The sequence below is a fragment of the Gymnoscopelus braueri genome, assembly GCF_963280865.1.
Source record: "Gymnoscopelus braueri genome assembly, chromosome: 12".
NCBI lineage: Eukaryota > Metazoa > Chordata > Actinopteri > Myctophiformes > Myctophidae > Gymnoscopelus > Gymnoscopelus braueri.
The window spans coordinates 16339521-16395306 of record NC_137614.1 but is presented as its reverse complement, the minus strand read 5'-3'; the positions used below and the strand labels follow the sequence as shown (position 1 = coordinate 16395306).

Genomic DNA, 55786 nt, shown 5'->3' with positions numbered 1-55786 from the left:
GTTAAACGTTAGCTGAAGAAAGGCTGGTTAAAAAAGAAAGAAAATACAACAAAAATCCTCACCTTAAACCTTCCAAGTGAAGTAGATCCGTTGTCCGTTGTTCGTTGTCCGTTGTCGTGCCGTGCGTTGTTCTTGTCCGTTGTCCGTTGTCCGTTGTCGTGCGTTGTCCGTTAACTTGTCCTTTGAGATGAAGATGGTGTCTCGCAGGTGGAGATGCGTCCGATCAAAGTAAATGTCACAGAGCGTCTGAGGGGTTTTCGCGCTGCAGAGCGTTTTAAAACTGATGTCATGAGCGAGCTGCGATTCCCTGGCCGTCCATTGGTCAGCGTCCATAACAACTCCTACGTCATGTGTGTTCTGTTCCCGTGTCTCGCGAGAATGGTCTGTGAACTGGAAAACCACGCCCTGGCCGGTTTTCATTGGCTGCAAGAAAGCACCGTGAGCCAATGAGAACAGCGTGTTTTAGAACTGCGTAGGCCGATATAGTCGGTTCTTGTACCCAAGAGGACGGAGGCCTGTTTTAATGATTTTTCAAATCAAAACAACTTTAATTGACGTCACGAAAAATACAAGCCTGGGAGGAAGATTACTCGTTACAGTTACAACCAGACAGCAGAGATGGAGAGATGCGGTGACCCGGAACAGCATTTGTAACCTTAATGACCAACAGTTCTACACAAAAAACATACATTTACCACTTGAGCCCTAAATTATAGGCTATTTTAAAATAGCCAATCTACAATCTCACATGGCATGGCAAGACACATTGTGAGCTTGTAGATCTGCTATTTTCAAACATTTTAGTACTTTTACTTTCGGTACTTCAAGTACATTTTGATACCAATACTTTTGTATTTTTAGTACTGTTACTTGTCACAGAGTACTTTTACATTGCCGTATTGATACTTTTACTTAAGTAAAACATTTGAGTACTTTTTCCACCACTGAATGTTACTAATCTATGCTACATTATGCCAGGATTACTCCTGTTTCAGTGACCGCTTGTGTTTTAAATCCATATATCATCACCTGTCTCAAGACACGTTTGGTATTTGCAATGAAAAATGCATTTTTAAACCAAAGCAAACGTTTAACCATATGGGCTTCTCAGATTGTCACATTAGGCTAATTATTAACCTAATATTAGCCGCTAATATGCTTGTTATTATCGTGCAAGACCACTTTGGTAGAAGTTTGGGTTGTGTAGTTACCCTGCCATGATGTAACTCCAAGGTGGTGAAGAAATAAAAAATAAACGAATGTAAACAAAGTTGATTCAGACAATATAGAACATCACCAAACCCAGTACTGTTTATTTTTTAAATAAAAATGTCAACTTCCTGATGATTTTACTATTTGAAAATCCGGATCCGGATCCACCGATCCAGTCCAGGTTTTCTTTCTAATAAAAAGAGCTAAATCAACAGTAAGTTAACATTTTTTTTTTTTTTTAAAACAGTACTGGGTTTGGTGATGTTCTATATTGTCTGAATCGACTTTGTTTACATTCGTTTACATGCTAAAAGAGCGACTTTGAGAGCTGTTTTACTGTACAATGTAAGTCAATGGGGACCATATTTTGAATTATCAATTTCTAATCAATGCAGCAATTATTTTTATTCTTGACCACCTTTGGAGTTTAATCATTGCGAGGTAACAACACAACCCAAACCTCTACCAAAGTGGTCTTGCCCTTTAACAAAAGTATTTGAAAAATATTTGAAAATAGCAGATCTACAAGCTCACAACGCATTGTGAGCTTGTAGATCGGCTATTTTTAAATACAATTTTGCGGGGAAATTATAATAAGCAGATCTGGGAACCCTGCTGAGGAAGGTGTTTTGTGAGCAAAACGTTGAGCCCTGTATCTGCAGGTTGAGCTGTGTGTGGTTTATTGATCTTATCTTTCCTATATGCACCTGTCAGATACTTTTAATCTGGGTGTGCCAAAGCTTTTAGTTGTAATTTGAATGAACTAATATATTGAGCAGTATACTGTCATCATGTAGGCCTACATCAACATCATAGAAAAAACAGGCCTAATCGTAGCTCTGGTCCAGAAGGAGTAGGTACTCCTCCTTCTAACACTATGGACCCGAGCTAGCCTAAGGATAAATAATTTAAATAAAAACAAAATCAAAGGAAAGGAAAGCAACATTCTAGTCAGACAAAGCAAAGGAGCAAACGTTAGCCTAAATCGATTGAATGTAGTATTATTTAGGCGTACCCATTTTGTTATTCTAATAACCTCTTTAAAGTTGACTTAACAAAGACTATCAACCTGTACATACTGTAAGCATTTGAACTATATTCAGGGGTCTTCAACAGGGGGTCCGGGACCCCTAGGGGGTCCTCAGAGTAACTACAGGGGGTCCGCCAAATCTTTGTGATAGGACTTTTTTTTACATTAACCACTTGAACCCTAGCATCTCTATTCTGAGGAACATTAGCTGAAAATAGCAGATCTACAAGCTCACAACGCCTCGCGCTGCTAGGGGTCCTTGGGCTGAAAAACGTTGAAGACCCCTGAACTATGTAATGACATAATACGTCATTGTGTGCTATACATTTTGTCTACCCAGTTGCACATCTTTGTTGATGTGAGACAAGGAACGATATTACAATTCTTCATATGTAATAAATACAAATTGAGGCTAAACATTTGTTCAGTGATATTAGCTTAAAATTAGCCTCAAATAGATTTTGTATTTACATATTAAAATATTTCCATTTGTATTGCCTAAGTAAATAATTACCAGTTTACAAAAACTTTTACTCACACACCATTTTCTTAACCCACAACATCTATTGATTAAAATATAATGCAAGTTTATGTTTGTTTCTTAATCAGGAGAGCACAGATCACCTGGACAGAGGAACGACCACAAACTTCAGCAGGAAGAAAAAGGCCCGAACAGTGTCCAGGATTAAGGAGGCCCTCGACTTGATGAGGAACCAGCACTTTGAGGTTCCATTCATAGCGTTCTACAGGAGGGAGTATGTGGAACCAGAACTGAACATCAATGACCTGTGGAAGGTGTGGCAGTGGGATGAGAAGTGGACTCAGCTGAAGAACCGCATGGCAGAACCTTCCAGAGGATGCAGTCCTACCAGTGTGAGTAGATCTCCACTAACCCTGACAAATCCCTGGCCGCTGGCATCCATCCCTTGATCACCACCGACATAGAGAGGCTGAAACACGTCCAGACCTTTGACTACCTGAGGGATGTGCATGACCACTTCCTGCTGTACTATGGCCTAGACATCCCCAAGATAAAGAACACTGTGGAGGTCAAGGATCGTCGGAAGCAGGCCTCACACAGGTACATGTACAGCTTCTGCCAGAGAGTGGGGCTTCATGGCTTGGCCAAATAATTTGGCTTGACACCAAAGCAGTTCGGAGAAAATTTGCGACACCGCTACCAGCGCCACAAGACGCAGCAGTTCCCAGATGAACCTGTGAAGCTGGCCAAAGATTATGTCTGCAATCAGTTCACCACTCCTGAGGCAGTGCTTGAAGCTACAAGGTACATGGTGGCCATGCAGATCGCCTGGGAGCCCCTAGTTCGACAAGTTCTCAGGCAGACGTTCCAGGAGAGGGCGAACGTCAACATCAAGCCGACCATAAAAGGCAAGAAGGAGATAGACGAGGCTCACTTCGCCTACGCTTTCAAGTACCTGAAGAATAAGCCTGTGAAAGAGCTGAACGGGAATGGATTCCTCAAGATGTGCTTGGCTGAGGAGGAGGGGCTGCTCAACATAGACATCTGTATTGATATGATTGGTGTCAAAGGGCGTCCTGGTGACCAGACATACTTAGATGAGATCAAACAGTTCTTCTGCAGGGGTTCGTTCAGGCACCAGTGGACCTTGACCATAGAGAGAGCCCTCAAACAGTTCCTCTACCCTCAGATGTCCAAGGAACTAAAGAACAAGCTCATTGCTGAGGCCAAGGAGAACATTGTCCAAGTAAGTGAGCCTGATATCTGATACTCTTTGCCAGTCGTGGAAGAAGTACTCTGATTTCTTATTTAAATTAATTACAATATTTTTTTATTTTAAGGACAGTACTTTTTTTTTTCAATAGTATGTTTATTGATTTTTCAAAGACAAAACAAAACAAGACAAGACAAAACAGACAAACAGCTCAGCTCAGACACAAAGGAAAAAGGACACGGATACAAATATAGATTCCAAATACTTACAGTGGACCAAACAAAAATATAACACAATATATATATACATGGTTGGTGCTTGACATTACATAAATGGATGAGTAACTACCCCAAGAACAAAAAGGAATCACAGATCACAGATCACAGTACATATATCCACAACAGAAAAGATTAAAAATGAGAAACAAAAAAAATAAAAAAGCAAGGATTCAGACATTATATCTCAAGGTCAGCGGTATCACTCCTGTTAAGGAACCCTGTCGTTAAAGTATCAGCTAGTTGAGGGCCAATAAAGTGTAGATATGGGTCCCATATTTTATAGAAGGCATCGGTTGTGGAACGTAGGAGGCAGGTTAAAAATTCCAACGGCATGCATTGCATGATTATTTTGTGCCAGTCTCTTTTTGTTGGTGGTTTCTCATTAATCCAAGACAACAGAATATTTTTCCTCGCAGCGTAGGTTAGAAGATTAAACAAACGTCTATGAAACTTGTTAATAATCTTTTTATCAGGAAGTCCCAGAATCAAACACATGGGGTCAGGTTCGAACTCCGTATTGAAGATCTCATTCAACTGCTGCACAACACCCAACCAATAATGTCTGATCTTATGACATGACCATATACAGTGAATATAGTCCCCCTCTTCAATCTTACATTTAAGACAGAGATGTGATAGATTAGGGTTCATTTTATGCCGAAGGCTAGGAGAGATCTGTAATCGGTGTATGGTTCTTAGCTGAATCGACCAGGCTCTATTGCACACAGAAAGTTTCTTTGCATTTTCAAATATTTCATACCAAATTTCGTCTGCAATTTCAACCCCGAGATCTCTCTCCCATTTCCTCTTAGTATCCAGGGTGTTAACAGTCGTATTGGATCTTAACAGGCCATAGAGAATGCTAATAAAACCCCTTGTAAAATCCATTATCAATGCTCTTTCAATTGGAGAGGTGCCTATGTTAGTTGAAAGAGTTGTGCGCCTGAGAATGAAATCCCTCACTTGTAGGAATCTGAAAAAATTGCTGCGAGATAGACCATATTTCTGTTGTATCTGATCAAATGACATGAGTATAGGACCCTCAAACAAATTCCCTAGTGTTGTTATACCACCATCTTTCCAAGAATTAAACCCAAGGTCATTAAGGCCAGGAGGGAAGTCTGGGTTCCCCTGAATTGAGGTGAGAGGTGATGTTATTTTGGCTCGGCCCTCCAGGAGCCTCGCCACCTTCCATGCCCTAAGCGTGTTGGAGACAATTGGGTTTTTACAACATTTCTTCACTGTTTTAGGGTCCGTAAGAAACAAGAGATTCCGGAGGGGACAATCACACTGTGCAGCTTCAATATCTAGCCAAATTGAGGGCTGGTCACCCTTCAACCAGGCCGCTATAAACCGCAATTGTGCAGCTGCCTGATACCATTTTATATTGGGAAGATCTAGTCCACCCTCAGAGCCAGACAGTTGTAATTTTGAAAATTTTAATCTGGGCCGTCTCTTGCTCCAAATAAACGAGCTCAGCCAGCCTTCAATGATCTTAACCACCTTGCTTGAGAGAAAAATAGGAACCATTTGAAGTGGATATAGTAACCTTGGTAGTATGTTCATTTTAATAAGCGCTACTCTACCTAACCAAGACAGTGGGAGTGATGCCCACCGGTCAAGGTCGGACTTTATGACATCCAGGAGAGGAGTAAAGTTGGCACTGTACATTTGTTCAAATAGGGGAGTTATATGAACACCCAAATAAACAAAGCCATCAGGGGACCATCGAAATGGAAACGGGTCAGGGGCCCGCGGAACAGTCTGGAGGGAGCCCAGTGGCATGGCTTCTGATTTGGAGAAGTTAATCTTATAACCCGAGAAGGATCCGAACTTGTCGATGATATCCATAACACCGGGGACAGAGAGATCAGGCCTGGTTAGAAATAAAAGAACATCATCAGCATATAAAGTAATCCTATGCTCCCTCTCTCCGACCAGAACCCCCGAGACCACAGGAGACTGGCGTATAGCCTGGGCAAACGGTTCTATGGCGATGGCGAACAGCAAAGGACTCAAAGGGCAACCCTGTCTGTTCGAGCGTTGTAAAGCGAAGTTTTTAGACCTGAGGCCGTTTGTGAGAACCGCTGCCTGAGGGTTATTGTACAGGATCTTAACCCACTTAATAAACGTGTCACCCAGACCGAAAACACTCATAGTATGAAAGAGGTAAGGCCACTCAATACGGTCAAAGGCCTTATGGCTGTCCAGAGAAAGCACCAGACCGACCTCTTTACGGCTATGCATGTATTGGATAACATTAAGAAGCCTCCGTACGTTGTCAGAAGAGTTCCGGCCCTTGATAAATCCTGTTTGATCCATATTAATAATAAGAGGGAGAAACTGCTCAAGGCGTAGTGCCAATATTTTGGAAAGTAGCTTTAAATCAGAATTTAATAATGCAATAGGCCTATACGAGTCACAGTTGTCAGAGCATTTCCCCTTTTTAAGGATTAATGTGATATTGGCCTCCCTCAAAGACTGGGGAAGGATCCCCGTTTCAAATGAGTGATTTATCATGGCCAAATAGGGATCAACCAATACATCTTGAAATTTCTTAAAAAATTCACATCCGAAGCCATCAGGTCCAGGGCATTTACCAGATTGAAGTTTTGTGAGGGCCTTAAGGATCTCTGCCTTTGTGATAGGGGCATTTAGAATAGTCCTCTGCTCATCTGAGATCACAGGGAGGTTAATGCTGGAGAAAAAATCATCCATCAATTCAGGGGCATCATTACTCTGTTCTGCGGTGTATAATTTTTTATAAAAAGCGGCAAACACGGTGTTAATGAATTGGGTCTCATAAGTAATATTGCCATCAGAATCCTTAATTGAAACAATTGTCTGTGAGTTTTCTCTCTTTTTAGCCAGGTAAGCCAAATATTTACCAGGTTTGTCCCCCGATTCATATAAACGTTGTTTGGCAAATTTAAGACTCTTATCTGATTGAAGGGACAGCATGGATTCAACAGCAACACGAGCAGCATTCACTTCCCTGAGTTTGCCATCTGTGGGGTCAGTTAGATAGTCTCTTTCTGCCTGGGATAGTTTGTCCTCAAGCTGAGTTTGTTGTGCCATCCTCTGCTGCCGCCTGCTGGCTGTATAGGATATAATAATACCGCGACAAAAACATTTTATGGTTTCCCACAAAATGGCTGGGTTAGGTGCAGAGTCAGCATTTACCTCATAAAAAGCATTAAATTGAGAAACAAAATGAGAAATGAAAACATCATTATTCAAGAGGTTGGAATTGAGTCTCCAGTGTCTGGAAGATCTATGTATCTCACGGAAGGAGATTTCTAAATAGATTGGTGCATGGTCACTTACAACTATGCTGCCAATTTTTCATGATGTTATTGAGTTAAGCAGACGTTTGGGTATAAAGAAATAATCTAATCTTGTGTGACATTTATGTGGGTTGCTGAAGAATGTGTATTCTTTAGAAGAGGGGTTAAGTGTCCTCCAGACATCAGCAAAGTCAATATCATCACATATTGAGGCAAGCGTTTTCGCTCGTCTACTGGGTGGACCATCAGAGGGGGGACGTCTGTCCAAAAGAGGATTCATATGGACATTAAAATCCCCAGCCACATATTGAAAGTCTGCACTCAATTCCACAAACTCTGAGAATGCCTTGGTTAGAAAATCCGAGGGATATCCTGGGGGGCAATAAATATTCATAAAAGTCACAGATTTCCCAAACAAAATACCCCTTAGAATCACATATCTACCCTCTTTATCTTTTATAACATGTGTGGATCTGAAGGCAACATTCTTATTTACTAAAATAGCAACCCCTCTAGTGTTAGATGCATAGGACGTCATGAATACGTCTCCAATCCAGGTGTGTTTAAGTTTAAGCAAATCTTTACTCTCCTCCAAATAGGTCTCTTGTAAAAAAGCAAAACTAACATTTTCTTTTTTCAAAATTAAGGACAGTACTTGAGTTCTTTAAATGTTCTTAATTACTTTCCACCACTGCTCTTTGCATGATTGTGCATGTGCACTGCACATCTCCTGTATAATAACGCTGTCCATTTGTGCTTCTAGTCCTGCTGTAGGCGGTTGTACGACTGGCCGAAGGTGGCTCCATACAGGCCAGAGCAGCAGGTCCAAGGTCGAGGCAAAGGCATCCGAGTCCTGGGAGTCGCCTTCGCCCCCAGCAGGTGGGTGTCCCACATGTTGTGACACAGACACTAGGGTTATTCTAGTTTTTTATTGATAATAGCACTGGTCTGGTGCTACTACTACTAACAGTACTACAATGAATATGCAATAATAACACTCAATAACATGGCTAATTCATGTTCATTTATTCTTACTTGAAAACAGAAATATGCTGCATATGCAATAGGTTCATGTAACAAAAGTGTGTTTTTGTTGCTGGTACCAACTACTACCTCCTTGCATGTCGTCGCTACAGGGATACACCAGTGTTCTGTGCTCTCATCAACGGCCAGGGAGAGGTGATTGACTTCCTGCGTCTGCCCAACTTCCTGAAGAGGAAGGACGCCTTTAGAGCAGATGAGAGGTAGGCAATGATTATAAGACAACAATGTACTCCTGTTGGCATAGCCAGCTAGCTGGTGCATTTATCCCACAGGAACAGACCTAGTCACCACATCACAGATTTGAATCCCTCTCATAAACACCTACCCTCTCTTTACTCTCTCTCTACTGTCATATAAAGCACAAATAGTACCTTGGAATTACATTATTTTAATAATATTAATAATGCTATAATTTTTTCCTGTCATTCTCAGGCTATTGAAAATCTGAAGAAGTTGCTGAAAAGCAAGAAACCTCATGTGGTCGCTGTTGCTGGAGAGAATAGGTGAGTGTTTGATTCCTTTCTTTGTTCTGTTCTGTTTTGTTTTGTTTATTCTCAATCAGCTTTCTTATGAGTGGTTTTCTTAGGACTGATGCCAAACCTGTTTTTCGTATGTCTGCAGAGATGCTCTTATGATAACGGAGGACATCAAAATGGCCATCAGTGAGCTTGCAAAACAAACCTCTCTGCCCCCCCATGGGAGTGGAGCTGGTCGACATTGAACTAGTTACACTGTGTGTACATGAACAGCAAGAAGTCTGAGGTAAATAATATATTTGTACATAGTGTTTTATGTGTTGGTGACATATTATCGTGTAAATGTTCTATGCTATGTTGATGAATTGAATACATAGGACCACAATGGAAACAAGTCCCCAGGACTTTTTTAGGTTATCCTTTTTAATGTCTTACTGTACCATGTGCTGTTTACATTTCTGACCAATAAAGTATTCAATCAATGAAAAAAGAACACACAGCACCTGTGTTTCCTAGGAGCCTATGTAAGGAGCCTATAACAGCAGGTTTTAACATGATAGAACTGTGCCCTGTATGTAGGCAGTCAAGTGGCTCACCACAACTCACCATAACAATCTGCACTTGAACATCTCTACATTTGAACTGCTATGATTGTGTTTTATGTCAGCCCAGCTTCTAAAACTTGATAAACACCAACATCCACAGCATAAACACACTGACACAGCTAAAGGAGAATCTTTCCAGATGTGTAGTAATAAATCTGTGTCCTCCGTCTGTCTGCCCCTGTGTTCAGGTTGATTTCAGAGACTACCCTCCCCTGCTACGACAGTCTGTGTCCATAGCCAGGAAGCTCCAAGATCCTCTGGTGGAGTATGCTCATGTCTGCAGCAGTGACAAGGACATCCTCAGTCTGCCTCAAACTGCACCCTCTACAGGTGAGAGATGGGGGAATGGTGGGTGGAGGGTCAGGAGGTGCAGTGAAATGTACAGTATGTCATGTGACATCGCTTGGGCCATACCTGTGGTCTGGCATCTTTAGCCCACTGACTCCCAGTATGCTTGACATTACTGCCGACCATTTTTCAAAGCTAGTTTGATTGATTTTAGAGGAAGCCAGTGGATTCCATAGATTTCAGTACTATATAGAAATTAACGTGCAGAGACAAATAAAATGATAAATAATCCACCACACAAAATAACAATGATGCAGATATTATTTGTCAAATTGTTTTTATAATAGTATTATTCCCCTTTAATACATTTTAAAATGAGGATTAAATTGAAAAGTCAAGCTGAAAATAGTCCTTAGAGAAAAGATTGACTTACAAACAAAATTCAAATGTCCATGACTTACTAACTCGCAATGATCTTTAGCAAACATTAACTCAGTTATTCAGGTAAGCTCTGTAATGTAATGACTTGAAAAATGTAAACAAACGCGATGCGAGTGGATCTACAAGCCCACAACAAAGAGTTATGAGCTTGTAGGCGATTTTTAGGGAAAAATTTGGAAATGTTTAAAACATTTTAACAACACAAATCTTGTACGGGGATCCCTGGCACAAAATATGTTCAGATGGTGGGTCTGCGGCCAAATATATATTAATTTGTGTTTCCTTGACATGAAAAGGATTGAGAACAACCGCTTTAACTGTATAACTGTGTAATGTTAACCTGTTTTGTTTGTGTTGTTTTATTTCCCCCATCAGGAGCACGTAGTGAAAGACCTGCTCAACGCTCTGCACTGTGAATTCATCAACCGGGTCAATGAGGTGGGAGTGGATGTGAACAGAGCCATCGCCTATCCTTACACCCAGAGCCTCGTCCAGTTTGTGCGCGTCCTTGGACCCAGGAAGGGCTCTCAGCTCCTCAAGGTGTGTGATCATTGTTCATTCATGTTATGTCAGGAAGAGTGCCTATGGGAAAAACCTGGTTCAGATGTAATGGGGTGTGGAGCAGGTCATGTTATGAGGGAAAGTTTAGTAAATATGCAGTTCAGTTTATGAATTCAGTCTGCACCGGCTACATGTAAGAGATTTCAGTTTCTGAACTGCATATTACTTTACCTGCCATACTGCTATATTAGTGTGCCTGGTTCTTCAGATCATCCATTTAGTTTTCTTGTGTCTTTTCAGATTCTGAAACAGAAGAACACTTGACTGGAAAACAGGACCCAGCTGGTCACCATGTGCCACATGGGGCCCAACGTCTTCATCAACTGTGCCGGTTTCATCAAGATTGACACTGCGTCACTCGGAGACAGAACAGACTTGTACATTGATGTTCTGGATGGTTCCCGGGTCCACCGGGGACGTACGAGTTGGCTCTGAAGATGGCTGCAGACGCCCTGGAGTATGACGAGTTGGTAGAGGATGCCAAACAGTCGGCGGAAGCCCTGGACGAGATCCTGGAGAACCCGGAGCATCTTAAACACTTGGACCTGAACGGCTTTGCTGAGGAGCTGGAGAGAAAGGGTTATGGCGGAAAGGGAATCACTCTTTATGATTTCTGCGCTGAGCTGAGCTCCAGGTACTTAAGAGTTCCTTCCAGAGTCCCCAACACAGAGCAGGTCTTTAACCTGCTCACAAAGGAGACACCACAGACCTTCTATATAGGGAAGCTGATCACCAGCGTGGTAACGGGCATCGTTCGCCAGTGGCCGCAAGGGAAGAGAAGATATGACCAGGCCATCCATAACAAGTTAACAGGGCTGTGGCAGTGCCCCTTGTCCCAGCAGGACAACTTCCCTGAACTCAGCCAGGCGTGGGACCACTTTGACAGCAGCTCCTGTCCAGGCCAGGCCATTATTGTTCGGACCAGGTTGGACAACGGCATCGAGGGGTTCATTCGCACCCAGTTCCTCAGCGACAACGTGGTCAAACACCCTGAGGAGAGGGTCAAGGTGGGCATGACAGTCTGTGCCGCACCTCTGACCTGATGGACAAGAGCAACGAGTGGAAGCTACGCAAGGACAGGTACTATGATTGTGACATGGAGACAGTCCTTCAAAGATGAGGAACAACTATGGAAGAAAGCACATCAAAACCCTAAGCGTGCAATCATCCACCCCACCAACCTCCACAATAACTTTGAGTCCATGCACCAGGGAGTGGTGACCAGGGTCTGGTGACCTGGAAGGTAAATAGAATTGTATATATAGTAATAACACTGCATGTATGACAATCAATAAAACTGTTAATATGGAATCTTTACAGTCTTTAAAGTCTTTTTGTTAATATGGACAAATGTTGTATTATTGAAGCCCAATGAGTGATGGAGTGGAGTGAGTCTATGTTGGAATGTGTATTGCATAAAAATCAAGAAAGAAATAAGAATCAGTGTATGGGTAATGAGAATTAAATAGAATCTTTATTCCCATATTTACAGAGCACGTGTACAGGTTCTTTTCACTCATAAACACGCACGAACATCAACAAACAACTAGGATCAGTCAGAAACATCACGTAGCCTACTTGAATCCACACTGAAGTACAGTGGACAGGTTTTAAAATGTTTGTCATGTTACAGTCAGGGGTGAGTTAAGGGTGATTTACTCAAATATTTTCCTCAGTGTAGCTAAAGATGTATGGGATTGGCACTGTAGACTCAGCCACTAACGACAATATCCAGTTAGACAAGAGGACAAACCAATAACTACTTCATTTGAAAAACACTGACCATGAAACAAAGACATTTCATCCAGGTTAATTGCACTCTTGACAAAATCTTGCATTTCAAACCGGTATGATTTTGCTTGAGCGAGACACACAACCCCCAACATCTTTGGAGATCAATTGGAAATTATTGTTACAGGAGAGGATTAAGACATGTGACCACGCCACCACAGAGGTTGTGGGTTCAAATCCACGTGGTGCATCCGGCGTTGTCGAGCGTCTACACAAACACAATTGGCCTGTGTTCGGGGGAGGGAAGCCGGGTGGGGAGGTTGATATTTGTCATTGCATGTAATCCTACAGGCTGGGGTGGAACCTGTAAGCAGGGAGTGTTGGGCAGGAGGAGTAGGACAGAGGCTCTATGTCCTCCTGGTGGGGGCTCCTCACTGGTAGCTGAGTCAGTAGGATGTAACAGCAATGACGACACAGAAATGTGTGAGGGGAGGAATCAATTGGCATAATGACTAAATTGCTCTTGTGGTCATGTGACCACAAGAGCTGTAACTTATCTTTTGTCCCACATGTAGTACAGTATGTGAAAATATTTCAGTCCAGCTTTAAACTAAAACATTTATAGTAAAATGTGAAATCCTTCATAGACCTGACGAATGAGGACACCTGGTGGTTGTTTTTAGTTACTGCATTATGTCACAAAAGGATGGTTGTTCCTGACTGGCTATGATGGTAACACTTTACTGACATGACACCTGTCAAAAAACATTTCACAGAGGAGATTGTGTGCACATCTTGTACCTGTATTTAGGCCAGGTGCTGGACATCAAGGCAAGAATCATGGAAAGCATCTTCACACTGGTTTAAACTGGAGGACTTGATAACACTTTTTGTAATGGTGGATACAGACACTAAATCATGTAGCTAATAAACTGCTCTGGTAGTTGGACATCTCAAGATAGTTATGTGGAAATGTTGTATTAACAATCATACCTTCAGGATTTCTAAATACCACTGTAATACCTTGATACCATCCTAGCCTGGTTCATTGACTTCACCTGGTCAGGGTATTTTCCAGTGTATAATTTACTATGTGTTGTTATACCATGTTGCTAACTGTGTGTTCAGATATTCACCAGAGTGATAAGAGACAAATAGCTTTAAGCTGCTGTCAGCCGCATGGAACCTATAAAGAATAAAGTATACAAATGTAATCTGTATGAACTTGTTGAAAGGGATACTTCATATTTGACCGAAATCTACCTAATGCGATATAAAGATAAAACATCTCAAATTACAGTCCATTACTTTGCACTTGGCACGGTCACACCCCACTTTTAATTGACCTATGAAGCGGATTTTGCCAATGCATTTCAATGGCAATGGAGGGTTGTGGTTTTCTGCAACAACAAAAAACACTTCATTCCCATTGAAATGCATTGGCAGAATCCGCCCTCATAGGTAGAATAAAAGTGCAGTGTGACCGTGCCCTAAACAGAGTATTTCTATATTGCAGTATTGATACTTTTACTTAAGTAAAAAATTTGAGTATTCTTTCCACCACTGCATGTTTCTCAAATTATTTTTGAGGAAGTGTAGTCTTTTGCTTAAAATACACTTAATACCGTTTATTATATTCCTCAATTCAGGTATTATATGAGTCTGGAATGACATTAATTAACCACGATGCAGTACTTCAAATGTATCACTTAAGTCAGATCAGTTTTTGATGGTGAGATATTATTTTTGTCCAATACCAAACTATCCTCATGATCGGTTCACATTTCCCCACAAAATAATACTTTGTATGGCGTTCTCACAAAAGGAATTATATGCAAGCAAGACACAAAGAAAGCACATGATAGACTTAGTTATTCCAACAGTTGGTCAAAGCATAGTAAATACAGGATTTACAGTTCTGTACATTAAATAAAACAGGAAATACTTTTATTTAATGATTTGTGCACATTAATAGTTTGAATTGCATTGTTTGTAAGTAAGTAAAGTCTTACATTTGGCTGTTTGGGAACTAGGTTTATGAGTTGCTCAGTTCAAGTACCAAGATTTCTTTACAGAATAATTAAGTCTGTTTGTTACCCTCTTACACCATCTTGTGGATAAGGCTGGAATATATTCTAGGTCGCTCCTTACACCAACAAGGTTTTTCACATGTGCACATTACTGTTAGTGTTATGGGATGAGCATAACGAAAAGTGAAATTAAGAGCATTAGACAAACTTATAATTATGCATTAGGTCTTGAAGTGGAAAATGCCACCATATTTCACTGTGGAAATGTCATGTTTTGAATTTATTTTACGGCACTTCATTCTGCAAGTTTGTGACACTTTTAAGATTATGACTTAAGTGAACACAGACACAGATGGTACTGGGAAATAGGATCAAGAACGGTTTATTTTTCACTTACGTGCTGATTTACTTAATACTTAAACCCTTTTGCTCTTTGTGGAGCATAGGTCATTGCAGGGGACTGTAAGTCTGACATGACTTACTTACTAGAAATAGTGAAATGTTCCGCAGAGACTGTGCTACGCAACACAACACAACACAACACAACACAACACAACACAACACAACACAACACAACACAACACAACACAACACAACAACGTAACAAGATAATAATAATAATATAAATAAATTAATAAAATGTTTAATACTGGATGAGATAAAAAATAAAGTTAAAGTACATGTATAACAGCATGATAAACACCTTAAGTGTTTTATTAACCGCGTCAGAAAATGTGCAAGAGCAGAGGCATTGTGTCCTCATTCAGGACATGGTCAGACTCAGGACAGTCTAGGTCAGGGGTGTCGAACTCATTTTGGGGTGTGGGTGTACACCTACACTCTAGGTATACACTACACTCTAGGTATACACTACAGACTATATATCAGTGGCCCTCAAACATTTGCATGTCAAGGATGCACAAATTGATACGCATTTGAACTTGACCCCCATGTATGCCAGAGACCCCCATAAGAGAAGATTTTTTTTAATACATGTCAATTCATTTATTTAGAAAATAGAAGATCTGCAAGCTCACAATTTGTCGCATCGTGACCCGTTTTGAGCTTGTATTCGAATAGCAGAAAAATATAACAGTGCTTAAGTTTTAAACTGTTCTTCATTTTCCTGGTGGGAACCCCTGGGACCGCCTCAAGGACCCATGGGGGTCCCTAGAACTTGGAACCTGGAACTACTTTGAGAACCATTGCTACAGAATATGTACATATTCATATAGTTGCACATGGCATTTATCAAATTCTATTTTTACTTAGTCATGGGGAAGAAAAAGTTTGTTCGTCTTGTACTTCTGGACCATGACAGTAGAGGGTAGCAAAGTAGCACTCTTCAGTGTTCCCCACCTGCCCCTCTATTCCTGTTCAGCACTTTTCCATTAAAAATATAAATAGCCGTTGCACATATCTGAAACTTCAATTTAAAATTGGGGTTGTATTTTAATACAATAAAACTTAATATTTTAAGTGATTGCCAACATTCTTTTTGCTAGAATGTGTTTTTACATGCCAAAACTATATGCCGTTTGAATTCCATGAAGAATCATTTAAAATCAAATAAAACACATTATATTGTATTACTTCATAGCACATTTTGTACATTTGGTGTTGGGGTTTTCTTGTGATGTCATTATATACATGATATAGCGTACCATATTTGGAATAATTACAGTATGTCAAAAATATATTTACCAGTATAACATTCTGAATGTTTTTCACCATATATTTGATGGAAAATAGAAACACTGGCATGGTTGACAACATGCCAGAAACATTAGTATCCAAAAACATGAACTGCACAATAGCATAAGTGTAGGTTGGAAAAATAGAAGAAACCTGGCAAAGCTTTGCGTAACCCAATATGATCCTATGTGTTGATACACTACTGGGTATAACTAACGAATCAAGGAATCATCGAAAACACAGGGGCCTCCTTTTAACACAACCAAGAATAGGAAGAATGTTTGGCCTTTCACATGATGCCCCCACAGGGAGAAAAACATAATACTTGAAAAAAAAAAAAAAGTATGGCTCATGGTGATTCCCATAGTCCCATGGTTGGCTGATTGGTTGGGGACAGAGTTGGTAAACAGCACCCAAAGTTGGACCTGGTGACCCCCGTGATTCCTTCATTCCAACACGTCCCGTTCCAGATAACTTTGAAGTCAAAGACAAAAAAGAGGAAAATGTATCCCTGGGGTCTTTGGAATTCATGTGTGGGACCACAAAAACAACACTTCATCAGGGGCACCATTCACAATGGTGATCAGCAATATATGGGGAATTCAAATGAGAGGCATTGTGCAGGGGGAAAAGCCGGAGAGATTTGTCTGGTCCCTGGCCCCTTGGGTCCTTTTTACATCCTCTCATGGGTGACTTTGATGTGGACAAGATGATTGAAAAACAAAGCGCCACAGCTCGGTTTAATTCCAGAGGAGAAAAGGTTAGTGGAACGAGAGGGTGGGAGGGGCAGAGGGATTGGGTGGGGGGGAGGGTCACAGTTTCATAAGGGAGTTAATTCACACAACGAGAAACAAAAATCACATTTCAGCTAGTGTATCAATCTGCCAGGCGAGGGGTAGCTGGGTGGATGGTGGATGGGTAAATGACAGCAGCAGCAAGGAGGGAGGGATGAGATACAGGGCAGAGTATAAGTGAGCAGGCTGTGAGAAAAGGAGCTCCAGTTGGTCGCTCTTTTGAAAAGACCCCCCACTCTCCTGCTGGGTCTTGCTCAGCTCTTGTCCCCCTGGTACAATGCTGGTGGAGCGGTAACCCCCCTATCCCCCCCCGATGCCTCCCGCGTGCATGCCCCCCAACTGCCCTCCATGTGCTGGGGCTATGCTGACAGGCTGGACCCAGAGCCCAAGCATATGGAGGCCAGACCAAGGGGCCTGCTCTCCAGCCTGGCCCTCAGCTGGAGATCTACTGCAGTGGGCAGCAGTGCAGTAGACACCCACATGCAGTGTTGCCAGATTCTGTGAGAGAAACAAGCAACCAGGTCTAGGAAAACCAGCCCAAAAGAAGCGACTATGGGCCACATGAGCACTTTAACGTATACATCAGCTATTTGAAAATAGACGATCTACAAGCTCACAACGCGTCGCGATGCGACGCGTTGTGAGCTTGTAGATCGGCTATTTTCAAATAAAATATTGCGGGGAAATTATAATAAGCAGATCTTGCAACCCTTGCAACCCTGCCTGCATGCCTCTTGTCTCTATCACGCACGCACAAACGCACGAATGGCCACACGCACGTGTTAATTGAACTCTAAAACAAAAACAACTAGAAAAAGTGCTCCTCGGAGCACAGGTCTCCGCCAGGTCAGGTAGGTTGTTGTGGGCTAGCAATGTTCGGAATTCGCCAATCAGGATGGAATAGGAAAAATCGGACGGAACCATCTTGATCACTTGACTACAGAGATAATATGTACCGATTTGCATGATGTTTGGACAAAATGTGTTGGAGTAATATAAAAAAGAAAAGTGTTGCAAAAATCTGCCTCCTGGTGGCGCTATAATAGGGCAATGTTAAAAGGGTGGCATTTGTTCCTCAATGAAGTGCGAATGTGTGTGCAAAGTTTCACCGCAATCGGACGCTGGGTTCATGATTTGCAGCATTTTGTTCAAAACGGGCCACTCCTGCAAAGTTTAGATGTCAATCTTAGCCAATCAGGATGGAATATGAGAAATCAAAGAGATCTGTCTTGATCACATGACAATAGAGATCATGTGTACCGATTTGCGTGAAATTTGGATAAAATCTGAAGGCTTAATATCAACAAATTTAGACGGCCTCCTGGTGGCGCTATAAAAGGCAAATGTGAAAAATGCAGGGCAAAGGTTTTTACTTGGCACTTGTGCAAACAAAGTTTTACACAAATCGGTGCAGTTATTGGTAAAAACACGAATCGGCCTGTTATAGCGCCACCATGAGGCAGATTTGAAACATTTTAAGTGGCATTTCTTCCTCTGCCTAATGGGAATGTGCGTGTGAAATTTCACGGAAATTGCAAGCTGTGTTCATGATTTGAGGCATTTTGTTCAAAACGGACCAATCCTGCAAACTTTGGAGGCCAACCTCAGCCAATGAGGATGGAATCTGGGAAATCGGACAGATCCGGGTTGATCACATGACTATAGAGATACTGTGTACCGATTTGTATGACGTTAGGATACAATCTGTAGGAGTAATATTTAAAAAAAGGGTTTTGCACAAATCGGCCTCCTGGTGGCGCTATAACAGGCCCATGTGAGAATTTTGGGGCAGAGGTTCTGAATTGGCATCCAGGGAGTGTGTGTGCACAGTTTTGCTGCGATCAAGCCAACGGTGCCAGAGATTAGCTGCGGACAGACGGACACACGGACGGACGGACGGACGGACGGACGGACGGACGGACGGACGGACGGACGGACGGACGGACGGACGGACGGACGGACGGACGGACGGACGGACGGACGGACGGACGGACGGACAGGGGGTAAAACATACTCTCTCGCCATGCCTTCGGCCTGGCGGAGACAACTAAGACACGGCTATCACAGAGCCTAGAGTTAAATAAATAAACATTTATCAGAAAGATTTCATGACAATACATTTAAAATATTCAAGACAGAATTGCTGTTGCGGTCCCTAAAACGTTGCATCTTCCTGAAGATGCCCGAGTGCCATGTTGTGAAGCACTACACCAAAGAGGGAGCAGGTGTGGATGAAGCCTTTACTACTACGCCATCAAAATCATGTAGTTGTCAACACCATCAGTATCAAACATGAGAAAATAATTTAATGCTCATTTAACCACCTGGATTTTAACCGGGCTAAAAAACCCTCATCTACCCCTCATAAGGGGAATCCCCCTGGCCAAGAGAGAGGCTTCTGGGCTTCATACAGGGCTACTCTGCTACTCATGTCATGTCATGCAAATAAGCTTTTATACCTTTACATCACCCATTCTCAATGTGGGGTCCGGGAAATGATGGATATTTAGGAACCAAAATGGACCATTACGAATCTGTAACTCTGTAAGAGTTCAATTAAATCATATGGGGGTCTGTGGCTTAATCAATGCATATCAAACTGGGGGTCCTTGAAATGGAAAAGTTTGAGAATCACCTTAACAGTTAAGGTGATGGCTAAACTGTGTTAAACATGCTTCAGGGATACATTAAAGGGACATTTTTTTCTATCGATTAGTCACCCCATGGAGACTTGAATTCATGGATATTTGTTATGGTCGCATTCCTAAGCCAATAATTTGATGACCAGTGGACCGGTAGGCGGTAGGCAGCGGTTACGGTAGGAGACACAAAGGAGACTCTTTGTGTCTCCTACCGGAACCGCTGCCAGTCATCAAATTATTGGCTTAGGAATGTGACAAAAACAAAAACTAAATATCCATGAATTCAAGTCTTCATGGGGTGACTAAACAATAGAAAAAAAGGCATTTTGGGGGTGAACTATCCCTTTAACCTATATTTTTGATTGCTTGATTGAGACAGAAATGTAACAGCACGAGGTACAGTCAGACATTTGAGCTAAAAGGATAACACAAAAAAGTACTGGGGACTTTCCATTGTGGTCCTATTAAGATATATCCTGTAGTACACCTGTTTTACAGTTTCCATTTTGCAAGGTGTCTAGACCACACAGCTAAAGAACCACAACCCAAGATCACTCATGAAACTCAAAGAGGGCTCTATTTTTTGGCCTGTCCTCAACCCTTCAATTCTGACAAGAACTAATGTTGATTCACGGCAGGAATATGTAGCCATTCTGATGCTAATGCAGCTTAAACCACCTCCTTAACTACATGGCCGTGCCGCGCCGTAGCTGCACTGAGCTTTGTGTGTGTGTGTGTGTGTGTGTGTGTGTGTGTGTGTGTGTGTGTGTGTGTGTGTGCGCGTGCGTGCGTGCGTGTGTGTGTGTGTGTGTGTGTGTGTGTGTGTGCATGTGCGTGCATACATGTGTGCGTGCGTGTGTGCATGAGAGAGTGGCGAGAGAGAGAGAGAGAGAGAGAGAGAGAGAGAGAGAGAGAGAGAGAGAGAGAGAGAGAGAGAGAGAGAGAAAAGAAGAGAAGAGAGAATGAGGTTGAGAGAGCAGGAGAGAAAGGAGAGGGAATAAAAGGGAAGAGGGAGAAGAAAGATAATGTCAAAGAGCACTTGTTAACTTTTGATGGCAGTGGTCCACTTGTTCCAGTCAGAATTCACAATATTTAGAAGAGTCTTCCCAACAGGGCATTGCAGTGTTTCACCCTAAAAGAAGTGTGTGAAACACCACTTCTTTCTTCTACTCAACAAGGCATCTCGGCCACAAATTGCTCAACATCAGACAAAATCAACTTTTCACGTTCTAGAGCAGGGGTCGGCAACCTTTTTGACATGAAGTGCCATGTTTACATTTTCTTGACAGTCAGCATGCCATATCAACATTAAGTTTTATTATGACACCACATCAAAATATAATATTTCCACCAGATTCTGATTGTCCATAAATATATAACTTTTTGTAACTTTGGTAATATTTTCTTTCACATCAGGACAATGATCATTAGACAATAACCCACTTATCTCCCAGACTCCCTCCTCAGTCAGAGTTCAGAGTTTGAATGAATGTAGAATTGAGAGAGTTTGAATGAATGTAGAATTGTGTGCAGGATGTAATTTGTATACAGATGTGAGTGTGGGACTTTACATTTAATTGAACAATTATTTTATTGTAAACCAAAAATCATCTCTCTCACACTTATGCCAGTGTGCCAGTGATTACCCTCCCCTGTGCCAATGTTGGCACCCGTGCCTAAGCTTGCCTATACCCCTGTTCTAGAGTAATTAAAAGCTGTTGTTTTTTTGCTGGAACGGGACTTTAGAATGGCTCCAAAGTGATTAATGACGATTGTACCCCAACGTCCTATCTGGGTGGCTTTGGCTGTCAGGTCTGTGATGGCTGAGACAAGGGTCAGCAGTTAGAGCTATGACCTCTTAAGACCGGAGGGATGCTTGCTGCTTGGCCTGGCCTGAGACAATATAGTGGTGCAGAAAGGACAGGTGGTCATTAAAAGTGCTGTAATCCCCTCTATGAATAGCTCATAGGCAGAGAGAGCGACAGGGAGAGGGAGAGAGAGGGGAAACAATAGGGAGAATGGGTGAGAGAGAGAAGGAGATAGTGAAAGAGAGAAAGAGAATGAGGGGGAGAAGGCAAGCAAGAGGGAAAGAGAGAGAAAGAGAGATGGAAAGAGAGAAGGAATTAGGTACATGGGAGGGGTGTGTGGGTGTTTGATGCTGGGACTGCAGGGCTCTTTAGCACAGTCTGCGGGCCGTGCTTCAGAGCGGATGTGTTAACAGTTTCAGGCTCAATGGAGGGAGAAATCCCCACAAAGGGAGGTGTACAAATATTGTGGGAAATCCGTCCGCTCTTTAATATTTCATGAAGGCCCACAATCTATTCATGGGACTCCATTCCTTTGGAGGGGCCCGCATTCAGGCTCACTCTGCAGGCTCAATGGGCAGCCCCTAATTGAGTGCCCGCTCATTCTTCGTCTCCCTGGCAGATTGTTCCCCCATGAAAGACTCTGCCTCTTCATCCTCCTTCTCTTTTCCCTGAGAGTGGCCAAAGAAAAGAGGGCATGCCTTGCTGGTGGTGCGTGTAGGGAGGGTGAAATAAGGGTGGTGGTGGTGGGGTGGGGTGGAGGGTCTAGTTGTGGATCAAATATGATAATAGGGCAAGAGAGGATGGTAAAGCGCCAAGGAGATGGGGGCAGGGGCTAATCCTGTGTTCCCCTATATGGCAAAACTTTGCATGTTTGTGGTTCTGTATGATTCTCTCTCTCTCTCTTTCTCTCTCTCTATCTCCATCTGTGGAAAAAAGGCTCTGTGCATAACTGTAGTCCTGAGTTTCCAGAAGGTGGCATACCTGTTTCTTTTTCCGGGTCAGTTTCCCATAGATTTATTTGATTGGGCAGCAGATTTGAACTAAAAACACATGTGAAGGCACGGTCACACCGCACTTTTATTCTACCTATGGGGCGGAATCTGCCAATGCTTTGTAGCCCTTCTGATTGAAGTTCAATGGTCTTATATGTATAGTATGGGGGCGTGATCGAATGAATATGAAACACCTAAATATTGCATCAAGCAAACTGTCTGAGTAAATGTTAAAATAACCCCAGAAGTATTTTAAAGTAAAACACCCCACCCCAGCATCCCTATTCTGGGGGGATTCTTCGGGGAACATTCAAAAATAGCAGATCCACAGGCTCACAACACGGTGCATTATTTTGGATGAAGAGATGTAGACAGAAAAAAAAACAAGTACAGTTGCAACTCACTGGTTAAGTGGTTAAACATTTTATTTGGCATTAGTAAATAAAGAACAATACTGATATATCAACCAATATATTTATAAACCAATCTTTGAGGCACAATATCTTCATTAGATTTTTTGGGGGGAAAACAATCTATTGAATACGGAATTGTATTACATTGGTGAAGTATTATATTACCGGGAATCAATTCAAACTGTACACTGTACACTGCAGCATCCCTGGCTAGTCCATTTACATCAGTGGTTCTCAACCTTATCTGGATCTGGGCCCACTTGAAAATCTCAAAAGCATTTGCGGCCCACCCATCTGACCACTTGTGCTAAGTGGTCAGATGAATGGGTCGCGTGCATTTTCAGAGCATTGTTTGTTTGTCATAGAGGCTATTTTTTCACAAATAAAAAGAGACATGTTCCTTGAGATTTTGACTTGGTGTGACTTGGTGTGGCACAAAAAGATTTAAAAGCACAGCTCTACAGGACCTGTACTGCTCCAGGACCAGGCACCGAGCAGGAGGGATTATCACTGATCCTTCTCATTCTGATCACCACCTCTCCAAAGATTACCATCACACAAGCACTCTGCACTGCAAGCCTTACTAATCAAACGTGAATAAGAAGGGCACAGTCCTGCATGCCTAACTGTGTGTCCATCCTAGATATGATTTGATTTGGTTGTTAGTAATACAAAATAAAACAGAAACGATGTTGCAGGCCATTGCTACGTAAGAAAACAAGTCAAGAAAAGAAAAAGAGAAGAAATAAAAATAAATAAACACATTTTAAAAGGAGTGACATGTAAACTCCCACCCCTTTTCAACTGTGAACTGCATATGTTTGTACATTTATTTTGACCGGTTAATTATAAAGGAGACCTGACCTACCAAAACACACAGTATGGTAATATCACAGTATAATCACTCCTAAATGTGGAAATGGGGTATAGTGTCTACAATTCACAAAATAAAACAATCCTCATGAGTATTCCCTGCAGCTACATCACTTTCTTGGATGTTTGGTCCATTCGGTCTTTAACCCGGTGTGTTTTAGATTTTCGATTTTAACCACTTTAAGTATCATTTTATACTTTGGCTATTCAAAAATAGCTGATATACTTGTAGATCTGCTATTAAAAAAAAATCGTGAACATTTTTGACAAATCTTTGAATATATTTTTTAAAGTGAATTTTTTTTACTCAAATCTTTGCTTCTGGGGGTCCCTGGAACTAAATATTTTGAGATATTGGTCCGTGGCCAAATACATACATACATTTGGGGATCCTTGACATGAAGAAGTTTGAGAACCACTGCAACATAGAAAACTGTTAGGATTTGCATGCCAGCGTGCACCTTCCAGGTGTAATTCGTCATTCATGCATGGAGGTTACCTGCAAGGATGTGATAACTCCTTCATGTCCACACAGTCACACAACACATGATAAACTTCAAAATCCTACTCACCACCTTCAACCTTACCCCCCCCCCCCCCCCCCCACCCATTGCTTCAGGTCCGATGACACCACCTCCTGCAAATCCAGAGGACCAAGCATCAAACCTGGGGTGACAGGGCCTTTTCAGCTTTCTTCTCACTCTCTATGCCTCCAATCCACATTAAAGATTCCCCCACCTTTTCACCATTACAAAGGCTCAAAACTCATCTCTTCAGATGAGGATTCTCTAGACACCCCCCCCCCCCATGTTTTTATCGTCTTTTGACACCAAGGTAACACTTAGAATAATTAGGGTATCATTTATAAATTGTTAATAGTTATCAATGACTTGCTAAATGTTTGTTAATAGTAAGTTAATTATTTAAAACGATGCCTCATAAATAGATAATAGATCCTGTACAAGGGATTAGTAAACTACTTACTAATGGTTTGTTAAGTATCTGTTAATACTGTAGCTGATTAACAAATGTCAGCACTAGTAAACCCTCTCTGCAGCTAACTCCTCCTACTATCGGTATTGGAAAAGGCAACACCAGAGCCCTCAGTGGTTCTCAACCATTCCAGGCTGCGACCCCCCAAGATAATCATATTTGAACTGGGGACCCCCTAAAATAATCATATTTGAATTGGGGACCCCCCACCCTGAAAAACACTTGGAATTGTAGGAGATGAGGCATTACATTTAGTTTGACTCAGTTCCCACAGATAAATATTGTAAAAATAGCTGATCTACAAGCTCACAACACCTCATGTTGCGAGGCATTGTGAGCTTGTAGATCGGATATTTTCAAAAAGTTTGCCTTTTATATTATTTGACAATTTGGCCAATGTTTTACCAGTTGTTATAGTATATTTTGTTGGTTACTTTTGATGCAGTAATGGTCTTTTTTCAATTTTTTTTAGGTGTTGCAAATGTCTTAAAGGTCCTTAAATTGTCACTTTACTGTCATCATCATCTGGCCTTCCATCAGGGGACCTATGCACAAATGATTACAAGTCAGTAACAAGTCATTATTTAAAGGTTAGAAAATATATTTGTTAAGACCATGTCAATAGTTATCTAAAGTTGCAACTATTCCTCATCCTCCTATATTAAAATTTGCCTTGTGGGAGGATGTTGGGTCGAGTGGGTTCACAAACTTAACATGCCCATTGCCCATATATGGAGACCGATTTGCATGGTCTTAAATCCTATACAGTATATTAAAATTGGCTACTGAGGCCAGCCAGCCGGCGGACCACAGCCACGTCACTCTGACTCAGACATAACCATAAACAAACCCGATATGCCCATATATAGGCATTTGGATGTACAGATCCGACCACTATGCCCATATATGGTCATGTGCATATATGGGGCCGGCGCGCGCATCGGCAAGGACTGTGGTGCCCGCCACCAGTCGTTCGGATATGCGGTTGTCCAAAACCGCCGATCCGACCGATGTCCATACATGGGCATATATAAAAGGGACACAGGTAGACAGACAGATACAGAAATCTCCATATATGGGCACAAAAGGGACACAGACAGACGGGTACAACGGGTACTCTGTCAAAGACTCCGACACTATGACTGAGACATATTGGTCGGATCGGCGGTGCAAGGCCCGAACCGCTACAGTATTACAAATTAACCTTTGTAATATTTACAAAGGTTAAATTGAATGAGTAAATTGGTAACTCATTATAAACCTATTTGTAAAAGGTCAGTTAATATATTTGATAATACAATGTTTATGAGTTATAGAACTTTATGGTTATTCTAAAGTTGCAACTATTCCCCCGTCTGTTTGCTTTTTTCTTTTCTTTTTTACAAAGCACATCCTCACCAAGTCAAATATACTCATCGTGTTTCCCAGTGCATACGGTCCACTGCTTTTTATTATAAATGCATCCACAAGTCTCTTGAATGACGGACAAACCATACTCTCCCATCACACAGGTCATCACAGAGAATCCAGCCTATACGTACAGTATATGGCTCAAGACCAAAGGCAACAAATTGGCTGAATGGTTAGTGGGAGGATAAAGATATGTCATAAATGTACACCTCATGCCTGCACTGAGTCGTTCATCCGGTCTGGCAGCTGATGCCGCGTGGTGGGCCAGTGATGGAAGGCCAGCTGGGAGCATGACCCAGGGGCCTGGGTGTAATCGGGGCTCCTGGGGAAGTCCAGCTGCAGAGCTGGGGCTCCTCCTGATCCTTGATTAAAGGTCATCCTGCTCCCACTAAGGGCCTGTAAGACGCTGGAAGCCCAGCTCACTCCCAGCAAGTCACCCGTCACCAGCCCCTATGTGTGTCCAACAGGCTTAGGCCTGGCTCATGAGGGATGGAGACGGCCTGCAGAGAGGAGTCGCAGTGGGAGGAAAATCCTGGACACGCACCTCCAGTCAGTGCACAACACATACACCCACTCACTCACACTCACACTCTCTCACACACACACACACACACACAGCTGCGTTCGCAACAACATACTGTAGTGTAGACCCCCACCACCACCGCACTCGGTCGCGCACGCACGCACGCACGCACGCACGCACGCACGCACGCACGCACGCACGCACGCACGCACAGGATGCATAATAATAGTGGTACCCGGGGCCCGGTCATTGCAAACCCCCATGGTGGAGTGTGGCAGAACCATGCTAAATGGATTCCATGGAGGAAGAGATTTAAAGCTTTCATAAGGCTCAGTGTGTTACAGGCTACTGCATCTGGGAGCTTTGATGGATTGTTCTCTAGTTCATTTCTGAAGATTTGGTTTTGTTAGTGGTGATCTGGTTGCAGCTCAGTGTTGCCTTTCTGTAGTGGGACTTTGCATAATGGGATGGGATCCTATTCAGCTTTTTTTAATGTGTATTTATTTTTCTATTTGTGATGTGCTGTTCGTCATCATTTGGTTCCTATGTTTCATTCTCTGATCTTTATTAAAAAAAAGAACGAAGTATAACTATCCTACCTCAAATCATAAAACAAATACCTTCCTAGATCTTTGATATATCAGAGCCAGTATTGAGTACATAACATCTGGCTTGATTTTCTTCGCAAGCCATCAGCAAAACTCATATAATCTCATAGCAGCATACCAGTGGTGTGTTCTACCGTGCTACGCTATATACGTAGTATGCCGTGCAGACAGTTTTGAACAAAAAGCGTATACCGTCTAGTCTACTAACCATTTCATCCATTGACCACGTGTGAGCGTATAGCCTATACGCGCGCATGTCGTGCAGGGGTATGATTATGGTATGATCTCTAGAACACACCACTGCAGCATACTCAGACGCACACTACGCGCCCAGTAAAATCCTCAGTGTTAATCTCAGCATTTGATAAATGGAGAAATGGATAATGGTTGCATTTATGCACTCTCAGAGTTAACTTAACACTCTGGATTTTACAGTGTAGACATGGGACTCCAGGGATGCCAGCTGTGGAACTGTGGTGCGCTAATAATTATGGATAGCAGGAGATGTTGGTACAGATCTTGTAATATGATTGCACCTTGCTTGTTAACCTAACAAGTGTAGATGATTAAATTCAGTGACTTAATCCCTTGCGGCCCATGGGCTCAAGGGGAAGTAGTTCCGGCACAGTCTAATCCAGGCCTTTCCGGGCATGGAACACTCCCCAGGCCACTCTACTGGGCTTTTGTGTCAGCAGGTATTAGGACCACAAGTGCCGCCAGAGACTGCAGTGGGCACAGGATTGGGAGGGCCCTGCGGGCTGACCAGATTCAAAAGCCGAGGGGAGGGGTGAGTTGAGGGTTTCATCAGGGCAAATCGTTCTCCATCTCCTGAAGGCTACGATTGATCAAATAAGCTCTTCTGTTCCAGTAGATCTGCCGTTTAAGAAGAAGATAAAACCTTTATTGATCCCGCGATGGAAATCAAAGTCGCCAAAGACAGTACAGCGGTTAAGAATAGAGATTACAGGGCAGGAAAAAGCAGAAAAATACTGTAGATACAGCATCAGAAAGACATCACAGTTAATGCAACACCATCAGTAAGTTGGATTTCTTTTAATATAAAATAAAAAGATATGAAACATACAATTACTATACACCCTCAGCAGTGCTTGCATAGAGCAAGACGAAGGAAAATACAAGAGAACGCACACTCGCACAGTAATAGTCAGGGGATATTTAAAAAATCTTGGAATAAATTCCTTACCAAAAAAAATCTTCACCAATGTGTTTGTAAAGGTGTCTAGTAACACATCTCACAAAGACTGAAATGCAGTTTCCCTAGGAGAATTTGTGACAGCTCCTGAAAGTTGGGGTACCCACCATAACCTTAAAAACGGCCATAGCCATCCTGTTCCAGGTATACTTTTTGTGTAAAAAGCCCATTGCGATTGGGCCGTTTTTAGCCCAAGGAGTGGTTTTGGTGCAAAACAAATGCTTGCAATGGATTCAGAATCATAAAAACACCCTAGTTTGACCCCTCACATGCTACTTAAAACAGAATTTAATTTTGAGTTTTTTCCCCTGCATAAGGTTATGGTGGGTACCCCAACTTTCAGCAGCTCTCAAAAATTCCCCTAGGGAAACTGCATTTCAGTCTTTGTGAGATGTGTTACTATAGACACTTTTACAAACACATTGGTGAAGATTTTTTTTGGTAAGGAATTTATTCCAAGATTGGAAATTTTTCTGCTAATATACCTGACTATAAAGCATGTCTAATAGTATCCATACCGTACTAAACTGCTTGTTATACATCTTCATAGCTAGTGGCACAAAGGACCATCTAAGTCTATTGGTTGTCCCCACGGGGAAGATGAATCTATCATTACCCCTGCTGCTAAACCATCCCACCATCTCCAAGTGAATGGAGTTTGAGTGGTTGTCCATAATAGCGTCCAGCTTCCTCGCTATATGCACCTTCATCACCTCTTCCACCCTGTCCCGGGTAGCGCCCATTCGGGAGCTAGCTTTCCTGACCAGCCTGTTCAGAATGCTTGTGTCCCCGGAATTAATGTAACCCCCCCCCAGCATGCAATAGCAAAGAAGAGAGAGCCGTTCTGGACTCCGCAGAAATTTTGTTTGGTCATTATCCTTGTTGTCTATATTCGCCCGGGGGCCAGCAAAGGCACAGCACTGAAGGAATTACACCGGACTATCAGTGAACAGGAGGAGTATTCTCAATGTCAGAGTCATGAAATATTTTGGGGTCTAAAATTAAAACTGGGGGTCTGAAAAGAAAAAGGTTGAGAATCACAAGATGAAAAATAAAATGTAACCTTTATACATGCTTAAACTTTTCCTTAATCGCTGCCATGTGCATTCAAGCACTAACACATTGTGTTAAATAGTTTGACCTGCTACAGCCCTGGCCTATAAATTAATGCTGTTAAGTGGCAGCATACAAGCCCCCAAATTATTTATACCTTTACTATTGGTTGGGGAGTCACTTAGATAAACACAGCGGAGGTTCATCTCATCTGGCCCACAAAGAACCAGAGTGTGCCACCACCAATGGCTGCACTGAACTTTAACCCCAGTGGGTCACAGAGAGCATTTGTCCCTCGGTAATTGGACAGAAGGGCCCTTTCGCTCTTCATTTAACCTTTTGGGTCCGATTCTTTCTTCCACCACTACTATAAAGCCCCTGGTCCTGACCCAGTGTTTTCAGGCCTATCTTTCCACCCCCATCACAGGCCTTTGAAAGCTGGAGAAAAGCTGGAGTGTGCTTGCCCTGTCAGAGACAATGGCAGAGTTAGTGACCCCTGACCCCACAGGCTGAGGCCTTTCTTCCTGGATCAGGCTCTGCCTTTCGCTACGGTAGGTTATTGCACCACAGCTTGGCAACAGAATGAGAGTAAACACTTGTTAAGATTCTTCTTCTCCGGGTCTCACCCCCAACGTCTCTCACTGTCATTCAGCTTACGTTTTTTTTTCTCTTCTTTTTTTCTCCTCTTGCTTTCAGGGGTTTGGGGGTGTTGTTAAGGATGGACCGGAGTTAAGGCAGGAACCTTGTTTGAGATGCAGGCAGTAGCTTCACATTCCATCATTCTGACTGCTCTTTGTCACGAGTCCAGAAGGGACAGAAAGCTCAGGTTGTTCTGAGCACGGAGAAGAATACATTTGTTCATGTAGTGCAGTGGTTTTTCAACCCTTTTCATATCAGGGTCCATTATTTATTCGGCATTTGAGCCACGGACCACCATTTGATGAGATTTTAGACTCCACAATTCCATGCTGTATTGATGTTAATAGGAGAGCTAACAGACAAACGTTGATCAAAATAACAATTCTTTAATTAAGTAATGTGGATGTTTAACAATAATTTTACTCTTGAGAGCGTAAAATGAAACCAAATCCATTTGGTTACCAACTCTCCATCATTTAGCTGGGGACCACCTGGAACCCCCAAGGACCACTGGTGGTCCCCGGACCACTGGTTGAGAACCACTGATGTATATTATATATGATTTAGTTATGTAGGGACAGATACAAAGATATTGACAGGCATCAGATATATTACACCACAGTGGTTTTACATTAGCTAGCACTAATTTCCATTACTTTTCCCTAGATAGTATGGACCTACGGCGCGGCCGTAACTGAATGGATAGAGAGGCTGCCTGGGAATTAGAGGGTCCCGGGTTTGCCCCCCAGCCCCGGGGGTCCCTGAGCAAGACACTTAACCCCTAACTTCTTGTTAGGGGTTGTATTAATAGTGCCCACTGCACCTAGATAGGATGGGTAAATGCAGAGGAGTGAGGACTACATTATTATTATTATTATCAATATTATTATCACTACAGTATGGACAAGTGCTCACAAGCACAAACATGATAATAAAATTATTTATTGCATTTTAATGAGTTTCTTGCTCTGTCCATACTGCAGTTTATAATTAGAAATATCTATTATAATACTTATACTACTTATCATAATAAGTAATATTATTATTATTATTATTATTATTATTATTACCCTTATTATAAAACAATTCCATAAACATTCCACAAACATCATTTGGGATATCTGCTGTGATTCTTCCAAACCTAATCCAGCTACATAGGGATTTCAAGCCTTCTACAAGTACTTCCGTTCTCTAATCTCTTGCGAGCTGCCCCGAATCCTTGCGTGTAACTGTAGTGTTACCACGGAAACCCACCCCAATCTCCCCCACTGCCCGTCGCAGTGGTCACCGAGGTGAGTCTGGACATCATGTGTCCAGATGCCGAGCATGCGGCCGCGGATAGAAGAGCATCCTGTGAGGCGTCCGGAACCATATGGGCTGAAAAGGCCTCTGCTGGCCTCCTTCTTGGGGACAGAAGCCCATTGTCCTCGCCCTGCCCTCCATCCCACTTAATGGTGCAGAACAGCATTGTACAGTATTGTAAATTGCACCCTGTTCCTTTCGCCCTGGCGGGTCCTCAAAGGCAGGACCCTCTCCCTCTTTTCTCCCCTCTCACTCCCTCTCGCTCAGTAGGTGTTTTAGTGCCTTCTCCTTTCATCCCTTTCTTAGGACGCCTCCTCCCTTTGCTACTTTTGCTGGATTGCTTAATGTTCTCTTGAGTGATGGGTCTAATTGTGGAGGAACAATTAAGCCATCTGATTTCTCCCCTCTTCTCTTGTCATGTCTGCTTTGTTTTAGAATGGTGTCGGTGGAGTACAGGGAAAGGATGGAGGTCACTTCAATATCTGTCTGGCCCTCAATGCAGAGACCCCCAACATGTGGTATTAAATCACACAAAGCTTCATGGATAGAGGCCCTTTAACCACTTAAGCCCTATATACTTTGTCGTACGGCGAGTAGAACAAATAGCATATCTGCAAGCTCACAACGCGTTGCATTGTGATGCGTTGTGAGCTTGTAGTTCGACTATTTCTCTAAATTTTACATTTTGAAAAGTTGAACATTTTTGCCTATAATGGCATCCCCAACTTAGGAACACCAGGGTGAAATTGGTTTAAAATATAATCTTAGAACCTGTGATTCAAATGTTTTCCTGCACTCCACAAGTGTGCTTATGTTAGCTGTAAAGCCTGATTTATACTTAATTGTGTGCCGGTGTCTCACACTACGCGTTTCTTGTAGAGTTTGTAGATCTGCTCTAAACGGTGCAAGACAGGATGTGCAACTATGTATAAATCAGGCTTAAGCTTACAACTGGTACTCCAAGATGTTCTCTCTCATCATCAGCTATAAGCTTGTCCACACTGAGACCCCCAAAACAAGGGGTAAAAGTGATTTACTGCCCCTTGTCTAATAATCTAACCACTTAAAGGCCCCCTCCTTGTAAGGCCAATAAAACTATCCCGCCTTCTGTTAGCATTAAGAAATATGCTCCCCTTTAATAGACAGGTGACCGAAACAGCTGGGAGACAGCTTTCAGCAAGATGGGTTGTCTGCACACGTTTGACCCCGCGGCTCCTATTGTCTGTGTGATGTCACATCTGTGACCCTGTCTGCTCCCTTCTCCCATGTTGCCTTTCATCCCCTTCTCTGCTCATACCTTCCGCCCCATTTCATACTGTCTGGGTACCACCCTACACGTGGAACAGAGAGCCTACTTCCTGGTCCTGCAATAAAGGGCCCCCGCATCCTCATGTCTAATCCTGTTTTAATTTGACACTCCCTTCCCGCACGCGCGCACGCGCACACACACACGCACACACACACACACACACACACACACACACACACACACACACACACACACACACACACACACACACACACACACACGCACACGCACACGCACACGCACGCGCACACGCGCGCACACACACACACACACACACACACACACACACACACACACACACACCCCTTCCCATGCAGGAAAGTACAACGAGTGATGTGTAATGCGAAGTGATGTGTATGAACAGATCAGACAGCTATTCTTGGGTGCTTGATTTTGAGGTATGCATGGTACAGTATTCAGACACTATACACAGAAATGTGAGGTATGTTAATTTACAGTAACTCACCCTATATTTGACTTTAAAAAAATGTAATTACAAGAATAAGGTATTACAGAATTGTCTTACTGCATCTAGTTCTAGACTCGTTGCCAATCAGAGAGTTTTTGAAAACAGGACAGTCGAGGTCACAGTCAGGAAACTGTCACCAACCACTGGTTGGTGACAGTGTCCTGAAATGCCATAAGTTTTTGAACACCACAACATCGACAGTGTTTCCACATGTGTTTAATCAGTAAGTGTCCTTCAGAAAGATGCAAAATCCCAACCTGCTCATTATTTCAGTTGCTCTGGATAAGAGCATTACTTAGATAACTAGAAGAAGAAAATAAATCTAACATCAGCTTTAGGATGGATTTTCAAAGGCCTCTCGATGCGTCAGAAAACATTCAGGTACTGCATTTCATTGTGTATTTTATGACAAAACATTTTGTTTAGGCAGGCTTCATATACAGTATACACAGTTACATGCACTGTAAGGACAGTGTTACATATTATACAGTATGAGAGAAAATAGGATGCAAAATATATTCCATAACAAAATTATGTATATTCCTTGCATTATGTATGTTGTTTTAAAAAAGTGAAACAACAGTCTTTTTCTGATCACAAAAACAAAAATAAGCATGCTAATAAAAAGTCCTCCTTAGTTATAGGAATAGCCTTGTTCCTATCAGCAGTGGGAGCATATTTTGCATCACAGCTAGTGGTTAATGATGTGCCTGTGCGGGCTAGCTGTGTGACAGCATCGCAGTGCACTATGGTGCTAATGAGAGAAGAGGACGGCCAGGCCTCCCCACCCTCAAATACACCCCTTTGTCTCTTCCTCTGCCCCCCCATCATTAGCTTAATGTGGCCCTCTCCCTCAAGTAAAAAGGCCACTGCCAGTTTGGCAATGGGTTCACAGATGCAAATCTCTGCCCAGTGCTAATGGAGGTAAATGAAAATTAATTGATTCTCATTCAACAGCCCTGTCAGTTGCCTGTGCTCCCTCTGTGTTTTCTTAATATGCAGACCTTGCTTCTTCAACAATGCATGCTCACCCCTCCACCTCGCCAATTCAAACACATGGTAATGTACTTGCCATCGCTACGCAGGCTGAATGGCACAAAAGGGAGCAAGAGAATGCATCGTCTTGACACCTAGGTATGTATGAGATGTGTACATTTGCTCTCTGAACCTATACTCCACCCATGGGGTTGTGGCGTACGTGTTACTCAGTTGGGAACCATTAGTCTGCCTGGGACCCAGAGTTTTGGCCAGCTTTCATCAGATGTATCCAGAAATACATATATTAGGTGAGTTATTGTTGGAGAGTTAAGAAACAGCTGTGATTCTCAGAACCCAACCGTCCATGCTACCGTTTACAAACTATCACTAGACATTGTGTGTGTCATGTCACACATTTACAACAATTACAAACTCGTAAAATAGAGAGACAATGTTGATGATGCAAAAAAAGACAATCCACTACTGGACAAGCATTTAGTGGGTTGCAATCAGAATGTCATAGGTTTGATATATCCTCCTCTGTTTAGTAAAGTGAAAGTATTATTATTAATACCTGTTGTACCTGTTGTCAGAGTACTCGCCGTACCCGTTTTTAGAGTACACAGTGAGGCAACACACACGCCAAGTTTGAGGTAAATCGGTCAGACTGCGCCTGAGTTATACCCAGGACAGACATACAGACTGACAGACTGACAGACTGACAGACAAACAGACAGAGGTTTTGTGAATTTAGGCCGCTATGCAAACTTCACATCTAGATTTTGAGGCTGCTTTGCGGCCAAACAATCCAGTAGCGCTGACAAGAGTCACACAAAGCTTGGCCAAACAAATCAAACACACACTGTTGCATGAAGTCGCGTTTGTGACCGAATTGTGACCCAATTCGGCCAATCAAATCGTTGGGATGTCATGTTTGTGGGCGTCACAAACATGACATCCCAACATCCGTTTATGACGCCCATATAGTAATTTTAATATAGGAGGATATATGGATTATACAGTGTTATAAGCAGATTATAAGGTGTTACAGACATGGGCTTCATATTTATAGAAAGTGTTGAGTTACAAATGAGTTATATATACCTATAAAAATATAATATAAAAATGTAACTCTGCATCAATTATAGTTACAGAAAGCACCATTATGTTCATATTAAGACCGTATAACCTTTTATGCTAAATAGGTAAAGGGATTATGAGCAATTGCAATACCTCTTATAGTATTTTAGTCAAACATATAATTCCTTTTGACTGTTGATATAAGACATCATAATGCATTATGAGGGCTTATACCAGCTCTTATTATAACACATTAAGCCTGCTTTATAATTTATTATGAAGGTATAATGCATTATAAATACGGGCTTCATGGAAAGTGTTACTGAAGTAACGGAGTCATAGAACAACAAGATTACCCTTTAACACTTAGTGGGAGACAGAATCCCCCTATCCCACTTCAGTAATTATAGGCATTGACGCTGCAGTGCATAGCCCCAGAATTGCCTCTAGGTGCACTTATGTTAATGAGGTATGATGGATGGAAATGTCACACGTAGCAGATAGGGTTTAAAACCCCCCCGGTCCCTTCTGCTCCACCACACTGTGCACCCCTGTTTGTTTACCTATCAATCGATCACCCTCCATTTTCTCTATTGTGATTAACCAGGGCAGGGCTCCTTCCTCCTTTCTCCTCCTGACGGGGTGAGGAGCTAAAACAGGAGTGGTGAAACATTAACCAGAGTGTGGAGAAGTGACAGTGATGAAATGGGGCTGGAGGGATGATGGCACTGTTATCTACCAATGGGACGATTGTTCCTGGGCCTATAAACTGGATCCCTGGGTCAGCTGAGAGGTCAGAGTGGGCGTTCAGCTAGGTTTTATCTGTTCGATGAGATGGGGCCTGGGGCTCCTTACGTTGATATATGAGAATACATAATATAGTGCCTTCAAAGTAAGGGGCAAACATAGATATATATATATATCATTTTGTTTGTGTGTTCTTATTATAGAATAAACATAATAATACTAGCTGCAGCTATCAAATTGATGGTATCTGGTTGAATTCACGAAAAGCTGTGAAAAATGCACACATTTGGTGTTTATCTCACCCAGTGGAAAACATCACGACCTCCCAGGAAGTGCTATTCATATAAAACTGAATCACATTCAGTGGCTGTAACCAATGACAGATAGCTTTACATCATTCCACAGACCATACCGTGAGAGCACAGCGCCCATCAATTTAACAAGCAAAAATGTACAAAAAAGTGCACCCCCTCCCCTGGGCTCACACACAAAATCACACAAAAACCAACACATTTCAGAATCTCAACCCAATCAAACCCAATAAAACCAACAAAGCTCTCGCCAGTTTTTTCTCTCTTTTTTTTTGAGTAGGGGTATGAAAGAGAACGAGAGATAGCCCTACAATGAAACCCAATGAAAGGAGGGCCATTTGCTAAGCTATCATTCATGAGGCATGGGTCCCATGCCTGTACAAGCTTGCTCCCAGCTCCACACACTTGTTGCCATTGTGACACACTGGCAGAGAGAAGTCTCTGTAGTCCCAGGGATCAATTCAACCCCTGACAACACCACACTAAACCAGGCTGCCATTTGTTCTGAGCAAACCCCCCAATACCCCCTCTCCCCATCTGTCAGGGGGCCCCGAGGGACCCCTGTGTGTGTGTGTGTGTGTGTGTGTGTGTGTGTGTGTGCGTGTGTGTGTGTGTGTGTGTGTGTGTGTGTGTGTGTGTGTGTGTGTGTGTGTGTGTGTGTGTGTGTGTGTGTGTGTGTGTGTGTGTGTGTGTGTGTGTGTGTGAATATGAGTGGGTGGGAATGGGTGAGTGGGAGAGGAGGTTAATCAAGATTTGGATGAGGAAGGGAGAGGCAGGAGGAGAAAGAGAGAAAGTGTGTTTGTGTCAGCAGTGCATGTGTGTGTGCTTGCAAGTTGTTTGTCTCTGTGTGTGTGTGTGTGTGTGTGTGTGTGTGTGTGTGTGTGTGTGTGTGTGTGTGTGTGTGTGTGTGTGTGTGTGTGTGTGTGTGTGTGTGTGTTCGAGAGTGTTCGAGAGTGATCAAGTGAATGAGTGGTAGGGGGCCGTGGTCATTATGCTGATTTTCCTTTTTCTTTCAACACTGCCAGAAAAATACTTTCTTGTGTTTTTCTGTGCGCGCGTTTTTCTTGTCCTTTTACCCAGCCAGTATCCTGTCACCTATGCTGTCCACATTGTATGATGCGGCAAGGTGGTCAACGGGACAGAAACCTGGGAATCAAGTCAATTATAGCCGTGGCTTGCTGATAAGGGAGAAAGGAAATCTGAGGGAATAAAAGAGAGGAGAGGGAGAAAAGGGAGAGGGAGCCAGACTGCTGTTGTATAATAAACTCTTAAGAGTACACCGCTGTGTCACACCGGCAAGCATGGCCTGACCTGACCGCCGGTTTTGTCAGATCTCTTGTGACGTTCCTAACTAGATCCGTTCTCACACAGACCTCCCCCCTTGAGTGCCACATAAGCTCACGTTTTTTTTAACTTTTTGTTGTTGTTTTTTTAGCACATCAGCACTGGCTGAAAGTAGCTTCATGCGCATCCATGCACACCTGCTAGCTTTGTTTTCACTCTATTTGTGGCTGCGCTGTGGTATTGATGATACGTGAAAGAAGCTGACAGAGCTGCACAACTATTTGTTCTTCTCTTAATTAAGGGACATGAACGGTCCCTTTTCAAACGCTGCCGTGCGGCAAACCACGTCAAAGCACAACTCCTGTTCAGTTCACACATCCGTGGCCCTAAAAACCAAACTTGCAGTGTTCCCTGCTGACCGCAGTGTTAGACTGGGGTTCACGTTGGCTCTAGCCCACAATAGGACAAGTGCTGACCTCTGGCCTCCACACTGACCCCTTCTCTTCCAGGGGTTAGGGCCTGTGGCAGATGTGGGTAAACTTCCCCAGTGAACTAGAGAATGGGCCCCACTTGTTAAAGAGCTGTGTTTTCTCCCTGGCTTTAGAGTAAGTAAACCTCCAAGTGGAAGATGGTTCTAATTGGGAAAGGTTGAGAATTGGGTTTCAAATAGCAGAGGACCAGATGAGGAGCACAATGGATATCAGTAAAGGGGTGTGAGAACTCAGGGGATGAGAAGGTGTTATTTTGTACGTCCATCCATGCTCCTAATTGGTGAGATGAATGATTGGTGAGCTCAAAAGCAGTCCTCAGACACATCACTGCACAATGATGTAATTGCTGCGGCCAATTACACAGCGCAGGTCAATCCAAGTAAATGGAGCATTCTGGTATAAAAACTGAAACATTTACACCAGTAATTAACACATAAAGACATAGATAGTTAGCCATATAAATGTCTAATCAAATTGGCACGACAAGAGCCTGCTTACTTTTTGCCATTATTTAAAGGAACAAAGTCATTATTCCTTTTGGAAGATTAGCTGGTGTTACAGTATGTTAGATAGATATTCTGTATTAGCCTTTTGCGCCAGGCAGCCAACACCAACAGGAAACAGAAATCAAATCACACAATACAGAAATCACACATTAAATAGAAAATACAGCAATACATTTACACAAAACAACCTGATCCCTTACAGAGCAAAAGTTGGCGGTCATGGTTAAAGAGAGACATCATTTTATATGATGTATGCGCAGAACTGAGATACTATTCAAAAGTCCTATACTTGTGGTGGGGACAAGTAGTTGTTTCTGATAGATTATTATTTATTGAAGTGATAACTTGAAAAATATATCTAATATTTATTTCAAATGCATCTGCGTCTGCAAACTGATTTTGAAATGCATAATCCAGATACCTGAATCAGAACAGATTTGTGCCGTGCTTTGCTGGTTTGACACCAGTAGGTGGCACTCATACTCAACCACCACTGTTACAACCCATTATAATGAGTAAGGTTGAGGCTCCCCAAAGACCGTGCACTTACATATATCGCTCCAACAGCATCGCAGAGCCTTGGCCAGTGGCTCCCAAACTTTTTAGCTCAAGACCCAAAAGAGAAATCGGATGTTTGCCCGGGACCCAAACTAGTGAAAATAGCAGATTTACAGGCTTTGATCTAAAAGATTTAGTATTTGGAATTTAAAAAAAAAGTTTTTTTTAACATGTTTTGAAATAATAATAATTAAAAACAAAATTTAGGAAACAAAATATGAAGGGATAGTTACTTGTTATGACCCACAAATGGGCCCCAAGTTAATGTAGTTCAAACAGTTTATGTTATCATAGCGTTTCCGTAGTGTAGTGGTTATCACGTTCGCCTCACACGCGAAAGGTCCCCGGTTCGAGACCGGGCGGAAACACTTATTGTTTCGATGAATTCGGTACAAAGGACCCCAATGGAAATAAGCCATAGGCTTTCTTGAGTTCAAATCCTCTTAGCAGACCTTGTATTGAACTATACTTTCCTGTACTTTTTTGCAAACTGCTAATAAAGTATTCAATCAATCAATCAAGCCTACATTGAGCTACACAATAAGAAGGCTGGCTATATGTATTACATGACTTTCGCATTTGGGACGCTACTGCGCATGCTTCTATCGTCTGAAAAGCTAGTGGGCCTGCACTTGTGAGCAACTTTCATTGACATTGATAGGTGGCGGCGCGGCCGTCCGCCCTCTAGACATATTAATTATAACTCTATGGCTAATCTACCCAAATCATCACGCTCAGGTGAGTGTAATTATTTAGCCATGCCCCTGAAAATAGTATTCAGTGTTCACATGCACAACAGTTCACACTATTATGTTGCAGCAGAAAATACAAACACGAAGGCAGGCTGAGGCTACTGACCGTTCGGTTGACAGTTCTACTTGGGGTTTTCCTCCGGTTTCTGTGTGGCAGGCAGTGGTGTAAAGTAACTGAGTACATTTACTCAAGTCAAGTGGGTAGGCCTACTGTACTTATAAGTACAATGTTGAGGTACTTTTACTTTACTGGAGTATTTCCAATTTTCTGTAATTTTACTTCTACTCCACTACATCTCAGAGGCAAATACTTAAAGGTAGGGTATAGTGATTTTCTTTGGTTAAAATAAGTGTTAAATAACTCTATATTCTGATAGTACTCATTGCTATAGAGTGTGTGTTCAGTAACAGGAGTCTCCATGTCTCTCCAGCTCTTTATAAAACATGCATTTTCGTTTCAGTTTCAGTTTCATTTCGAATTTTATCCAATAAGGATAGAGAATTCAGTCAGGATACAGATTAAACAAGTGAAATTGGAAGTGATGACACTAAGAAATGAGCTGACAAAATGGGAACTGGAACACTATAAAAAATTAAGCTGATAAATGGGTACTCTCTTCTGATTGGCTGAAATATTGTCACCTACCAAAAAATGTATTTTCTGTTTATTAAAGAGCTGGAGAGACGGGGAGGCCCCTGTTACTGAACAAACACTATAGCAATGATTACTATCACAATATAGTGCTTTAACCTTTTAACAAAATACTTTTTGTTTTAACCAAAAAAATATCACTTACCCTACCTTTAATACTACTAACACAGCACAAATTTTAAAAACAGAACCATGTCTATGTGCATGCAGTTTCAGTTATTGAATGCAGTGCACATGAAAAAAGCAAAATCGCCGACATTGACTGCACACACACACACACGCACACACACACACACACACACACACACACACACACACACACACACACACACACACACACACACACACACACACACACACACACAGAGAGAGACAGACATGGAGATGTGAATTACAGCAACATAGTATAGCCTATATTATAGCAATAATAATCATAATTAATAAATACATTGGATGAAATTAAAATAAATATTATTGTTATTTAAATTGACTAGGGCTAGAATTTTCGCACGGGTACATGAGAATATATTATTATGTAGTGTCAGGTTTTTATTATAGGCTACACCTATCCATGGTTTGGTTGCCCGAACAAGTGCAAATATGCCTGGATTTTTCATTTTGGTTACCAGGGCTGTCGCCTGTCTTTTCACATGCCAGTAAAATGCCATGGCATGCAGGCATTTGGTAGACTCTGTTCTAATGACTGGTGTTGAGTCTAATAATTAAAGACTGCATAAGACTGGGGTAAGACCAGAGACAATGGAAGAGAAAGGTAATAACATGGCACTTAAATCACCTTAAATGGGACAGCCTAGTTGGGTTCTGGGGTGACTCTTTCTTCAGCTCTTGAGGCATTGCCCATCTCCTCTGCCCAAAAATGCAAGGGTGTCGACCCACAGCAGCATCTTTCCCAGGGTATCAGCAGGGGTACGGAGGCCGTGAATGTCCCGAGTGTGAAAGTTTCTCATTTTTCCATGGCCAAAGAGTCATAAATGTCTTGTTCCTATTGTGTGGGAACTCATCTTGGACATTGTCCCCGTGGTTCTGCCCACCGGTCTCCAATAAGTGGAACATGGTCTCCTATCGAGCAGCAGTCTAGCATTCCTGACATTTCCAGTCGACTGTCTGGCATGAGGTCACCAGAGACACAGTCATGTGGAGGAGCGCTGTTTTGGTCCGTCTTCCCGGTGAGGAGTCATTGAATGTCTCCAAAATGGAATGCCATTGTCTTCAACATGTGTTCCAGTGAGCTGGTCAGGGCAAAATCAAAACAAAATCATTTTGTTTTGATTCACACATCATTCTGATGTGTGATTTGGAGTCAATGTATGTATGCATAGGCTGTATTTTCATTCATTTGTAAAATAGCTCTAGTAATATTGATATCTGGAGTACTTCAGCAGTTGATCTGTCCCACACACAGTTCTGGCATAGCTAATTTAATCGTTTTAAAAACTTTTTTTTCCTGCGTACGTTTGTATTGTGGTTTTTATGAAAATAAATAAAAAAGTGTTTTTCAACCTCTATCCTTAAAGTAAGAATCTGCCTTTCAAACAGAAAAAAAGATCTTGTGTAGTCAAATAATTATATATAATCAACGTGATTCAGGTTGTGATTGCATCCAACTTATCTACAGAATGTACATATTTCTCAAATAGACAGTTCAATGATCAGCAAGCATTTATATTTTTCTATCAAACAAACAACAAAATATTTCCTCCACATTTGTTCCAGGCAAATCAAATATGATTTGTAACATAAGCAAGTATTTTCCAAAGCTAGAAACAAGACAAGGCAAGCCTCTCTAACAGAAGCGTAGCCACAGTAGAGGATGCAGAGGCTTGCCTGCCCCTGAAAGACTGACAAAAACAACGAGGGAAAAAAAACTCTTTTATTTTTTTCCACATTATTTGAATAGCCAGCATTTAAAAGTATGTTTTTCCCTGCCTTTAACTGTAAGGACATGCAGATAGCCTTCCAAAACAGCTGAAAGTTACCCATGATGACCTCACAGAATCGAGTGGCTCTCTTTTTTCAATCTTTGTAAGAGACTGGCTCAAATCCTCTAAACACCCCATTTAACTTTATGATATCACAGGAATAACATCATTTTCTTTCAGGGTGATTTCCCAGTCACAAACCCCCTCCTTCCTCACTATTTAATATCTTTTCATCTATAGGGTTCCTTCCTGCCTCTGCTGTTTTAACTCGAGATTAAATGGGTGGAGAGCAGAGAAAGACATTGTGAGAGACCTGGGCTGCGCTGGGGTCATCGCTGTGTTACATTGAATGACCCACCGGAGTCCCTGGAGGGGAGGAGATGGGCCTGATGCTGGACTAGTGGCCGAGGGAAGGCATCGACCTAATAATCTCTACAGCAGGAGTCCCCACTTCATTATGAATCTGGACGTTTTTTCCCAGCGAAAGGTAACCAGGGGTTCACTGGCCTTTTACTGTCTTGGGGAAGGATAGCTTCCAAACTGGTGCCACTTTGCCATGGCTTTTTTTTAATAAGGAGTGTCCTCACAGAGGGAAATGGCATTCCATGTTCCTTTTAGTCCAGAAATAAGTGTTTTCTACTGTTTTTCAGCAGATATTTGTCAGTCAGTTAGTTTTTTTGTTCTGCCTCTTTACATCAAAGGTTCACAGGTGTAAAGAGTCAGTGAAAATTTTTTTTGTACAAGCTCCCAATGTTTAGAGTTATACATCATGTAAAGAATGGAGAAAGAAACAAGGCACACTCAAATATACATAAGGTGCATGGTCAAAATAGAAATACAATGAGGCAGAAATGCTTCTTGTGCAAGTTGAGAAACATTTTCAGCAGATATAAATAGCAGCAGATATAGAATCACAGTCTCTTGTAGCTTTTACTTTGTAGCTATTAACTGTCTGTGATACCAATTCATAATATAATTTTTACATGCAGTGCAACTCTTTGCATTTGTGGTGTCTCCCATGCACAGAAGTTAAATTGCTTTTGGAATTGCGCTCTATAGGCCCCTCAACGTGTTATTCCAATTTAGGATGTTGTGTTCATAATCCCCTTTTTTGTAAGAAATAGGCCTCTCCTGCTAATTTTGGAAGCCAATTACAGCCAATTACTTCCTTGGCCTACTGGCAGTGTGCACGAAAGGTTTGATGCTTATCGTTTCAGCGATTTCCGAGATTAGCCACACACAGACAGACTGCCAGACAAACAGGGTCGAAAACGTAATCACTGCCTACCGGCCTTCCGGCATAGCAGAGATAATAAACCTAATAAACAGGCATCCTATTGAAAGTCTGTTGATGACAATATCCCAAAATCAGCAAACTTGCTTACATAGAAGCTGCTTTAACCACATGAACTATAGTGTCCCTATTGTGGGATGAATATTCAGCGAAAATAGTTGCTCTACAAGCTCACAAGTACGTCTCATTGTGAGCTGGTATATCGGCTATTTTCAGCAAAGAGATTTGGTGTATGGGGGAAATGAACGGATCAAGTGTAGAGCCCTGGGGCACCCCGGTCATGTATAGGGTTATAGCCATGAATAGGGTTATAGCCAATCTAGCTATTTCCAAGTAAATGAGGTGAAAGTTGTTGAGGTTATGAACTCTTACTTGCGGTCATAAAATAAAGTGTTAAATGGGGGAGCATCATGCAGTGTAAGTGACCCCCTCAAGATGCAAGTTTTACTGCTCTAGATTAAAAGTCTCGTTACTGGGAGATTATTCGGCTTAACCACTAAACAGGAGCATGAAGTTCCGATCACCCCGGAGGCTTCCGAAGCCTCATTGGCACAGTAGGAGAATTCATCCAAGCTGACCATATGCTGCCTCCCTCTTGCTCCCTCCCTTTGAGGGGGAGATGCAAAGGTGGTAGCCCATACATAGGCCTATCACCTGAGGCATTTAGCTAGCAGGTAGTTCCTTAGCTTTAGGCTTTCAATCTAAATATGCACCCAGCATTTAGCATAACCCAGTGTGTGGAGAATGGACTGGGACATAAATGATGGAGCACCAGATCACCTGCAGAGGGAAGATGGGGTTAGGTTTGCCTCAGGGCCGGCCGCGGCCAGCTAGCTTGCAGAGCAGTGAGGTGTGAAGGGTGACCATCATGGGAGACTTTTGAACTGCAGGCTGCAGGTGGAATGTGCTTAGTCAGCAAGCCACCCTTTTCATAAGGGTCCTACTTAAAGGGTACGCCCGGAGGGTCATCAGAATTCATCCATTTTCTATACCGTACCTCAGTGTTGTTTTTGTGTGGATCCATAAATTTGACATCATGAGTTCAGAGCACTTCATTACTTCATAATATTTTGTCATTGTGTTGTATCATATGGAGTTAACTTCTTAACTCTTTAGATAGGCGCCTGCTTCTAAGTATATTCACCTTTATGATCCATTGCATGTTAATCTGATACAGTGGCAGGCCAGGAATGCACGTCGTACATCCAAACTTTATAGTTGCAGGATAAAAAATAAATAATAATATATAATAAATTAAAAAAAGGATAATCCGCACACCATTTGTGCTGCTCCCAAAGTGCAATTTATTGAAGAGTATTGCTGCGTAGTAGTAGTAGTAAAACGTTTTGACCTGTGTGTTCGTTGTTAGGTACACAAATGAAAATAAATTCCTGAAGAAGACAACACAGGTCGAAACGTTGTCTTCAATGAACTGATATCCTTTCCTTTCTTAATGTGTGATGCAGTACCACAGCAGCATGGTGGATCTGAAGGTTAAGAGAGCCTTGGTGCCACGGCTGTTGTTTTTACTAACCATTGTGTAAACTCCCATTCAACCCAAATTTCAAGGCATGTGATCCCCAATGCTTGAAGTAACTTTACGAGCAGATTGAATGATAAATGGGCTTAACTGATTTGGTGGATGACACCACGTGACCACGACCTTTCTTCTAGTCACATGTACCCACTTGAGGTTTTGAGAGTAACATCAACATCAACATCAACATCCTACTACAAATTCATTCTGTCATTCTGTCTGATCCACATTTTTCTACTCAGTGGGTTGACCAATTGATCTGAACATTGGCCATTCGCATATGAAGACAGTGACAAAGCCAATCTTTCACTTTCCCCAAATGTTATCTGTTTATTAGCGTTTTTGTGAACGCTTCACACAGGCAATGGGATCTGTAGTGGTGGTTGCAGTCCCATAGCCCAGACGGACAGTGGGTGGAAATGGCGGGTATGGACTAGTTCAGTATGGGAGGATGTCTTTCCCAGGTGTTTCGCCCAGGTGGACAGGGTTAGTTTTAGGCATTATTTCTGTGAAGTTAAGGTTTGGGTTAGGCATAGTGTTTGTGAGGTTAGGGTTAGGGTTAGATTTAGGCATAGGCATGGTTTTAGTGAAGTTAAATGTTAGGGTTAGGCGCAATCAAGGCGAAACACCAAGGAAAGAGGGAGTCCCAGTTCAGTACAGTTTGGCATCCTAGACTAAGTGCCACTAATCTGTGCCATGCCAGCGTATCTCCAGTATCTCCAGTATCATATCTCTAAAGATTTTGTGTTCTTTTTTTTTATTGAGTGATTGAATACTTTATTTGTCAGAAATGTAAACAGCATGTTGTACAGTAAGACATTAAGAGTTCTATCTCTAGCATGATCTCTTAGGAGTAGGTCTTCGTCATGAATGAATGTCAAATTGGAATGTAACACAAAATGTAAATAGTGATTGGCCATTTTCAAACCTTTTGCCTCTTTCTTAGGTAATATTTGACTATTTGGCCAATGTTTGACAATTTTTACAGTATAGTTTGTTGGTTACTTTTGACGTAGTATTAAAAGGTCTTAAGAGTCCTTAAATTGTAACTTTATAAATGTGCAAAGAAGATACAATAGTGTATACACTTATAATGTATGTTGCTTTGTTTAATGTAAGGGAGAAAACAATGTTGCACATTAAGCTAGTGTGGTGGGTTGACCCCCCCAAAATAATTTGGGGACCCCAGGGGGTCCCGACCCCCCAGTTTGGGAACCACTGCTTTAAGGAATACTTACTCTTGATATTATGAGGCTACTACATATAAATAGTCTTTCTGACTTCTCTTTTTAATGATTTCTCTCTTTTAACACCTGCTGTATTGTGATGTGGGCTCCATGGCTGAGTTGTCCCATTATTGCACAGGCTTTTTAACATCGCCATTATTGCCATCATTTAACATTTCATAATAATTATAGCAAGAAAATGAATCTTCAATCTTCAATGAATCTTAGAGCAATGTTAACAGCAGCATTATATGCAGAACGTAATCACCAACCAGATATAATAAGGTCATGCAGGTTGTCACATTTTTAGTGGCCTTTCAAGGAATTCAAGGAACTCAAAAGTCAAATTCAGTTTGGAGAGCTCTTGTTCAGAACAGTCTCTTATTTAATAGTTACATGAATCCACGGAGCCTGCCTGTGTGACTGGAGCCACATGAACCGGGAAGACTTGCTGTCCTGCCCATGGAATCCCTTTGTGTCTCCCCTGGCCCTGGGCAGCCATCCACAGGGGCTCCAGACCAGCATACCTCACCGTTGCTTTCAGACCAGCCAGACCAAGGAAGTCACATAACCACAACATAGGCACAGTATATAATAATACCTTGAGAACGGCCACCAGAACAAGGGAGTGGATTTGTTAGCTGGAATCAGATGGGGGAATGTATACTCAGGGTTGTTGATAGGGAGATATGGAATTAGCATAAGATGAGACGTCTTCAAAGAAAATGTACACAAAAGGCCACAATTACCATAATTGTTTTACAAACTGTTCCAGCTATGATAACATCAACAAAAACAACTACAAACTCAGACGTTTCTTCTGAGATTCTGCAAGTTCTTTTATAAGATAATTGCTGAAAAAGCTCACGGTGGCGCTCTTTTTCAGAGAGAGATGCTTTAATTTAGCTATGGGACTAATTTAATTGACTGGCTGAATCAAAGAGATATGTGCTGCTTATTTTTGCTGTTTTGTGGCCACGGCCTTGCTGTGCGACATACCGCTGCTCATAGCCCGCATCACGGCCCTGGCCCCCGTGGTCCCCCAGACAGCCCCCAGCCAGCCTCCAGGTGGGCCCTGCTAATGAGCCCGAATCGCAGCTCTGCTGTGGGCCTCCTCTTCCCAGGGTTGTAGGGGGCCATGGTTGGGAGGGGGGTTCAGAAGTGGTGTGATGGCTTGGTACACAGGGTCAGCACCAGGCAGGGGGCTGAGGATGGGACAAGGCAGAGTAACACGTGAAGGAGAGCTGAAAATCACACTTTTCAGCGGTTATTAATGGCGGGTTTGTATATGAGTGTGGGAAGATGGAGTCTGAAGACAGTGTAAGGAAAGGGATATGTCACTCACTGTATGCTGAAAGAGGGGGCCATTATTGTGCCCTGTAATCTCTGTTCTTTGAAATTGACTACACAGTAGCCCACTTGTTTGCTTACTTATTGAATGGGCCAGGCGCTACATTCCCTCTGCCCTTACAGTGTGAGATATTTCCAATGTAAACAGACCCTCCTTCAGCAGTACTGTGATACGCGTGAAAGAGAAAGAGTGACTAATGGGAGTGTTTGTCTGACTCTGCCGGCCTCCACTTTTGTTTCCCGGGCTTTTGATCCGATTGATACATGGTGTTTTCAGAAACACAAATCGTCTCCTCTGCAATGTTTAGCCCAAAATAATACTTAAAGGGAGGGCGCAGCCTGTGAAGTGTATGCATCTCCACATCAGAGGGGGAAGTGGGGAAGGGGTGTGTTTGGGGTTTAGAAGTGTCTTTGATGAAAGGATGGTGAAGGAGTTGACTACAAACATGGAAACATCACCATAGCATTGAGCAACAGAAACATTATCTTGTCATTTCACTTCTGGCATGAACTAATCCTAACATGTGTTGGTATTCTGTGTGGCCTTTGTTTTACCCCTGGCCTGATTTTGGAATGTGCTGAGCTCAGCATCCACAAGAAACAAGAAAAGATCGATGTAAGGCGTTTTCTTTCTGTCTCTCGTAAGCGCAGCTTTTCTTTTGTTTGCTGAGTGGACAGTGATTCGTATGTATGTAAATAGTCACTATGGTCTTCTGTCTTTCACATGAAAATCGTTTCTTCAGTCATCACAGTGACACTGACAGTGTGGTCTACTGTCAGTGTCAGACAACCCTGTATCCTGTCTGTTCCTGTCTGTTAGCTAGCTTGTTCCTGGGAATATCAACTCAAGAATGGCTTATGGGCATAGATTATGTTTTTTTTTCTTCATCCTTCTTTATAGAAGTAAATTGAGTTGGTTTTACTGGGGGCACCACCATTTGCACGTGTTGAGTCTCCCATGGTGCTGGTCAGTCAGAGTGGAATACCCATGTTTCATGGAACTTTCCAGCATCATAAAGGACCCTTTGTCACCCAAGAGCGGGGTCATCTCTCTCCTCCATCGGCCGATAAACGCTCACATTCTCCACCTTTCTTATGATTTTGTTTAGCTTGTGGGCCTCAAACAAAAGTGCAAAGGCTTGAATTATTCACAGGGAAATGCATAAAGGATTAATTTGCATTGATTTCGCTCCTTAACAAAAGGGAGTCATTTTTTTGTCCAGAAGAACTAGAGAGCAGAACATTTCTTGAACCAACCAAAGGGAACAAAAAGATCAATGGCACATTTAATGTGGGTATGAGGAAGGGAAATCTGAAAATTGGCTCTTTTGTGTAATATTAGTTAGAGGGATTTTCCACTTAGTCTGCAGCCATAAATTGTGTGTGACTTTTCTATGGAGTTTGCACATTTGATCACAAATCATCAGTCTAAATTTGAATAATTTGGCTTGTAAAGGTTTTGGAAAGGTTCTTTATAACCCAAAACACATTGAAGATTGTATTGAGGATGTTAATACGGAGACAAATGTGCTTTTTTCTGCTGTGTGGTCATCTGTTTGACTTCATTTGCCACAGCCTGTGAACAAACCCTGTTCCCTATTTACATCTGTTTGGTTTGGCTAAAATGGATTCGACACAAGCTCAATTAAAACCCAAAGATGAAAATGGACATTTTCTGCCTTATTTTTCTCAGTATATTTAAGTTCATTTGACCACTTTCCACCATATCAACCTTTTGTAGTAATTTGGGAAATTATATTTTTCTTGTACACAGAGTGTTACCAATAGTTGCATAGTTACATATTTAACACAAAATAAATAACAAGAGTTACAATGATGATTGATGCTAAGACATAATAGCAAAACATATTTTTGTTGAGGTAATGCTATAACCCAGTGGTTCCCAAACTTTTTATCTCGAGACCAAAAAGAGAAATTTGATGTCTCCCTGGGACCCAAACTAGTGAAAATAGCCAATCTACAAGCTCACAATGTGTTGCGATGCGACACATTGTGAGCTTGTAGATTGGGTATTTTCACTAGGCTACTCCTTAAAGGTTTCTTTCTTTTTTTCTCATATATGAAGTTCTTTTGAAAATCTCTGAAAATGTTTGATTTTACCTTTTTTTTTCATGAATCATTTGAAATAATGTAAAAAATAAAGTTAGTGAATGAAAAGGGGGAAGAAAAAAACTGGATATTTAATCGCGACCATACAAATGTTTGGGAAACACTGCTATAACCCATTGTTGCGGGGGGGGGGGGGGGGGGGGGGGGTTAGTCTATTTGGATGTAGTCCAAAGTTTAAAAAATCATAACTTGCTTTTTCATCCACTGTCTCCCTGTATGTTCTCAATGTGATAAAAGTCCAACTTGTCACACAGAATCTATCTATTATCCTATAACTTTAAACTTGACGTAACTCCCACATGAAACAACTATTGTGAGGATCTTCAATCTCACAACACGACACATTGTGAGCTTGTAGATCTGCTCTTTTCGTTATTCGTCAAGGAGTACACATGGGGCTTAAGTGGTTAACATGTCTGAAAACCTGTGTGTCTGTGTGTGTGCATGCATGCATGCATGCATGCATGCATGCATGCACATGTGTGGGTCTCGGTTCCAAGGAATAAAGGTTGGGAACTATGGCACTGCTATAACCTATACTATAGCTTAACTGTAGACAGAATTATTTTATTTTCCTCGTATTTTTCCTATCTTGTAGCTAGTAACTAGCTTTTAGCGTTCCCTTTAATAGTCTGTTTGGTGTGATCTCACTTTGAGATTTGTAAAATGCATTATTATTATGTTATTATTATTTGAATGGCTAATTAAAGAAGGAACAAAGTACATACTACATATGTACAGCTTGTAAATTGTTTAACCTTGTTGCCCACCACCATGCAGCAAAATGTTATGGACATGTGATTCTTAATAGACAAGATATAGTGCAACAGTTCCTTGACACCTGCTTTTGCAATAATTAGATTTTCAAATGCTTTGCCATGAATGTTTGATCTTTTGTCTTTGCTGTGCCCACCCTCTGTTTTTAACTGTAGGAATTTGTAGGCAGAGGGAAGAGGGGTTTGGCAGTCGCATAGAGTGCAACCATGTTAGTGCCCAAGAAGGCCATATCTGTCATAGTGGATTCCACTGTGGACCAGATGATATGAATGAAGTGCACCGGTGTGCCCAAGCTGCAAGGGTGTAACTCAAAGGGCCGCTGACATCCTGTAATGTAATTATGTGGACAGTCTCTCAGATCCATTAACTTGAAATGGTTCCACAGCCCCCCCCAATTCAACCAGTGGGGCTGCCATGTCTTTTCTCAGGGGAGGCCTCTGAAGTCATATGAAAAGACCTCCTCTGTACTCATTGTGTTCATTGTCTTTGTAAGCCTGTTATTAAAGGGGGGAATCAAGTTACGGCACACCACTGATGAGAACGCCAGACATTTTACAGTTACAGGTGGGGGGTATCTCCTTAACTAGGCATCTCTGCTTATTACTCAAATTAAATCTGATGAAAAAGAATTCATTTCACCTTGGCATCAAGAACCTATAATTAGACAAGACTCCAAATGACTCCAAATGACTGCCTTGCATCACTAAAATTAGCAAAATTGTTGTTATTATTAAAAAGCTAATGATTAAGAGGACTTATCAGAGATGTACGTAATTACACTGGTATTTCTATAATTATCTATTTATGTAAGTATCAATGCATACCGCATTTGTGTTTTTTCATGTGTCAGCTTGACTTGGACTCTTTGCAGAACCATAATCTGTGCTTTGTTCTAAAATATTCTGGTTATGAAATGTACAATTGCATGATCTGCAGGCACCAGAAATGATTTATTTCCATTAGGTGTAATATGACCACTGGTATAATTTTACTTTGCAGTGGACTTATTCCAGTGTATAAACCCATGGAAACTAACCTCAAATACACAATAATAATAAGCAGTTGCCAATAATATTGGATAAAATGAATATCAAATATCTAAATACTGAATCAAGCAACTTAAAAACTGTCTGGGGGGCTCACAAAAGCCTGAGTAGACAAAAAAAAGTGCAATAATACAGAATGTTATTAGCATTGTTCCAAGTATAAGGCAAATTTTCATTACACATATTATGCCTAATGAAAATTTGCCTTATACTTGGAACAATGCTAATAACATTCTGTATTATTGCACTTATAATAATGCTTCTCAATAAATGCAATGGAATGGGGCCGTTGTAAAGGACTGTGTTATCCAACTATTAGACAATCTAAACAACAAGAGCTTATCTCACTTAGAAACTAGTTAACAACAAGCCGTGAAAACTCTGCTCCCATCCTAGTGTCTGGCTACAAGCAGAGATTGCATTAGTCTTGTAGTTTATACAACATTCCTCAAACATTTATTTAGGAATCAAATTAAAGGTTCCAGCAATTTCCACAATTTGATTTAGTGCTTTGTGTTTACCTAATCTGAAGCATTCGATCTGCCTTATGCAGACACCAGTGAAAATGTCCAAATGCGTCACTGCACAACTTTAAAGCCCTTTCCCGTGTATTGCAGTCTAGTGACCCATTCTAAATAACCTATATCATTGAGGAACTGCGGTTTATAAAGGAGTCCATTGGAACCTCTGCTGAAAGGAGAAAGGATTTCTTCTCTTTTTTTTGGATGGAAGCCTGGATGAAAAGTGCAAAAGAGGAGAATAAAGAAAAAGTATAGGAGATGTCAGGACGCCTTTGGAAGGAAAACAAACTGCAGGGACCAATGTGAGTTGACTTAATCTGATTAGACTAACCTCATCAACAGCCCACTTAAAAGGGAGAAGAAAGCCCTGAATTGGGCCGAGAAGCGAGAGAAAGGGGTCTGTCCCTCTGTTCAGAAAGCCAAAGAGGCTCTGTGAATACACCACATTGTACTGGACATGCTGGTCTGCAGATGGCAAAATGACAACAAACTGCTTGAAAAGTGAGGCAATATAATTGATCTCAGGGTTTTTTGCAGGTATGAGAACAACCAAGGGAGTAATAAGATTAAGGAAAGAATAAAGCGAAAGTCCATGAAAAATACCACTCTCACATTTGTGGTGCAAACATTCAGCTTTGAAGTCTTGACTGAATGCACCGGCCCCTGTAATTCCTTGAGAAATATTTCCAAATTTGTGTTAATTTATTCAAATGCTAACTTCTTATAAAACACCCCACAGTGCTGGTAATACATCAAACAAGAAATACGTGGGTAGGGAAATTACTTTTTTAATACCGGTACAAAGATGGATGTAAAAAAAATCGCACCAGTCCCTGTTTTAAGACATCCCTAGCAGCAATGCACTCAAAATATCTTATTCAAGCAGGGGGATCTTTAAGCTCTCTTGCAAGTGATGTCAGATATGGAAGCAAATCTTTGAGTTCTATATAAATATTTGTGGAGTACATTTTTTTTATTCAATCATTTACTTAATTAAATTACTTTCCATTGAATCATCACCTGTATGTTTTGGTGTTCTGCACAGTCACTACTTAATTCAGAGGTGAAATCAGCACACTTATCCTTATTCAAAAAGCTTAGGTCCAGTGGCAAAGTGGACCGAGCTTACTTTGCATGGTATTGATTGCTGCCAATTATCTTTGAAACACAGCAAATGAAATCCCTGATGATGATAATACAAAATGTGTGATAGGTAGTTGTCATGTATTTAATGCATTCTAATATTTAAACAACAGCAAATTGTTTATGTATTTTACTAAAAGTATGGTTCTAATTGTTGGAAATTACATTGATGTGATCCAGCAGCAATTGTTTTGAAGTTGACAAATGTATGTTTTTTTTTATTTTTACAGTTTGGGCTATGGGTATGTCTGGTGATTCTAAATTATGCCCCTCCGCCTTAACACAGTCTTATGGAACATGTCCCACCAACATTTCCCTGCTTGTACCTGTATGAGTGAGATATAAAAAAACACCTCTTGATTCTTGGTAGGTATGCAGAGTTTATATTTGTCCTCTGCATTTCCTCCCTCAAAATTGGTCACTAACATAATAAGTGTTGTCACTGATCTGTGTTAGGATATGTTGGGGTAATCACAACTACCAGAACTTTGATTGGGGAGTGTATATAAAGGGATTGGCAAACCAACATGGACTAATACAGATATAATTGACTCTCCTTGCTGAATTCTGCACACGGATTTGGAGAAGTGCATAGGCTCATTACCCAACAACAAATTAAGCAGGCAATATCGAAAAGAAGCTGTTGAGCACGTATCAGATCTAGACAACAGTCTACTGGACTTGGCTAAGTCTGCGAACAGCTTCTCCCTCCTCCTTGAGCCCTTTTCATCTCCCCAACCTCTAGTCTGGCAGGCCTCTGCCTCATAAACCTAAGTCAAAAAGCAAGTGCTTTCTGCTTTTTGTCTGATGAATGTCGATCAGCTCTTAAAAGAGCAGTGGCTTCTGTACACTGCATTCCTCTGGCTGGTCCCATCAGCATCGCCTATAATGATGCTCTAATGATAGAGTCACTCGAAAAGTTTAATTCAGTTCAAGGAGAATTCCTGTTCTCTTTGATGTGAGCTGCATTGATCCTGCAGGATCTTTGAAATGCAGGAATGAAGAGGGGAATTATGGATGGGGTGTTTATTTCACTATGCTCTGTTTTGCTGTTTGGAAGACCTATCTCAATTGCTTGACTCGCTTTTTTGTCAAGACTTGACTTTAGATCAACTGATAGGTGTCACTCACTGTATAGCATTTCATAGTATGAAACTGCAATCCAAACCCTTAAGTACTAAATCGCAGTCCCATTAACTCTTCTTCCACAACTGTGGGGAGCAGTGGTGTAACCTGTGTGGAGCCAGCCCTGTTAAATGAGATCAGCATCATTGGGGGGCCGATCCGAAAGCAAATAAAGTCAATGTGAGCCCAAGCACACACAGCTGGCTCTTGAGACTTAGCGATCCTGGGTAAACAAGTGTCCAGCATGCTTCATCAGAGCTCACCCATGGAGGCCATGAGCCCTTGAACAATGACTGATACTCCACTAGAGACAGAACAAGAGGGGGGCTTAGTTATCTTTTATTACATTTGGACCATTTCAATTGACTGCTGGCCAACAGAGGATGATGGAATTAGACAGTGGTTGTACAATTACGATTACATCTAGGTCTCCATGGAAGTTGTAATACTTCCATTGTTGCTGCATACAGACAGTGATTTAATGTGGAAATCTGACACTCTCTTTTGTGAAGTTTTATGTTGACTGACTGCCAATTAAAATGATTATAAATCTTTTATTTTCTTTATTGCAACTGATATCATAAATGTCCTTCACATTATGAAATTGTTGTGCTTCTCTTTAGGGTTATTTGGTCACTTGGTAGCTCTGGCCCTGTCGGAACAATGCATGTGTTTTTGCGTGCCTATCAGAGTTATAGTAACGTGGAGGAAAACATGGCCCTTTTAATTTTTTGGGCATTTCGTTGCATATTGTATGTGTTGCTGTAATTAATAATTCACAAAACCAATTTGAATACACACATGATGCCACCTTGTGGTAATTAAGCCAGAATGTAAACTTGCTGACCAAAATAAAAGTTTCCATTTGCACATTTTGAGTTTTTTTTTCTAGTGCTACAGCGATAATAAATAACTGATGAAATAC

General features: G+C 41.8%; 1 pseudogene across 1 annotated transcript; it reads left to right on the top strand.

Moving 5' to 3' along the window:
• Positions 1 to 378: 378 nt before the first annotated feature.
• LOC308096396 (transcription elongation factor SPT6-like) lies at positions 379 to 12036 on the top strand (annotated as a pseudogene). The gene is made up of 10 exons: positions 379 to 438; positions 2852 to 3969; positions 8265 to 8380; positions 8638 to 8745; positions 8818 to 8893; positions 8978 to 9048; positions 9167 to 9307; positions 9815 to 9956; positions 10731 to 10895; positions 11157 to 12036. The product of its transcript is annotated as a transcription elongation factor SPT6-like (transcript).
• Positions 12037 to 55786: the final 43750 nt, after the last annotated feature.